This window comes from Lactuca saligna, chromosome 2 (assembly GCF_052625555.1).
Source record: "Lactuca saligna cultivar CGN05327 chromosome 2, ASM5262555v1, whole genome shotgun sequence".
NCBI lineage: Eukaryota > Viridiplantae > Streptophyta > Magnoliopsida > Asterales > Asteraceae > Lactuca > Lactuca saligna.
The window spans coordinates 3,850,810-3,922,898 of NC_136418.1; the positions used below are offsets into that span (position 1 = coordinate 3,850,810).

At 37.8% G+C, this 72,089-nt stretch overlaps 1 protein-coding gene and 1 long non-coding RNA gene across 5 annotated transcripts; both read left to right on the plus strand.

Annotated features, from left to right (window-relative positions):
* Window positions 1-23,678: 23,678 nt before the first annotated feature.
* Window positions 23,679-28,944, plus strand: LOC145030589 (serine/threonine-protein kinase/endoribonuclease IRE1b-like). The gene is made up of 6 exons (XM_078978959.1): window positions 23,679-23,802; window positions 24,212-24,478; window positions 24,572-25,420; window positions 26,420-26,577; window positions 27,588-27,837; window positions 28,379-28,944. Exons 3-6 carry the CDS (start codon window positions 24,819-24,821, stop codon window positions 28,845-28,847), a joined length of 1,479 nt encoding a protein of 492 aa, XP_078835085.1. The 5' UTR covers window positions 23,679-23,802; window positions 24,212-24,478; window positions 24,572-24,818; the 3' UTR covers window positions 28,848-28,944.
* A 9,490-nt stretch (window positions 28,945-38,434) lies between these two features.
* Window positions 38,435-41,513, plus strand: LOC145028738 (uncharacterized). Of its 4 annotated transcripts, none has more exons than XR_013676157.1 (6): window positions 38,435-38,553; window positions 38,646-38,725; window positions 38,928-39,124; window positions 39,838-40,078; window positions 40,184-40,241; window positions 40,675-41,513. It is a non-coding gene; the product is annotated as an uncharacterized LOC145028738 (long non-coding RNA). The 4 variants fall into 4 exon arrangements; XR_013676159.1 differs by lacking the exon at window positions 38,435-38,553 and having other exon boundaries at window positions 38,565-38,725; window positions 40,675-41,062; window positions 41,158-41,513; XR_013676158.1 differs by lacking the exon at window positions 38,435-38,553 and having other exon boundaries at window positions 38,565-38,725; window positions 40,675-40,780; window positions 40,957-41,513.
* Window positions 41,514-72,089: the final 30,576 nt, after the last annotated feature.

The window sequence follows — 72,089 nt, forward strand, 5'->3', positions numbered from 1 at the left end:
AAGTCACAAGAGTACCAAGAAGCTAGTAATTGATTTCATTTTATTCAAGTATGTCGTTACCATTGTTTCGGTAATGACTAAGAAGATTGTTGTTATCCCAACCCTAGTGGTCATATCCCATTGAGTCCGACTACAATGAGTAGGTTACGTGGTTCAGAGAACCAAGTTTGATGAAGCGTCCGACTTAAACCAAACGATTGGAATCAAAGCGATCAATAGAAATATCACGCTCGTTGTTAAAGAAGTTGATAGCTAGAAATGCCTAATGTTAAAGTGTGATTATATCACATTAGAACACGAAGGAAGGCATAGTCTGTTTTAGAGTTTAACTCTAAGAGACCTAAGTCTAAGTGTTGCAACGCACGATGATAGGTCATTAGAATATGACACATCGATCCATAGTAGTAATAAAAGAAATCATCTCAAGTTCGTATCCAGTAAGGATCGAGATTGTGACTTGAAGGTCATAATTGGGAGCCTAGCCTGAGGTAGACAGCAGGTGCACGATCGAGTACTGCTTACAGTCAATAAGTTTGAGAGATAGACTTGAAGGAATAAAGAAGTTATAATGATTACCTAGGATGAAGAGATGACGTATGGAGTCATTATACGACCCTGTTTCGTTGATGATTCCGGGACGTAATCATCCTAAGGGGGAGATAATTGTAACGCCCATAGATCCGGGCTAGTCAAATTAGAAGCAATAGGGGTCGAAAACGAATTTTTGACAAAAGATTATTTAGAATAAATAATCTTAACCAAGTTGTAGGATATGTCGCAAGGTTTCCGTACATATAAAGAACGCCGAAATTCGAGTTATAACGAAGAAGTTATGACCCGTCGAAGTTTCGCATCGGAACCGGCACGATACCGGAAAGCGTAAATAGTGAATTTACGATAGAGCGAGATTTAGCCTTAGCAATCTAAACAAAAGTCGTAGAATATGTTAAACTAAGAACATCGATAAAAAGAACGCCCAAATCTGACTTCGTATCAAGAAGTTATGATTTTTCGAAGTTTCGGACTAGCAGTGTACAGCCCGAAATTCGAATATTAGATCGAGCGGTTTTCAGCCAACATGACCTGAACGAGAATCGAAGATCTCGTTAAAAGTAGCGTAACGAGAAAAAGATGGGCGAAAACGGATGTCGGATGAAGAAGTTATGCGGATTTAACGGACCAATCCTGTCCCGGCCCGTTAATAATATAAAATTTAAAATTGAGCAAAAATTAGCTGACGGAGTCTAAACAAAAGTTGTAGAGTACGTTCCCGCCTTCGCGTGGATATAAAGAACGTCGAAAACGGAGGTCGTACGCGAAAGTTACGAATTTTTAAAGTTGGAAAGGGAACTTGCGAAGTTGATGCATGAAATCATGACGTGGCCGAACTCCCAGCCGTCGGATGAAATCGCTTCGGATGGTGACACCTGGTGCGAGGGTTATGCCCAGTGTAGCGAAGAGACGCCTAGCATCCGGAGTACGCCCCGCGTCCGAAGCTGGGTACAACCAGCGTACTTGATCTGGTCCGGGTCCGAGAATGGGTGCGAGCCAGCTGGTGCGAAGCTGGCATCCTTATCCGAGAGTACGCGCCGCGTAGCCGAGGATTACGCCCAGCGTAGTGCGAGGCCTCGCAGCTATAAAAGGGGGGCGAGGGTCTCCGGATTTTTCACACTTTTTCACACCATTTCCTTTCTCTCTCTAAAATACTTTCTCTCTCTAGCTCCCAAACCACCCCTAAGCCCTAGATAGAATCCCTAGCTCCCGAGGGAAGCCCCGAGGCTCCCGGAGGCCCGAGAAAAAGAGCCTTTCGGTTTCGAAATGCTGCTCCAATTAAGTCCCGATTTTCGATAAAACTCACTGTAAGTGTGCTACGCTTACGCAATTTTTAATATAGCTTTCAAATAATTATAGGAATGTTTTTAGGTCCTTAAAATAATTATTTGGGCTATTATTATGAGCTATATCAAGTATTATTAACGCTTAATAATACTCGGACTAATTAATTTGTCGCGGTTATCGTTAAACTAAACCCTAGTGGTATCGATACTAGGTTTTATCGAAGGAATATCGTTTTGAGAGTATCGAAGCGCTGTCCGAGTGCTGAGTCACCACCTAATCAAGTGAGTGCATAGTTACTTTTAGCTTACACATAGATATGAAGTGTTTTATATAAATTACGTGCTGTGTGTATATTATCTGTATACTTGCTATCTATGCTGGATGAACGTTTTATACATGTTTTCAATGATTTAAACTGTATATGTATTTTATATCTACAAAATGTGTTGGGTAAAACATGGGTAGATGTAATAGTTGCTGTGTGACAAAATAAAATAATGAGAGGCCTCGTTATAGCTATTCTTGATGATCTAGTCATCTAGCGGAGTATAGATGACGACCACGGACTATTCTAGACAGTCTAGTGGAACACTAGCAGGCTCGCAACCTGTAGGTGTTTATTCGAAGTATGTGAACTGTGTGCTCACCAGGTATACTCCATCCCAATGATAGTCCTTTGACTAGGTCCCTTGTGTTAGATGTTTTAGGGACGTAATGTGAGGATAACGGGAATGGGTAATTGGGTTGATTGTTTGATGTTTAAAAATAATAATTATATTATTGTGGGTTGAAAACCCTATGTGCTCACCAGGTTTCCCAACCTGACCCACTCAGTTTATTTATATCACAGGTGTTGATATGAAGTGACATTACACTGAGAGATTTAAAGAGATGTAGATCACTAGTGTAAATAATTGTAAGTTCTGTTTATGCTTATGTTTCTGTATTAACGATGACATCCCAAATGTTTTAAAATGAAATAAATACGTTTCTTCGAAAATGTTTTAATAACGTATTTACCATGTTTTTCTGGGAACAAATTCCGCAACATTTTTATGAAATGAAGTACTCTGATTTTTATAAAGCATAAACAAATCGGTCTTTTCTGGCCGTGATTTTGGGGATGTCACACATGCTTACAGTTTTGTTTTGGTTTCAAGCACTTCAGCTAGCAAAGGGAAGGGCTCGAGCTGATGGCATGGCACACACCATATTCTAATAGCCTGGGAGTTTACTCTGATATTTTATATGAGACTATGATATGTTGACATATTTATGAGATTTTGAGATACATGTTCTATGATTTTGATACTATGGTGATGATATTTATGTTTATTAAATGATTTTGAAAACAGAATTTTTGGCTGGTATCTTTTGGACTTTACATCATGGTCTTTACTTGTAATGATGAAAGACAAATCTCGCTCTTACCTACAAGTGTCATGGGCCAGATCCTAGTCTTTCATACAAATGCTAAGGGTCAGATCCCGATCTTCATATACATGTTAAGGGGGATAGATTATGGTCTTCCATGCAAGTATCACAAAGACAACTAGCATCCTACATAGTATAGTAAGAAGACTCACCTCAATTTTAAGGCAAGATAACCCATGCACTCAAGTCAATGATGTCGATTCTCTTCACACTATGCATACCCATGGCTAAATCCTAATTAGCAATCAATCTAATAACTAACTCACAAAGAATCTTGGTTCATAATTAATTCTTCTTTGGGAAAAAGACCATTTTGCCCTTCCAAGACTAAGTCCCAACATAGTTGACCAAAAGTTAAACTACTAAAAAAGTCAACAATTAACCCTCAGTTGACCTACACTTGGCGTAACACACTATTCTACGCCCAGTGTATAGACAACTACGCTCAACCTAGCCCTAAAAGTCCAAAAACCATATTAAACTCTTAATATAGAAACTAATCCCTCAAACTTTTAGATATGGACCTTTATAATGTCTTAATGGATAAAGTTTCCAACTTTCCCCACTAAGACACTCCAATCAAGCAAGATCTAAACTTTATGCACTAAAATGACAAAAAAAATGTCAATACAACTTGCTTGGCTTAATAAACAAGCACCAAAGCATAACTTGCCAAGTCCAACAATTCCCAAGAGTGTTCCATATAGCTCAAAAGGTTTTGAAGTTCTCTTAACTCCAAAACACAAGCTCAAGGGGCAAAAAATTAAAAATATGATAAATAACAAGATCTAAAAAAATAATGAGCAAGTTGGAAGCTTTTTACTCATAATGGTCCATAAATGAAGCAAACTTGCTGGATCTATACTTGAACCCTTCATCTATGCACTTTACAACATCTTGTTCTTCAAGATTCAACCACCAAATGAAGAAGATAATCTAAAAGAGACACCAATGCTAAAAACAAGCAAAAGGGGGCTAGGGTTTCTCAGGTGATGGAGGTTGGACACGGGAAGGATCCCAAGAAGTAGGGCCTTTAAATATGGCTCAAAAACTTATTTTAGGGTTATTGTCTACTGCGCCTATGATCATCGTAGCCTAACCTACAGTCAATGCAGGTCATTAAATCCTCTTCTAGAAATCTCTCTCCTACAGACTATCTTACATTGGTAAAATTTCCCAATTTCCATTTCAGCTTCGAACAATCATTAACTTCTTCGTTTCAACTCCATTTTCAGTAATATTTATATCCCCGCGAAGGTATTAACAAACCCCACAATTCTATTTAAATACTTTTGACTTAAAACATACCGAACTATAATAATTAATTCATGAAAGAGGTCTGAAACATCACTTTTTCCATTTTACCATTTTGCTCCAAAACATAAATCAAGGAACAGATCGCATAATCAATATTATCAACATCAAAATAAGGACTAAAAATTATTCCCTTGAAGCCCAAGGCATTTACATGATCGAATTACGGTCCATAATCCTAAAATAAGAAACTTCTTGAAACCGGGTGTTACAGTTTTACACATTTGGGATATGTTTATATATGTCTTTTGGTTAAAAATGACGGCGTTTGTAAATATGAGAGGGTATGTTTATATTTATTTTTGGTTAAAAAATGGTGGTGTTCGAAAATAGGAAAGGAAATCATACTTGCTAGGGAGGCAATCAAAGGTCATGTACATAAAACTCTGATGCAGGTGATAATATACAAGTCATTGATGCAAACTCTTGTGTCAATGACTTGTACATTTGTAGGTAACCTTTTACCATATGAGAATATACAAGTCTCTCATGTGTATGCCCTAAATTAGTGATTTGTATATTTTTTTTTGCCATATTTTTGCTATGTTTATATTTTATTACTAGTTTATAACACATTATATCTAATATTTTAGACTTGTACATTTGTTTTATTTTTTTGCCATCTTTCATGCCACATTTGATATATTTTTACTAGTTTATAATACATGGTATTTAATATTAGTGACTTGTTTGTTTCAAAATTTAAACTAGACTTTAAAGGCAAACTTAAACATTAAAGGGCTAGGAAATAAAGTATGGGAGCTATTAAGTAGAGTAGAAGTTATCCTACGTGATTTACTTCACAGGATTGCAATCAGACACTTTTTGGATGTCCTCGTACTACAAGGGAATGGTTTACTAGTTCATGCAATGTTTTTTTATCGTATCCAGCCTAATGCAATAATAGATTTTTATGGACAGAAAAACTACATTTTCAAGTTGGAGAATACAAAGCATGTTATTGAGTGGAGGAGTTTTGTTTGATAAGGGGATTTAAGTTTGTTTAGTATCTGAAAAAAGGAAGACATATTGAGAAAATCATGCATCTTTCCAAAAAAACATCTTATTTTTGGCAACGTTTGCTTCGGGGAAAAACAAACAGTTGATTTGAGAAGTTTAATAATGAATAATGAGTTTTTGAACATTTTTGACAAGTCTTGTTTGCTCATTGTGTTAGGGTTTTTGGGGAAAGAAAGAAATAATCATATAACTACATAATGGCTTTATTTTGTCTATAACCATGATGAATGGAACATGTATATTTTTTTATATTAATTGTTTTATAAACCATTATAAGTTACAATTGTATATTGTATGTATGTATGATATAGTTTCTTATGTAATACTTTCTATGAAAATTTTGTTGACACTTAGAGGAAAATAGATGGTTTTGAAACTAAATTAGCTAACAAAAGCATTAAAGTACACATTGTGTGGATTTACGGCTCCTTTTAAGGTATGGTAAATCATCATACATTTATAAGATTTTTATATTTAACTTAATTTTGAAATATTAACACTATTGTGCAAATAATTTTTTAGATGTGCATTTAGGAGATATTTTCATCTAATCAGGAAACGTCTGTGTTGCGTAGAAACGAAGATACGCACTATAGGAGGTACGATGTATCATCATCTAGTCCCTTTTCTTCAAATAACATTCAAGATGGACATTCATGTTGGACGCCACCACCACCACACATAAGAACCAAAATTTGAAAATCCTGAGGTTCAGAACCGGATACTCGAGAAAATGAATAAATAACTACTATCTTACATGCAGGAACCTATAGTTCACGACATATATATCGAAAATCTTTGTGAAAACATATATTTTGGTGAAGAAAAGGTTACTAACATCCTAGATTGTTTGATTATGATATAATTTCTTAGTATTAATATATATTTATAAATTTAAAACTTTACTGCATGGTTTCAAAAACGAACCGAAAAAAATGAATTAAATAATTTTTCTAAATGTCAGCTACATGAGGAGGGATTAGCTGATGAGGTGTTTGTTGATGAGGAAGGGTTAAATAAAGTGTGGTTCCATCAGTCGGGGTTAAATGATGAGGTGTTTTCTTGATGATGTTAGTAAACACATGGTTGGTGCTAGGAATAGGCAATCATCTCCCTTTATGGGTGATCCTTATATGCACACACACACACACCTAATATTTAATATATATATATATATATATATATATATATATATATATATATATATATATTATTGGAAATTATTAGGGAATTATTACAAGTTGGAAAGTTTACTCTATCTATATTGGTGGGGGAAGAAACTTTTAGTGTGCTTATAAACCATTTCTCTTGAAAGGCCTTCCAAGGTTTTAGTGAATCAATAGATGGGACAAACCCATACATGCGCACCTAGCTTAGCCGATGTCGCGAGTGCGCGAAATGACACAATTTAAGCGCATTGGCACTTGGCATGACGAATCGGTCGCTGGGAGCTGAGGATCTTTTATTTTTGACGAGTTTGGGCCAAGTCAGTTTGACCAATTCGGTCAAATGGTTGACTTCAGGGGAATATTCTGGAAGGCCAAGAAAACAAATTCCTTGGAGAGCAAGACGTTGCCCTACGGTTTCTAGGGTCTAGCCTATAAGGGCCTTTTACTGCCTTCTAGGGTTTTAACACCTATAAATGCAACTCGCTAGGGGCCGTATAATACACATGAATTTCGGAGCTCTCTTGGCAATTTCTTCTTGGTTTATGAGTATTCACTTTACCTTTATCACTTTCCATTGTTGTTGGAAAACCGATGTCTGCATTAAATCTTGGGGTTTTACTATGTTGCTTACAACCGATAGAAACAAAGTAAAAACTTTAAGGACAGGAGTCTGATCCATGCAATTTTTGTAACAACCCAAAAATTTAGATAAAAATTTTCATTTAATATTTAGAAATTCCAATCATGTTTTGTTTTCCAAAATTCCATTACATTAAATCATATCCAAAATATCAGAGTATCCCAAACAATAAATGCGGAAATACTAGAGAGTGAATGCTTAGTGAGTTCCCAAAATACACAAAACATACAACCACATAATACCATGAAACATATATATAGAATTGCTTGGACTCTCTCCATGGACTTCACTTGGAATGTTGTGGGCTACCCCCATGGTCTAACATCCAAGTGTCATGGGCTCCCCCATGGTCTTTACCTAGAATGCAATGGGCTCCCCGACTCCCCCCATGGTCCTCACATAAGTCATTACATACCAACTAACAAAACCATTGCATATCAACTAGTAAGACCACATATCAAGTAATGGGATGGCATTAACGCCTTCAACCTATTGGTATAATGAGAAGACTCACCTCGGTCTGCTGAAAATAATTGCTGCTCGGCTACCACTCCAAAAAGTCTCACACTATATAAATATACAAATTACCCTAATTAGGAATATGACATAACCTAACCAAGGGCCAAAAATCTTAAGTCTACTAAGGCCCAAAAGTAGTTTCCTTATAATGGGCCCAACCAAACTTGGCCCATTTTCACTAATGGGTCTAAGTCCTAAAAGGCCCAACTCATGAACCTAGAGGCCCACAATGGAAATTGACCCACCTAACTTAACCATGTCATAACCCACGATGCAATCCTAAGCTCCTAAAGCTCAAATGTGAAGCCCACACCGAAGGCCCAAAACACCGAAACCCTCTGTTGAGTACGCAGGTCGTACTCAGCTTGTACACTAAGCATACACACTTAAGGGATTGTACGCTGCACGTACGAGCTTGTACGCCCAACGTACCCCAATGATTTGCTAACTATACCATTAAGCTCTTATTTGGTTCAGAAACTTGCTGTAATACTCATATCTGACCTTTTTGAGGTGGATAATCATGTAAAGTTTCCAACTTTACGGGCATGCATGGCTTAATGAAAACGAAAAGCCCAAAAGAACTTAATAGATGACTCAATGCTTGCATGGAGGTCACAAATGATGGGTTTTAGGCATAAGAACAATCCTATGTGCTCATACAAACCCTAATGCTTGGATCTAGGTTTCTCTATTGTACATGCTTTGAATCCAAGACTAACAAACTTAGATCTAACATATTATAAACTGAATTATGGTTTAGAGTAGGGATGAGCATATGGACCGGGGAACCGGCCGGAACCGGTACCGGAACCGGAACCGGCACCGGAACCGGAACCCGATGGAACCGGTCGGGCCGGGACCGGGACGTTATTTTTGTGGATTTTTGGAACCAGGAACCGATAGGAACCGGAACCGATTTAACCGGAACCGGTAGGAACCGGCAAAAACCGGTAGAACCGGCAAAAACCGGAACCATATGATGCTATTTTTCAAGGAGCGGTTCCAACATTTGAAGACACGACAAGAACCGGTAGGAACCGGGAACTGGTAGAACCGGAACCGATAGAACCGCCGGGCCGGTTCGGTTCTTGATTTTGGCTGAAGCCGGTTCCCCGGTCCGGTCCGGTTCGGTCCTTTTGCTCATCCCTAGTTTAGAGAATTACCTTTGATTGTTATATAGCAATAATAATCAATTCCTTGCTTGGATTGGCTTCAAAAGCTTAGTGCCTCAAATGCTGCACCTCTAATGGAGTTACAAACACCACTAAGCAACTTGGATGAAGAGGGAAGAGAGGGGAGGCACCAAAAACGGCTGGAAACCCTAATGGAAGTGTTATCCACGTTTTTGGGGCTTAAGAGTCCTTTATATACATGTAGGCTATTAGGGTTTACAACCAGGAAACCCTAATCTGACTGCTTAGGCCCTAAGCATCCCATGGACTCCTTAAATATATCCCTTGGACGATTTCTAATGGGCTTCCCATTGAATTCGTCCAACCTATATATTATTAGGTGATCCATAGCCCAATTATAATTATCTTATAATTACAACTTCAGTCCCCTAAGTTTAATTAATCTCTTTTAGCCACAAAATTAATTATCAATTAATTCTTGACTAATATTAATTAAACAATATGATTTCTCCTTTAATATATTATTCTCATAATATATTAATAAATCATATTTAAACCTCTCTCTCCTTAATTCATCCTACATATTGCTATGGTGAAGGCAACCCAAAAGGACCATGCTCATAATCGGGTCAAGTACATACCAAAATAGTTATGGACTTAGACACTAATCCAACAGTCTCCCACTTGGATAAGTCTAATAACTATTTTCCGTATGACTTGAGAACCTGATCAGCAATCGTAGCTTTCAAAAGCCGCTGTCAACTCTGATCTTATCAGATAGCGTGTCCTCTAGATAAGGGATTATATATTCCTCCGTTCTCAAGATATCGTATAGACGTAAGACATGAATTTCAATCATTCTCTCTATACTATTTCCCGACTTCTGATTTATGACGACTGATAATAGACTACAATTGAACACATCAACTTAGTCCCGGCTTGGCCAAGCGCTTAGGTGTCATCACTAAATCATCGAGAGGCCCACAAATATCGCTTTTATCCTACTTTGGGTAAAAGGAATGGATAAACTTCGACTCAAATGCTCGCTTGTATTTATTGATCGAATCACACACAACAATAAGTTTTATAACACCAAGTTACTGGTGCGTTTACTTATTATCAATGTGTAACCGACCAACAAATAACAACTCACATGTCTCGGTTTCAAGAATATACAATATTATCGTCTCACTAATCACTCGTGATAAAACCATGAAGTGATCCAAGTGAGCGTGGGTTTAATCCAATACTCTAATCTTATCAAAGCACTCATGAACTCTGCAGCAAACTTGTGCCATGTCTAAACACTTCAGACAATCTACAGACATATTCATGACAGTCTTCCTTCATACTTACTTCCAACGTATGACCGACTGTGGATGTTTAAATAACCTAGTTATTCTGGAAGTCAAAACATGCAAACTGAAACATAATAATAATACTTAATCCTATATGGCCCCAAACTTGTGAGAGTAAATAAAACACTTCTATTTATCCACCATATTGATTACTCATTATTTATCATTTAATGTTTCGGATAATCAACTCATTACTTGAATTACAACAACAATTGTCCCATGCTCTAAGCATGCACACTTTGTTTCCTATGGTCCATGCTTTGTGAAATAGATCTCCTGAAAACTTTTCCAATGATGCTCATTTCACAATTCCTTAATCCTAATTATTAGTGTAAGAACACAAGGTTCTTGCCACTACTAGAATATGCTAGATTCTAACATTTTACGCAACGATCCTTTCGTAAAGTCATAGCACAAAAGTCACCAAGACTTGGCTAATGAAGTTACAAAGTACTTTCTTAGAAATTGTTACAAGACAATTCCATAGACGTGAAGTCTCACATTCAAAGTACATTCCTTTGAACATCCTTCTTGCATAAAGTTTTCTAATCTAGACACAGAATCTCAATATCTAACTCCCAATATGGAAACATTTCCACATTTGCCATATGACAACTCATTCTTAATAGAATCTTATCTATTCATAATAATGTCGATATGGTCCATCCAATACCATACTTCCAACTACTCACAAGCGACCAATCATCAGCGAACTTTGGATCGTCCTTTGATAGTTGTTTAATTATTTTAGTCAAAACCAATTCTAGTCCTTTTTCCCTCTTAATGCGCTAGACATTTGGAAAATTTTAGAATGGTAAAATATTATAGCATTTGCAATCGATCCTATACCCGAAGCGTATGGGACGCGATGCATAATGTCTTACATAAAGATATGATACTTTACCAATCTTTTGCCATAATATTTTATGTGTCATGTTCTCACAATTTGAACTATGAAGAGGGATGCTGTAATCATAATCGAAATTTGAGAACACACAATGTATCCTTTGACTGAAAATATTAAAATTTCTCAATCTAAGCTTTAGATTTTGAAACGAAGTATAATATTCTCTCCCTTAATTATAGCAAAACAACTTTTCAACCCATGCAACTTTGCAAATGGAATCTTTGTTTTTCTATAATTAATATTGCTAACTTGCAATACTCGCCATAATAATCATACAAGCATAACACTTATGCTCCCACTTTCATGATGATTATCATGTAAGCATAACATTTATGCTCCCACTAGCTTTGACATGTATTAAGAAAACAAATGAACTTCCAGAAAGCAATGCCTATTGAATTTCTGAAATTCATATTTCTAATACCAGATGCTTCGATAGGCCTTTATCTAAGTTTCTTAAACTTATACACCTTTGCCTTAGATAGCTCATATGTGTGTTTAAACAATCTAGAACTTATGTTACTAAGTTCCAAATATTCAAACTAATTGCCAAATCTCACAATTCGAACTATGGAAAGGGATGCCGTAACCATAATCGAATTTGAGAATACAATTTTCACAATTGCTATCTTCTTAAGATCTCTCTTAGTGAAAGCATTTCCTCACAGTCATTTTCATGAAGGAGGGAATCTTATGACACTTATATTTTATGGTGTATGAGTTCCTATCCATGTGAATTTTCCAAAACCAAGGTTTGTGACAAATCCAAACTCATATGGACTGAACTTTCTTAATCTTGATTTCTTGCCCTATGGTAACACGAGTGCCCACCATGTCTTCCAAGTAGTTTAGTAACTTGTCCTTACATATCAATGTACTTTCCATCGACTAAGGCTTTAGTATGCATTCAAATGAGAACTCATGGAACTCACATACACAATTAATTCAATTGGAATGGAACAGAAACAAAATAATGTCAGCACGATAGGTTGTAAACCTCAAGTCGTGTGCTAGTGATGATCGACAAGGTTTATTCTTGATTTGTTTTTGAAACCTTTTCAAAAAAATTAAAACTCCCACTGACTCCTTGACATATTAGATTCTCTTATCAAGAAACATTTCTTGATAAACAAATATTCAAGAGTTAGTGTAGCATTTATCAAGACAAAACACTTCACAAATTGGTCTTAGTTGTTCTTTGTCTTATCCAAGACATCACAACTTACCAATTTCAAATGTGTAAGAATAAGAAAACTTTTCCAAGTTCCACATTTGATAAGTGTTATAAACCTACTCAAGAATTTTCATTCAATTTCACAATCTTGACTCTAAGACATGATATTGGAACGAAGTATGATTGACTTATTGATTTAACCATTTCTACAATACTTGATTCCTCTTCTTAGACATGCACTAAGACTCACTTAAAGGATCTATTGAGACATGGTTCTTAATCTTTAAGACTTATCATAACACACAATAAAAGGTACTCTCCCTTCTTCTTAGAAAAGAGAAACTTTTATCTTTCTGCCTACTTGATTCTTCTTTATTCGTTCTACTATTCATTGAAACTCTTTCAATCAACTCAGAATTACACTTAACCTTATAAGTATAATCATATTTACTAAACTTTAGTAAATCATGATGAATATCTTTGTCACTCTTGTGGTGGACTTGATCAACGCACAACCTAGTGTACTTGATCTCCTAGTCCTTCAATTGACACTTTGTCAAAGAATTAGTCTAAATTTCCCAAATATGAAAGTTTTTCATTCATCATACAATACACGTTGCATGATTCCAAGTTTCTGTCCAATTGAAACTTGGGCGATGAGAAACTCTCCCTATTTGGTAAACTTTTGATATTTCCACAAATAATACAATTAAGAATCAAATCCATTATTGCTAATAATAGAAACATTCAAACATCAATTTTTCATACATGCCATCGCAAGGATAAATAAATAAGATAAAATCAAAATTCATTTTATTGCGGAAAAATTTTTTGTGCTTGCAATGCAATTCAATTGAAAAAACTATGTTATCACATATTTCTTAACAATCTATTCTAATTCCAAGTAGTAGCTCAAGAATCCATTCTTCAAGTAATGCGATCGAAATCCATTTCTTCATGATTAGATTCAACTCACTTCTTTTCTCAAGCTTCCTCTCTTTTCTTCGATCCTACAAAACATCAAAATGTAATCTTATCACATCATGTATTAAGAATCTAGAATAGGAACTCAAAAAAGTTAGATAATGGATTTTACCTGAAGTAGAGCCATACGTCTTGACTCTCCCATCTCTTAGATCTTTCAGGTAGTTAGGGCAGCTTCGTCTCCAATGCCCCTTCTCTTGGCAATAAAAGCAAATGGACTCCTTTGGCACAGCACATCGTACAATCACAGACTTAGTTCTTTCTGGACTTCCAATGTTGCCAGTGTCCATTGAAGTTTGGGAGTTTGATTCACCAGAAAAATTTGCTTGACCAGCACGCCAAATCATTGCTGATTCAGCAGCTATGAGCAAATAGGTGAGATTAATTAGGGTCACGTCGTGGTCCATCATATAGTACTCTCTAACGAACTCACTATATGATTCAGGAAGTGACTGAAAAACCCAGTCAACAGCCAAATCGCTTGAAATCTCGACACCCAACATGCTTAACCTATCATTGTGTGACTTCATCTCTAAGACGTGTGCACACACAGGTTTCCCATCTTCATGTTTACTCGCCAAAAGGGCTTGAGTGAGCTTGAACTTTTCAAGCCTTTGAACTTGTGGGTCAGGGAGAACAATTGGAGGAGGTGGAGGAAGTGAAGCATGACTCTCATTTCCTTGATCGTATCTGGGAACGTCATCTTCATTTGGAAAGCTTGTTCCAAAGGATTTGGGAAGACCATTGTAAGATGTAGACATCTACAAAACAGGAGAAAATTCAAGTTAAGTTGATTAGAATTCTTGATGCAACACCCAAATGAAACATCAAGCTAGGATCCAACACAATACTCTACAACCTAGAAGAGGGATGCCGTAATCTAGTTGCAAAATATTTGAAGGTAGGTAAATGACGATTTACCAATTTCCACTATGAAAAACAAAAAAGAAGTTTAAGTTTTAAATGAATTGAAACTCCTAGATCTTTTGAGATTCATTGAACTTTTCAATGGCATGTTTAATCTCGATTATGCGCTACTATTTGTGACTGGGATGCCGAGGATCACAAACAAGGTGTGAATAACCATACAAATCACGTGGTGCGCCTAATGCTACTATCACCTAATCAATGTGCCGGTTAGCCACACACGCTCCATTGATCTATGATAAGCATCGAGCCACCCTTCGCCACCAATGTCATCCCCAAATTAGTGTGCCAGTTAACCACACACGCTTCACTAACGTTTGACAAGGGTACAAAGTGTAATTCCATGGGTTAGCATACAATTTCACATTTTTTCCTAAAGTAACTATGATTTGGGAATTTGAAAAAGCATTTAGTTACTTTGTACTTTATTATACTTATAATGGAAGGTTTCTGTCCTATCCTACCCGTTCGGCTAACGACCCTCCACTAGTCAAGAGTGCGGTGGGTAAGAGTGGATACCCATTCAATCGCCATTTTATAGGCAATTTCCTTAAACACCCCTTATAGACCAGCCTCGTGAATGAGGCCTACTAACGGTAAGACTGACTGTTTACTCATACATATATATAATATTAGACTTTTAATGTTATATATAGTATAGGGTGTATTTTACACTTTTAAAATACTAGGCGGTTTAATTTAGTAAAATTATACTTTTAATTCAATTAAATGTAAACCAAAACTTTATGGGTTTATTAAATCACTTTTAATTATACACTTTAATTAATTAATAAAACCATAAGGGTGTGATTTGAACTTTTCAAAATACTAGGGTTTTAGAATTTAACATTTCAAAATTAAACTTTTAATTAACTTTTAAATTTTAAAAACTTGAGGGCAAGTTTTGAAACATTTCAAAACATTAGGGTTTAGAATTTAAATATTTCAAAATTAAACTTTTTAATCAAAAATTTAAATTCCAAAACTTGAGGGCAAGTTTTGAAACTTTTCAAAACATAAGGGATCAAATAACAAATAACATAAATTAAACAATTAATTTGGTGATTATCTATATTTGACCTAATCTCATTTTATTCATAAGATAATTACCAAAAAAATTTAAATAATCCATATTTATCATATAAAGAAACTATTAGTTAAAAGATTTGAAATTATCTTTTGTTTTATGAAGGATAATCACCCAAATATAACAAAAATCGGATTTTATCATCAAAATACGTTTTTTGTATTAATCCTTCAGCAAAATAGCAAGAAATCCCGATATTCCCTCTGTCTGACCCCTGGACTCGCCGAGTCAGGGACTGGACTCGCGGAGTCAGACAGACTCGCCGAGTCAGGTCAGACAGAGGTCAAAAAAATGTTTTTCAGCAAACAAAACAGTTAAGCATCACATACAACTGAAACCAATCAAGGCTCTGATACCACTGATGGGTTTTAGGCATAAGAACAATCCTATGTGCTCATACAAACCCTAATGCTTGGATCGAGGTTTCTCTATTGTACATGCTTTGAATCCAAGACTAACAAACTTAGATCTAACATATTATAAACTAAATTAGGGTTTAGAGAATTACCTTTGATTGTTATATAGCAATAACAATCAATTCCTTGCTTGGATTGGCTTCAAAAGCTTAGTGCCTCAAATGCTGCACCTCTAATGGAGTTACAAACACCACTAAGCAACTTGGATGAAGAGGGAAGAGAGGGGAGGCACCAAAAACGGTTGGAAACCCTAATGGAAGTGTTGTCCACGTTTTTGGGGCTTAAGGGTCCTTTATATACATGTAGGCTATTAGGGTTTACAACCAGGAAACCCTAATCTGATTGCTTAGGCCCTAAGCAACCCATGGACTCCTTAAACATATCCCTTGGACAATTTCTAATGGGCTTCCCATAGAATTCGTCCAACCTGTATATTATTAGGTGATCCATAGCCCAATTATAATTATCTTATAATTACAACTTCAGTCCCCTAAGTTTAATTAATCTCTTTTAGCCACAAAATTAATTATCAATTAATTCTTGACTAATATTAATTAAACAATATGATTTCTCCTTTAATATATTATTCTCATAATATATTAATAAATCATATTTAAACCTCTCTCTCCTTAATTCATCCTACATATTGCTATGGTGAAGGCAACCCAAAAGGACCATGCTCATAATCGGGTCAAGTACATACCAAAATAGTTATGGACTTAGACACTAATCCAACAACAAACACCATAAAGTTTGCACCTTTAAGCTAGAAGAGGCCACTAAACATCCAGATCTACAGCTTTGACATCACAAATGGTCTTGACACATCAAGACCTTCAAAAAGGGACCAAAAAGACCAAAACAAGCCCAAAAGGAGATCTAAACAATAGATGAGCAAGGTATGGAATTTATACCTCAAGAAGCTCCCTAAGATGAAGGAAATACTGGATCTAGAAGCTTCACCACATTCAAGAATTGTACCACAAGCTTTTATTTTTGCAAACACACCCAAAAATGACTTCCTTTTTGACACTCTAAGGTCAAATTCACTTCCAATGGAAATTAGGGTTTCTAGGGGCGCTGAGAGACAAAGGAAGCTGATAGAAATGAGGTCCAAAGATTATAAGATGGTTTAAATAGGGCACAAGACCACAACTTAGGGTTTTCAATCTAGGCAGCATACGCCTCGCGTACTAGGCTCCGATGCCCGATGAATTTGTGCCCTCGTACACTAAGCGTACATGCACGTACGCCCCACTTACGAGGGGAGGGTTTTCTTGACAAAAACTTGAACTTAAACAAAAAGAAATATACCTAGATTTCGGATGTTACAACTCTCCCCCGCTAGAATTAGACTGTGTCCTCGAAGTCTGCTGATGCGAATAAGTTTAAGTAATGCTCTCTCATCTCGTCCTCCGGATCCTAGGTCCATTTGGAGCCCCTTCGGTGCTGTCATTGCACCTTTACTAACTTCACTACTTTGTTACGAAGAGCTTTAGTTTTTCTATCCAGAACTGCAATGGGCTTCTCAACATAGTTCAAGCTCTCGTCCACTTGAATGACATCCAATGAGATAACTACAGACTCATCAGATACACACTTCCGTAACTGAGACACATGGAAGGTGTTATGGATCTGACTGATCTCATCAGGGAGATCCAACTGATAAGCAACCGTGCCAACTCGGGCATAAATCCTGAATGGAACAATGAATCGGGGACCCAACTTGCCCCGCTTCCAAAAGCAGATGACATCTTTCCATGGTGACATCCTCAACAATACAAAATCTCCTACCTGAAACTCGAAGTCCAATCTGTTAGGTATTATAAGCATCAAATACACTCTATAATTGGTAGCGGAAAAATCGAAACAACAAAACGATATACCTAAGTGTACATGCAACCTATGGATCTATGGTTTCATACTATTACATCTACCCTATGATATCAAAAATACAAAGAAGAATCACATACATCTTTAGCAGCTAGAGATCTTCATGTGTTGACTCCTCGTGCATGCCACCTTGTTTAGATGATAAGGACCCAAACTAGAATCCCTCTCTTGTTTCACACTCAATAAACTCAAAAGAGTAGAATCAAAAATATAAACTATGAGGGGATAAACTATAATGAAAGTTCTTCCACAAGGAGGGAGAAAGAAGGTGGTGAATAACTCAATCCAAGAATAAGCAAGGAGGAGTGAATCCCTAAGGCCCTATTTGTAGCCTTGGATACCTCCTAGGGTTTTATCCTCAAGCCCATGTAGGATGGGATAGCCCTAGAACGAAATTCCCTTTCTCCAAAGAGAATTTTCGTTCACAACCTTCCTTCTAAGGTTCTGGAATGTTCCTGATTAACCAACTATTGATTAATTGATATTCAACCCTTCTATTAATTAAACTATTAATTAATTCCCAAATTATTTTCCAATTAGTTTCTAATTGATTATTAAACCATAATAATTAATAAACTATTCCTCCTTTTATTTATTCTACTTAATTTGAGTCTTGAGAGCAACCCAAGAGGACCTTGTTATTATTAGAAATATCACCAATAGTTAATGACCTTGGACATACTTCTAAAAGTCTCCCACTTGGACAAGTCATCAACTATATATGGTCCTACATTTCTCTAATAATCAACCGAGATAATGGCATCCAATGCATCTGCCGAACCCTAATCTAACCAGTTTCAGCCCTCAGATAAGTAAAACATATCACCCGATGACATAATTTAGGGGAACGATTAATTTTTTAAAGAAAGAACCAGTGGCTCGTTTCCCCTCCCCTTGGTATAACTTTTCAGTTGTACTTAAGATTTTTAAATATCCAAGGAAATGAGTATGATTCTCAATTTCCATCCCCGCTGATCACATATATCCGTCATGCTCAAGATGATTAAACACCCACCCGTTCCCGCTAAAAATGTCATAAAACACACACACACACACAGTGGCTAACAAATCTAAAATAACATTTACACGAAACCAAACTTATCATAAAACATATTGTTAATAAATATATAAAAACCGCACAATAAACACATGATAAACATTATGTGTGAATAACCACAGAACATGAAAAAACTCACCTTGTTGGCGTTAGATCTTAACTGGATGTCGTCATGCTACTCGTACTCTACATCCCACCAACAAGTTGTTATAAAGCAATGATCCTAGAAAACAACCTAAGTGATCATTTTGGTTCAACCATCATTGTGTCTCATTCAACCGATTATTAACAATTATCATGTAATACTCTTCCCAAAAAAAATACTAAAAAAAATACATAAATTAATTAATAACTCAAAGCTGAAATATTTTATGGCACCTTTCGTTAAATCCACAAATAGTTTTACATCTTAAAGTACAAAGGTCAGGGCTAAAATCCAAATATATTAAATCTCTAACTTTAAATAATCAACAAGTAATAAAACTCAGGGTCTAGACATGTAACTTCGATATCTTTGGATTATAGCCTAAAATAAATAAAATTGAAAGTTCAAGCGCTAAATGTATTTTGTAGTTACTTGAGAAAATGACACATATTTGAGTTTGGAATCACACAAAAATATGTTAACAGTGGGTCTGAACTCAAATTCACCATTCACAGTTTTACAAACAATTAGTTTTCACTTTTTGTAAAAGAAAACTTAGGGATTGTTTGATTTCAACTTACTGGGTCCGGTCAGACTGTTGACTCGGTCAACAGTCCGGATGTTGGATAATCGCATATTATAGCCGAATCGGTCAGCATTGTTGACCCATATCTCTTACTCAGTATGCCCCAAAAAATTGGCTTACTGGAAAATAAGAAGCCCAAAACTCGTTATTTCCTTAGATGCCCTTGTCGATCCCTAAACAAAACACGTTCAACAGTTGCTAATCCGCATTTACTTCTACCGACGATTTCACCTCCCGCCATCTCCTCCAACGACGACCTCCACAGCGCCGACGACTCCTCCATTGCACCAACGACGAGCTCCACTACAAGTAAGATTTCTGCATTTTTTTTCTTGAAATCACAAAACCGTTAATGTCTCTTATAAAGTTACTGATTTCATTATGAAATCAAAGTTTGAAATTACTGATTTCATTCTTCTTGGATTGAAACGGTTTAAAGGGTGTGCATAAAATCAATTGCTAATATATATATATATATATATATATATATATATATATATATATATATATATATATATTTGTGTATGAAATTTGATTTTATCTATATGAACTAATGAATATTTGTGTATGAAATCTGATTTTATCTATATTAACTAATGTGTGATTTTAATATGAACTAATGTGTGCATAAAATCAAATTTTAGGTAGTTGAAATTAGAAAATGTTGAATATATTGTACATGTTTGTATGAAATCAGAAATCAGAAATTGTTATTTGCTTATGAAATCAAAATTTATCTGTATGAAATCAAAATTTATGTTGTATATGTTGTTAAAAATGTGATGAAATCAGATTTATGCTTGATTTATGTTTGTAAATATGTGTTATGTTGATGTTTTTTTTTATTTTTTTTTTAATTTTTACAATAGACATGACAGATAAAAGAACTAGAATTAGTTGGAAGTCAGAGATTGTGGACAAACTTTTTTGGAAGCATGTATACACAAATTAACAAGTGATGGCCGAGAGGGTAGTGGCCTAAAAGCAAGCTCATGGACTGTAGTCGCGAATATATTGAAAAAAGATCATAATTTTGTTGTCGACAAAAAACAAATTAAAAATCGATACGACTATTTAAAAGCAAAGTATGCAGTGAGGTTAAAACTTAAAAATAAAACCGAAAATCTTTATAGTCCCATAATGAATTCTTTTAACATGACTAATGAAGAATGGGAAGTGAAAGTGAAGGTATATATATATATATATATATATATATATATATATATATACACATTTTTTATAATTAGATTATTTTGTTTTACTACTTTGATAATATTTATTACATTTTCAAACAGTTGAACAAGTATGTAGATAAGTTGAGAAATGCACACCTTCCCTTGCCAAGATCTTTGTACCTAATTGTTTGATGGAGCGACGTCGACTGGTGTTCACAGTTGGGGTCCATCTTTGACACTACCTCGTCCCAATGAAGTGTTTACTATACATGATTTTGAGGATATAGTGATGGAAGAACTAGCACCTCATGCAGATACCCCAAGCTCAACATTACCCTAACCTACTAGTGCTTCACCTGCTCATCTAAGCGGAAAAAAACCAAGGGGAGCAAACAAAATGGACCCAAGGAAACCACACTTGATGATGATGTGAAAGAAGTTGGTAGAGAAATAGTTAAGGCTGCACATGCATTCACGCAATCAAATAATCTTAACAAGGAGATGGATGATTGTATGGAAAAGTTGGCAAGCTTAGATTGGGGAGAATATGATCTGAAATACACCACTGCTCTTATGTTATTTGCTGAAAGTACGGGTAATAGGAAAATTTGGTTGCACCTTAACTTGTCGACTTGTGAGTCATGGGTAACAAATGCGGGAAGAAAGTTTGGATTAGTTGCTTGACTTTAATTTGTTATGGTTTATTGTTTGAATTTAGTATGTTATGGTTCATTGTTTGAATTTAGTATGTTATGGTTCATTGTTTTGAATTTAGTATGTTATGGTTCATTTGATGAATTTTAATGTTTAGAGTTGTTATGTGTTAGGGATTATTTTGTTAGGTGCAGTTATGATATATGAATTTTTATGTTATGGAATGTTATGTGTTTAGTATCTGCATGTTACGGTTTGTTATGTTGTGGATTGTTATGTTATTGATTGTTATGTTATTAATGTAGATGTAATTTGTATTTGACATTTAACTGGTCACATGGATAAACAAGGTGAATTTTTATATTTCCTTATATTCTCGTGGTATTGGTTGATGTTGGTCAAGCAAAGGCAAAGAATAATTAAAAGAATAAGCGCTAGTGAACCGGTAGCAAAGGAGCATGTGTATACACAATATTTGATACACGTATGTCATACACAATGTTATGATATGATGCTTCTTTCACAAGATGAATTTGTACTATTATGCAATCATTTTACACAAAGAAATTGGTTGCAATGTAATAGGATGATAAGCGTTGAAGAGAAGATGAATATGTTTTTACATGTTATAGGACATAATGAACGTTTTCGAGAAGCTAAAGAAATATTTCATCACTCTACACAAACGATTCATCAATATTTTCATGACTACGTGCAATGATGCGTTTTGCTAGAGAAATTATAGTACCAACCTCATCTAATCCAACAAGAAGTACCTCAGAACGAAATAGACGGCTAATACACATATTTCCCGGAGCAATAAGTTCACTTGATGGAACACTTATACATGCAGTTGTGCTCGTTGATCAACAAACTCGCTACCGGGGGAGAGGAAAAGGTGAATGTTATCAAAATGTAATCAGAATTTGTGATTCTGATATGATATTCACCTTTGTATAGGCTGGATGGGAGGGCATAACACATGATTCTAAATTTTTGAAAGAAGATGCATTTAATCCGACTTCTAGATTTCCATTCCCTCCACCTGGTTTGTAATTTTTCTATAAGTTTTATTATCTATATTATTTATATGATAAATTTATCAATCATCAACAGATAAATATTACCTTCGCGTTGCCGCATACACCAACACCCGTGGATTTATGGTTCCCTACTGTAATACTAGGTATTGGTTAACGGATTTTCGAAGAAACGGAGCTTTAACTAAAGAAGAAAGGTTTAATCATGCTCATGCACACCTTAGAAATATCATTGAACGTGCTTATGGTGTATTGAAGGCGAGATTTCCAATTTTAAAACAAATGGCTCCTTATCCTTTTCTAGTGCAAGGAGACAAAGTCATTGCTTGTGTTTTGGTCCATAATTTTATAAAAAAAATACAATATTCAAGATGACTTATTTACGAGCTTTGAACAAAACACTATGGTTACATCCAGATGTGGAAGGTGGAGGAAGTGAGGGCCAAAACATACAAGGCATAAAATGGGGTTCAGAATCCGTTGACTATATGACTACTTTGCATGATCAGATTGCTAATCAGTTACTTTCAAATGGTTCACGTTAAATGATGTACTTTTTTATTATGTATGACAATTTGTATTTGGATTTTGTATTACGCTTTGTATTTGGATTTTAAATGATGTATGTTTAATTTGGATTTTATGTGATAATTTGTATTTTTATAATTATTTTATCCAGCCCAAGGAACAACACAAGGGTAATATGGTAATTTTTATCATTCAGCACAATCAGTCAGATAAATAATCAAACAACATAAACTCAGTCAGATGTGGACTTAGTCAGCATTTCTAACCCGGTCAGCTTCTAACACAGTAACTCTAACTCAATCAGCAACTATCAAAAGACCCCTTAATTGGTTTGACCCTTGACCCATTTATCCAAAATCAATTTCACAATACCCGAATTCATCTTCTTCTTTACCCGAGAAAACATATTCTCTGCCATTTTTAAATTGTTGAAGTTTCGACTTCACTTAAGACAATATAAATTAATTTTATAAAAATTACCACCATCTATGGCCATCATTTACTAACAATTATCCATAAACAACTATCAATTTATGCTCCAAACCAGTGTGAATTCAAGCCATTATTTACAAAATCGTTTCTTAAAAATCATTGTCAAATTGCTATCGGTTAGATCGAACTGAGACAAGAGGTTGAACCAAAATACATATGGCATGTATATAATTCTATCTAAGCAACTTGACATTTAAAATTGAATTAGACAGAATATTCAATGTATTTTCTAATTCTATAAATTAAGGTGCTTGGGTAGGAGATGCACTTGACATGGTTCAGGATAGTGTTGTAGATTCTTTCAATCAGTTAAGTTTAACTATTCAAGTATTGATTTCTTTGTTTATAATTAATTAAGTGTTTTCATTCATTCACAATTTTTGTAAACTAATTTGTGCTCTTAAACTTGTTTACATTTGTTTTAGTGAACGATGTTGTTATTTTGAGATTACTAAAATGGTATTGTAGCAGCAAAATCAGCTTTATATCTCCTTTTAGGATTAGGATAAAATCGTGTTTTCTTCTTTACGATGATTTTATCTTGATAACTCTGTTTTATGTTTTCAAACACTGATTCGGTCCTGAAACAGAGCAATGTTTTCTCACTAGTTGTTTCTTTCCTTCCTGAGGTTCAGTCCACGGTGTCAGTCTTTTATTTTTGTTTGCAACACTAAATTTCTTCGGTCTTCTGATAATGGTTGAGTTTGGAAGTAACAGGTCAAACTGCCGGCGGTGGTGGAATAGCCGGGGAAACAATCAAAACTTCCCTGCACTACGTGGAGCCATCTGGAGCATGCAATATGGACCCTGCAGCGCAGACGTTGGTCGATGGTAGGTATCCTTGTGGGCATGAAGAGGTTGTGCCGTTGTGGGTCTAAACAAGGGGATTCATATCTATAAAGAATCCTTGAAGATCGAGCCTGATCAAGAAAACCCTGGAAAATACCTGGTTGAATTCACTTATGATGCCTATGGCGCTGGCAGGTAAAGTATTTATTCTTACATATATAATCATAACCATTGGAAACATTTTCTCTTTGAACTTTTCGTCAAACATCTATGCTTTTCTCCTAGCAGTATTACCCTTCGTTTCGGTGAAAAACTGGGACGCGGCTATAACGATGATCTAACAAAAGAAGACCTGATTCAACCAATCACAGTGAATATCAAGCAAGATTTGGGCCAGAAATTCAAACAGGAACCTGGGACTGGAATCGATTTTTCCTCATATACAGTAAGTAAAACAGAGGTATATCTGTTAGCCATTCAGGCACGCATAAGTCCATGTATATCAGAAGATGGAAGTACGAATGGTGGTACTACTATGTCCCAGTTAACTATAGCAGTGTTTGACAAGGAGCAGGATAGATACAAGGTTAGGGTTACAGATCAGACCTTATGGGTGAATGGAGCGAAGTATGTGTTGCATGATAAGGAAGGATTTGGTAATTCTGATGGTGCTGATCTTAATTGGAATGATCTTGGTAAAAAATGTCTCATCTGTTTATCAAAATTTCAAGACACTTCTACCCTTCATAGAGAAGGACGAAAAATTGGAAAGTTAGTGGTTTATGATAAAAAAATTGGGAAGGGGAGTAATGAGACAATTGTATACGAGGGAATTTATGGTGATAAGTCAGTTGCTGTGAAAAAGATTGTAAAGGTGCATCATGATGTGGCATTAAAAGTGATACAAAATCCGCGTGTATCCGATCAACATCCTAATATTGTTAGGTTGTATGGTGTGGAGTACGATCAAGATTTTGTTTATCTTGCTCTTGACAGGTGTATATGTAGCTTACATGATTTGATATTGTCACATGGAAATTCGAGTGCCGAATCTCAACCAACAGTGAAAGTTTTTAAGGATTTGGAATTGTCGAAGCCTAGTAGGTATCCTCCACCGATCTTGTTGACATTTATGAGGTGAGACCATGTTCTTTTTTTCTCTTTCTTTTTCTGTTAAGTGTTATGTGGATAAAGGACGATTAAAACATGGCGAACATAAGAAGATTGGAAGGAAAATATAAGAGGGTAATACATGAAATAGCAATGCAATTTCATTTATTTTTTGATTATAACATCTTAGTTTTATTTTTCCCATTCCAACATTGTCCTTCCTTTTTTTCCTTACTAATACATTGTTCTTTAAAAAATTTACCCAATTATAGCATTGTACTTAATTTTTTTTACTTATTAGGATATTGTACTTACTTTGAAAAGTTATAGCATTATATTTGACATTACTACAATTTGATAGATTTTTCAAAATGTATTGTTGTAATGGCAAGATATGAAAGTAGGATGCTATATTATACAAATAAATGAAAGTACTTCGCTATTCTTGCATTTAACACAAAAATGAATGATAGTAAGTTTGCAAAAAAGTTGGGACTTAATGAGGAAAGAACCGTTTCCCTAACTTATTATATTAAGTAGTTCTTTTTTCCTCCATTAAGTGTTATCTGAAAAGTACTCTCTAGATAAATGGTGATTAAAGATACTTAAATTTTTTCTTGAGAAAACCATGGGAAAATGGAAGCAAAAAAGGAAGGGCTAAATGCTAACAATTTACTTCCATTTATTTGTTTTTTTTTTTTTTTTTTTTTTTTTTGTAGCATCTTACTTTCATTTTTTTGTAGTTTCAAATGTTATATTAACACGTTATACTTTGAAAAATTAACACAATTAAAGCATTATATATATATAGCAATGGGAAGATCTCATTTCCCTAACTTTCTCAATAAGTTGCACTTTGTGTATTAAGTAAAATAGAAACTCATATATAGATTACCAGATTAACCCTTGCCATCATTAAGTTAAAAAGAAACAACTTATTACCTTTTTTGGGGTGATAAATCATAAATTTAACTCTTGTAGAATTTATTTAAACTCATAATATATTTTGGCAAATATAAAATACAGGGATATAGTTGAAGGACTTGGCTATTTACATGGGCTTCGAATCAATCACGGTGACCTAAAGCCTCAGAATGTCTTAATACACAATGATACTTCTAGTGTAGTGAAGGTCTCAAATATGGGCACGAGAAAATACAGAGCTTTAACCAAAAACACAACAGGCAAGTTGTTTTATATTTTCATCATGAGAGATTACTTTAATAATATTTGAATGTGAAAAGTGCAAGAAAAAGAAATATAGTTTACAATTATTCCATGTTATGGCATTATACTTCCTTTTTCTTATTACAACATTGTACTTTCAAAATTATTACTTCTAGTTATAGCATTGCACTTTAGAAAGTTTACCCATGTTAGCAATGAGATTGGAATTATGATGGCATGGCACAAGTTAACATGTTTTTCATGCTATGTCATTGTCCACATAGGACATAAACGGGCGATATTATGCTGACATGGAAAAAATATTTTAATGTTTTTACTCCCTCCGTCCCAAAATTATTGTCCGCAGACAAAAAACACATAGATTACGGAAACATTAATTACCATTAACTTTATTAAATGAAATTACAATTATACCCTTTTGTTGCATTTAATTCTATCGTAGTTTAACTAGTAATGAAGGATATTTTGGTACAAATTTTATTTATTTTTAGAAGTGGACAATTATTTTGAGACAAACCAAAAAGTACACATGGACTATTAATTTGGGACGGAGGTAGTATTATAAAAAACTGTCTATATTTTCTATTTAAAAAATTATGGTGAAGATGAGAGAAAGGACAACTTTTTTTAAATAATTATAATTATGAGGTTCATTTGATATGTCCATTTCATCAATGATGATCTAAATCTTATCATATATGGACAGTTTTTATAAATTTAAAAAAAAAAAAAAAAAAAAAAAAAAAAAAAAAAAAAAAAACTGCAGGAATATAGTACATGTGTACGTCCTAGTTGGACAATGACATTGCATAAAAAACATATTAACATGTCCCATGTCATCATAATTATAATCACATTGCTATAATGGGTATTTAAAGGGCAATGCCATCAGGAATAATTTGAAACTATAATGCTCTAATAACTAACAAGGAAAGAAAAAAATAGAAATTACTTATATCTTGTATGTTTTAGATAATTGTTTATACTCTATTCCCTTTTCATTTAGGCTGTGGGAGTGGGAGGTGGCAAGCACCCGAGCAACTTAGGAATGAAGAACCAACGCCTGCTGCGGATTTATTCAATTTTGGGTGTCTGCTTTTCTTTTGTATCACTGGTGGTCAACACCCGTTTGGTGACATTATAGATGATCGTGATAATAATATTTTGCATGACATGAAAAATCTGTCACCGGTAGAAAATATTCCAGAAGCCTTTGATCTTATCTCTCGTCTCCTACATCCCGATCCAGAATCCAGGTATGATTCATGTAAAATTATCTAACATTCTTTACAACATGATGAAGTATTGGGAAATTAGTGTAAATAGACTTTGGTCTACTAGTCAAATATCAAAAGTACGTACCATGGGCAGTGTATTGATTAGATTTGCTAAAGTTTATAAGTATATAGGCTGATTTCATGTTTTAGTGCTTTCAACTTGCATTTTTATGTTATGGAAAAATACAGAAAAGCATTTGTATTTTTAACGTAATATCGATATAGCTACTTAACTAATAAACCATTATACATTTTTTTCGTCTAAAAAACAAATATTCACAGTTACTATATTTTGATATGGCAAAGGGTAAAATACAAAAAAAATAATAACAAAAAAAGAAGCCACAACGTACTTTTATCATATTTAATTTACCAAATCGAAATCACTAATAGGCGAATGTACCGTTAAGCTTTTCTGTATTTTCCCCTTTTATAAAACCAGGTAAACAAAGAAAAACAGACTGTTTAAATTTCCATGTATACTTCAAGAGATTATACCTCTGAATTTGTTCATATTCAGGCCAAAAGCTGGAGAAGTATACAACCACCCTCTATTCTGGGATCCCCAGACCCGTATTTCCTTCCTACTAACAGCAAGTCAAAAAGTAAAACGAAGAAAACCAAATGAGTGTGAAACCAATTCCAATCTCATTGCATCACTCGATAGAAGGGCCCCCCATGTCTTCAGTGGCGAATGGAACACAAAGTTAGACGACACACTCCGCAACGACGTACATCTACATATCAAAAAGTACTATTACAACTACAAAAGCGTATGCCATTTAATACGACTCATAAGGAACAAACATAATCACTATCTAGACTCGCCAGATTTGAAAACTGCGTTAGGGTCGCTCCCCACGGGATTTGATGCGTATTTTAGAAGAAAGTTTCCGAAGCTTCTTATAGAAGCATATAAGTTTTTTAAAGAGTATTGTGGATTCGAAGATCTTTTTATTAACTATTATAGACATAAAGTGTTTCCTTAAATGATAATGATGGTTTTGTCAGAAAACTGACTCTTGTATATAGTTTGTGAAATAGAAAAAAAAAAGGTGAATATATGATAGTCAAGTTGTTTGGTAACTTGTTTATGTTTTATCCTAATACTAGAAAGATATAGCATTAGCATAATACTTTACCCTTGCTTCCAATATTTGTAATTTGTTTTCTATAACTAGTGGTATGCTGGTGCGTTGCGGCTTTCGTTAGTCATATATTTTTGACATTATGTCCTTAATGTTTTCTTAAACATGAACCATTTATGTACTTTCGTCATTACACCGGACCATTACTGTATATTAATCTTACATAGGAACCAGTTTTGTAACTTTCGGTATATATTATTTTTGTAGATTTGCTATTATAGGCACTGTTTTAGTAATCACTATTACCTATGGATGATTTTTGTATGTTTGTCTTACGCAAAGGACTAATACTTGGGAGTTGGGATTTTGTCTCCATGATACCATTGTATGTAATTTAGCTATTGCACCGTGCCGTTTCTCGAACTTGGTCTTATACATACACCATTACATAATTTTTACATAGAGACCATTTTTATAATTATCTTATATGCATGGACAATTAGATAATTTTTCATTGACGATTTTTATAATTTTCTCAAAACATAGGGAATAAAACACAATTTTTACATACAATTTCTCTAATTTTATCAAACAAGGGACTATTATGTATTTTCACAAGGACAATTTCTATAATTTGCTCAAATATAGGGACTTGTTAAATAATTTTACAAGAACCATTTCTGTAATTTTCTCAAAAATAAAAACCACCGTTAAAATATAATTTTACACAAGGAACAATTTTATAATTTTATCAAACAAAGGGACCGTTTTATAGTTTTGTAAGGACTAATTCTATAATTTGACATGACTTCTTGTAAATTAGTTATATTTGATTGTTTTAGCTTTTATTCACAAATTCATTGAAAATGCATACCCTACTGACCTTATGATAAATGCATTAAATAACAATGTATTATATATATATATATATATATATATATATATATATATATATATATATATATACTATCTTATAAAAAAAAATGTCACTATTTCTATAAATAGATTGAATATAATAATATTATTTTTTAAGACGTCCAAACCATTAAGCTAATAGTATAATTGTACAAGTAATTATTATTAAAATAATATTAAAATTTTGAATTCAACCCAATTTGTAGATATAGCACAAGATACAATTGCAAGTTGCATATGTTTTGACCGGATTCTTTTAACTATTTTGACTCAAATAATCCATTCCCCAGAAAAATTGAATTGATTTCCGATTTTAAGGCATAATCTAAACAAGTCCTCTCTCGCCTCTCCATCACTATCGCTCTCTCTAAAATGGGGCTTTATTTTTCTAGGTTTCTAGCTCTACAGGTTTAGTGTTTTCTTCTTTTTCTATCTTTTTTCAGATCTTTCTTTCTCTGTCTTTCTCGCGATCTTCATCTTCATATTAATGGAGAGAAGTTTGATATGCCGACGACAAATGTAACATCCCATTTAAAATATAATAATTGAATAATAAACCTGGAACCTCGAGAAGCAATTATTATTATTATTATTATTATTATTATTATTATTATTATTATTATTATTATTATTATATGTTGTTATAGTTCAAAATCAGATAATATTAATGGAGTGTTGGTTTCGGGGTGCCTAATGATATACTTTTGATTTCCGATGGTCAAAAGTGTGAGTTTCGGATTGGTTTCATAAATAATTATGAAGGCAATGACTATTGGGTAGTTGTTTGGGACTTAATATGAAGACATGTTGGAAGCTAAGGGCTAAATGGTAAAATTCGGACTCAAATTGTAAAGAGTCTTGAAGGTAAGGGTTAAAAAGGGAAATTAAGGTTTTGTTTTGAAAGGAAATGGAGAAGGAGGGGTGAGTTGGGTCAATATGGGAAGAAGTTTCATGTGTATCGGGTATTTAACGTAACTTCTAAACCCTAAACCTAAAGCATGTACAACCAACACCCCACTCCCTCTTCATCCTACCAGCCGCCACCCTCTCCCTCGTCCGGCTGCCACCATCCTTCCCACCCGACTCCCTTGCTGTTCCAACCAACCAAGACCGCCATCGACGTTGCCATGGCTGGAGATAACGAAGATTGATGGGTGAACCAGGAAAGATAGTCGTTGTTGTCGTTTCCGGTGGGGGTACGACCACCACAGTTGAAGACAGTGGCGGATCCAGAAAAAATGGTAACTGGGATCCATTAAAATTTGTATTTATAAAAAATTGTTTGCAAAATCACAGATGGAGCATTTTGATGCCTTTGTTTATTAAAATAGCATCATATACTTTTTTCATATATGTAAACCTTGAGTAAGATCACATTGATAAAGGTGGATTTTTTTTTAAAAAATGTAATAGCTCCTTCTTGAGGTTTTTTTCACAATAAATAGGTAGTTTTGTATGTTTAAAGGGTGCAGAAAAACAAGTGGGGACCAGATGTAAAAAGATAGGCAGTTTTGTTAAGTTTTAGAACACAAGGAACAAAGAAACGAAGTTTTATATGTTTAAAGGGTGCAGAAAAACAAGTGGGGACCAGATGTAAAAACAAATGACTTTTTATGGAAAATATATAAGGTGGAAATTACAATCAAGTGGGGTCCATGCACCCCACTTCTAATACTCTACATCCGCCACTGGTTGAAGACCAAGACCGCCGAACGTGCCGCTGCTTCGCCATCATGACATACGCTCCCCTTGACGCTACTAATCTCTTCATCGCCTCTCTCTGAAGACGTTGTTCTTCTCCCATTGTCTTCGCTCGAGCCCGCTTATAGCTACCGCCTGTCACCACGGAGTGACTGAGATAAGTGCGTGGTTCAATTTAGATCGACAAATGGGTTCGTGTTCTAGTAACATGGTGTGTATGGGAGTGTTTTGCTGGCCGAAAAACATGAAGAACCACCATGGCAGCCAACCATGGTGGTTGCCGCTCGTGTTGCGCTTTCTGCCGCCACCGGCCACTGTGTGTGATGGTTGTGTGGGTGTGAAATGGGGTTTAAATGCATGTATTTCAGTTTAATGTTATCTTTGGGTGTTGTTTTGGTGGAAAAGTCACCACCATCGTGTACCACCACCGACCACCATAAGGGTGGTTGTGTGTGTGTGTGTTAATTGGGTATTTCAATGTAAAAACTGTAACCATGTCGGATTAATGAAAAAGAAACTCCTAACCACCACCGTGAGGTGGTGGCTGCCGCCACCAGCCGCCGTGTTGGGTGACGGTGTGCTTTGATTGTGTTTGCACCTTATTTGGGGATGTTTGGACAATGTGTGACCAATGAAACCCTAATGGGCCCAAAGACACCCTAATAGGCCCAATGGAACCCTAATGGGCCAATAAGGCCCAATGTGACTTAAAAGCCCAACCAATGGATTAATGAATTAGGATTGGCTTGGAAAAACCCTAAAGGCATAAAACCCTAACTTAGGGAAATTGATCGGGACACATACACGAGAATGATTTAATAAACTTGAAATATTAAATAATAATTATTGACAACTAACTTAAGGCAATAATGGATTTAATGGATTAAGTCCTTAATGGGTTAAGTAAGAAACACTTAACCCTAATCATCATTTCATGTGAAAACCCTAAGTTTGGGATTATGGGCTTGGACTTATTGAGACCCACATTTAGGCCATTGGAATGGAATCGTGTATTAAGCCTAATCATAACATATGACTTATTTAGTAAAGTAAGGGACTTAATGGATTAAGTCCTTAATGGGTTAAGTGAAAAACACTTAACCCTAATTGTCACTCTATATGAAACCCTAATTTCTATTGGGCTTTGGTAATTGGATTATTAATGGGCCATCCAAGAATAATCATAAGGACTAGAATATGTTGATGGGCTTAAGGTAAGGCCTATATGAGGATGTGGGCCTAATTTGGAAAATTGGGTCGTGGATGGGCCATAATTTGGGCCTTGATGATTATATGATATTGGGCCATTGGAAATGCCAAATGTTTGGGCTGGACTAAGTAGTTAGGCCTTTAATTATGACCATGTACAGGTATGGCCCCAATTTGGAAAATTGGGCCATATGTTAGGCTTTGGCCCATTACTTTGACGTGTGGGCCTTTGGAGTGTTGTTTAGGTGTTGTTTGATGTTCGAACCCAATTATTAATTGGGTGTTGTTTGATGTTGGCAGTTCGGGAATCTGTCAACCAGCATTTGGAGTTTTATCTGTGGGATTTCAGCAGTGTCAGGTGAGTTATCCTCACTATATCAACAGGGTCTAAGGCACCAAGGCCGACCCTTTTGGATTGTTATCCCGATTATAGTATGTTGTTATGATTTGTATGATCTGTACCTGTTTTTTGATTAATTATGTGTTATGCGTATGTTAGATATGTGTGTGTATGTTTGGGCTGAGGCGGTCCTACTTGTGTTGAAGGACAACATACCCTGGGCGGTCCGGATAGGCTGTAGGCCCAACGAGGTGGTCCAGACATGCCGAAGGCTCAGAGAGCGGTTCAGATAGGCTGAAGGCCTGCGAGGCGGTCCAGTCAGGCTGAAGGCTCCTTATGTATACTGTTTGATAGGACTAGTGATCTGTTAGTTCTGTATCCTGATAGATAGGAGGGTATTATGCTTATTGATCTGTTAGATCTGCATCCTGGTAGTTAGGATGGTGTTATGATTGATGATATGTTAGATCGGTTTGACTGTTATATGATATGAGCTATTGTATGATATTTATGTGCACATGTTTGTTTGATTGGGGGTTGGGTTGAGGCTATCCTGCTTTGTGTTGTAGGCCAACATACCCGATGAGCAGTCCAGATAGGCTGTAGGCCCTACGAGGCGGTCCAGTCAGGCTGAAGGCTCATTATGTATGTTGTTCTTTATATGTTATATGATATGGTTATATTTGTATGGCGTTGGTATTTTAGGGAAACTCACTAAGCTTCGGGCTTACAGTTGTTGATTATGTTTCATGTACTTCTGATGATCGCGGGAAGGCGAAGGCGTGATCGTACATCTCCTCATATCTCATGATTTTATGATTTGATTCTAGGGATACTCTGATGATTGAAAACAAACTGTAATAACTTAATGGTTTTAAGTGTTTTGAAAAATTTTAAATTGGCTTGAATTTTTGGAATGTTACAACAAGGGAATGAGATGTGTTTACCTAGGTTTTGAATTCAACCACAGATCTTCACCTCACCATTGCTTATCTTTCAAATGTGATTTAGCTCGTTATTTTTTTGCTATGATATATGTGTGACTGAGTCCTCTCTCTCTCTCTCTCTTGAATTTTTTTTTTGTTTCCCAGGTTCATGTTTATGATTTTTGTTGGAGAAATTAGACATTTGTGTCTTTTATATGTTTTCCTGTTGGATGTGTGGGTATTGATGATTTTTCATTGCAGAAAAAGGAACCAGTGGCTTTGTTCGATGTTGGTCTAGAGGTTTGTTTGTTTGTTTTTTTATTTTTTTTCTAATATGTCATCAATACTTTTTTTAAATATCCCATCTAAAATTGTGTCTTTTGAGTCTTGATATTTTGGTATCTTCAGAACTGTAATCTTGATGAGGAGTTTTTCTAGGTTTGTGTGAGTTATATATGTCTTTTTGTACAATGTGTTGTTGCTTTTGTTGTCAATTTGATATGTTATTTTGTAGATAGCAACAAATGTGTTTGCTTATGAGTTTATCTTCTTAGAATCACCTGAAAATCAATTACAATGTTAGTTTTCTCTGTCTACTGAACATATATTTAACCCTATTAGTGAAGGTGACGTTTCTTTGTCTTAAATTGGATCCTTTAAAAATATCCATGCTCAATATATTATTTTTGAAACTGGTCAACATCTATATGATTGCAGCCTTGTGCTCTTGATCAACTCCATATAAGCAACACCTAACTGTCCTAAGCAATGTATAGGAAAAGAAAAATGTTGAGGTTATGGATGTATTCTCTTTTTGAGGTAATTATTCTATGGAGGCATTATATTATTATTGAGTAGTGGGTTAGAGTTGTCTATTCAAAGCTTCTTTCATGTTATCTTGGTTTGTCAAAATTGACAACAGGATCATGTATTTATCGTTTTAGGTTGTGATTTTTTTTTTATTGAAATAGACAAAGATGTATAAAATCAACCTTTTTTTATATCTTAAAATTCCACATTTTCAACGACTTCGGTCTTTTGTGACTTTAAATGTTAAAAAGAAATATTTCTAGGTTCTGAGGTATGATTAGCTTAATTTTGTGCAAGGGTGTTTTATGAAAATTTGTATTTTAATTATAGGAGGTATGTTGACTGTTTTAAATATTGGGAGGGTCGTTTGGTTTAAACCGATCATTGAATGAAGAATCACACAAATTTATTCTTCTATTAAGTATTATAAATGAATGATATTAATAGCAATTTGAATCCAATTTCTAAATAAATAAGTTTCCTTTACCTTTTCAATTTCATGTGTAATCTTCGTTTTAATCTATCGATATTAGGTTCGATCTAATGTTTTATCCGAGATCCGGACGACATGAAGATGCATTGAGAAATAGAAATCATTGAGATGTACTAAGTATTCCGAGGTATATTATTTTTAAGTCCTATGTCTTTTATTTCAAGGTTTTTGGTTAATTCTATTACCTATTTTGAGATTCAACATAATGATGATTTATTTTAGTTTTTCTAGAGGAAAAAAATTAGAGTTAGATAAGTATGATTTTAACCATATTTTCTGAAAATTGATTCACTGATTAATGTATGCATTTGTTTAAACTACTGAACATAGTCATTTTGATTAATATATGAATTTGCTGTATATATTCGGTTATGTCTTCAATGTTCTGATTGAAATTATGGATTAATGTGTGTAATTTGTCTTAGGGTTTCTTACACAAGATGGAGTCAACAAAGTCAAATTTCTTAAAAATCGAGCGAATAAACCTTGCGGTTAGAGCCAAGTGGTCACAAAAGTACAATGACAATAATTCATCTTGGGTTGTCAAAAGGAGAATGTCTCATAAAATTAATCAAAAACTTGATAAAGTTTCTTGAATGGTAATTATATGCAATAGAATGAACACCAAATACACAAGGTAAAAAAGTTGGGTCAATACTGATAATAATTTTTCATTTGATCATAAACATGAATGTGATCTAAGAAACACTAAAATGATATTTCAGTTAAAAGTTTCACCCTTGATATTATGATACAAGGTACATTAACGGATCTTTCTTTACATTTTTTTTTGTCTTATTTTGTTTAAACCAATAAATGTTTTAATGTTAGAAGACTATAGTTATCGTGAATGATTAGTATGTCGAAAGATTTGATTTTCGAATTGATATCTTTTAATTTTTTCTTTTATTATTTTGTATTCGTTACATATTTTATATGGTTTTCAAACAAAATCTAAAAATAATAAGTAATCAAATAAATGAGTGAATCTATTAAAAATAAAAACAGTAAAAATGAGTATAAAAGTAAAACGGTTTCAAATAAAATGTAATAAAGTTGAAACTATATTTTCCAAGAAGTAACCAAAATAAGTGGCACTACGGGTGATTTTAAAACGTCGGCTTAATTTTTGAAGATTTCTTCTGACTAATTATAAGAAAATGAAAAATATATTTAATTTTTTTTATAAGTATCGAATTTTGTATCATTTATAGTATTAATGTTATAGAGTGTGGACTCTTAATTTTATAAGATAAAATAAAGATATTGATTTAACCTAAAACAACAATATATTTTTATGTTTAACCCGAAACGAGAACCTGTGTTTTGTAACATAAAACATTGTATTTTTAACTTAAAATTACAACATTTTGTCTATAATCTAAAACACTGTAAATTTTTTATTAAACATGCACCATTTTGCAAATTATTTTAAAACATGGACCGTTTTTGTGAACAAAATATGTACATGCACATTTTCTATCAATTATTGTTTTCGTAATTTATTTTAAGGACCAAACCTCACGTTTATAAATTAGTTATTAGGAAGGGGCATTTATTTAATTTTTTAAACATATTCACAATCCCTGTAAATATAATTATGCATAGGGACCTATTCTGTAAAATTAGAGATTGTTCTTGTAATTTATTTTTAATATACGGACCAAACATATAAAATTTGCAAACAAGCCAAAATATACAACAGGTAAACGGTTAATATTTGGGTTTAGTTTGCAATTTACCTAAGTTGAGAGTAAATATTTGGGTTTAGGTTCTATGGACAACAAAAAATCCTAAAAATTATTAAAATGCATAAAAAAAACTACTTAGAGATTACAAAACTTTTTTTTGAATTTTTTTATCAAAAAATCGCAACTTTTATATCAAAATCGCTGAAATTTTTTTTTTTACAAAAAAAAAAGAGATTTTTTTATTTTTTTAGCAAAATTGTAAAAAATGCTACGATTTTTTGATAAAAAAATTCAAAAAAACGTTTTGTGATGTCTTTGTATTTTTTATGTTTTTTTATGATTTTTAGGGTTTTTTTTAGGGATTTTTTGTTTTCCAAATAACTCTTCCTTAAATATGTGTAATCTGCCATGTTTATGCTTTTGGAATATGACATCCTTAGTAAAAATTATTTGTCGCGGCCGCATTGCGCGGATATACTGTTAATATATATATATATATATATATATATATATATATATATATATATATATATATATATATATATATATACTAATAAAAGAGTAGTTTTTTTTACATGTGTCACCATATTAGACATCTTAATTAATGTGTTGTCACTTCTCAATCTATTAGTTCTCCATTTTAAATTTATTAGACTTTCTCATTAATGTGATGTTATTTGTTAATGTATGTATTTTCAATTTTAAATTTTAAATTTTATATTATTGTTTTCATTAATTTACAAATAAAAAATGTCTAATATATATATATATATATATATATATATATATATATTTGAATCAATGATTATAATTTCACATAACTAATAAAAGTATCAATTAATTAATAATTTATTTAAAATAATTGATTAATAATTTATAGGTTTTACTATAAAATTTTAATTAATTTTATAACCGTGGTTTCCACGGGTTATAAACTAGTATATATATATATATATATATATATATATATATATATATATATATATATATATATATATATATATATATATATATATATAGGGGCGAACGCAAAATTTCACAGTAAATGTGTCACGGGAAAGTCAGGGTTGCACGATAACAGAAAAAAATAAAATTTTCGAAAAAAATCGAAAAACTTTCCACTGCGTCCGGAAAAGTTAGAGGTTGCCGGTGCCACTAGTGACCCACCCTAAATCCGCCCATATATATATATATATATATATATATATATATATATATATATATATATATATATATATATATATATATATATATATATATATATATATATATATATATATATATATATATATATATATTGAGATTTGAGAGGACTCTTATGCACAGTGAACTTTTGCTTTTCTGAATTTTGCCAAAAGTGTTTGTGGGATTTGCAGTTTGGCCCTGCCTCCCCTAACATCAAATCACGTTTTTACTTCCTGATCGGAGCCGGATCATTCCCCACCAACTCTCTCATTCAATATCTTCCCCTTTCCGATTGTTCTAATTTTAACGCAACAAATATTCCACCGCCTTAACATAGGTACACATTTGAAACACCCCTTTTATCTCTCTCCTAATAGCTCCTCTGCAACATCCTCCATTAATCTTCCGCCTCCTTGTCTTTTCTAGCAGCACGTGTTGTCGTGGCTAACAAGCACCCCTAACCTTCATCGGACATCTTCAACAACGGGCGACGACTTCACAGTTTTGAGGTTTCTCAGTTTGATCCCCTTGGATTCCGAGCTTTCTCAATTCAAATATCTCTGTTTCATTTACGAATTCCATTGCTTTTAAGTTTCTGTGATTAAATGATTCAAGTGCGGTTAACATGCGAAGATAGTAGAAATGAATATACGTAACGTATGTTCTTAATCAGTTTTGATTTTTTCTAACTTGAAAACTTCTTTGTTGTAGACAATATGATCAATAACAAGGGAAAATCCAACTCAAAAGATTCTAAGATTCAGACAAAACAGTCACCTTCAAAGTCTTCAACAAAGTTTCAAAAGCACCCAAATATGAAAATCTCCCTGTCCCAATTAACCTTAAAGCCTTTATCTTGAACGATCTCAAAACCGTCACCAGAACTTTCCGATCGGATAGCCTTTTGGGTGAGGCATACCGTCCTTTCTTATTTTTCGCCTTTTGTGCACTCCCTTAATTGGTTTTTGCTATTTGTTAATTGGAATTTTTTTGTCAAGAAAAAATTGAAGCTTGCAGAAGAAAGTAAACAAAAAAGACAGTTGAAAATCAATTTGTCGGGATATGGAAGTTGCACTTCCTGATGGAGCAAAAAGAGGGTCTAGGTCAAATGATCAATACCTGCAATTCAAAACACACACATAACACCCAGACCTTGAATGTTCATCATCTATCCACTTTTTTTTTTGGTAATATGAGTGTAAGAATACATGTAGTTAATTTACACCTGTCACTGCGCACATATTTTTAACCCAAAACAAAAATGAATAAATGGATTATTTAAGTGATTGCTTCTATTCTTTTGTGTGTGATTTATGCTGACATGATACATTCGTTACTATGATATTTTGATATGCATAGTGACATCGGATAACATTGGCTATTCTCGATGTCATCATAAGTTTCACATACAAATTTTGACCTATTGACATGCAGATAATGAAAAGATCAAATTTTAATTGACAAAGTTGATCTTCAATGCTTGCCTCCTAATAAAAACCCCGTGTCTCAGATCACATGGAGCTAATAAGAAATATCATAGCAAAGTTGCTTTTTTTTTCATGCCCGACTTCTTTATCTTACATTATGCACACACTCATGTCTTTTTGTGTGTGTTTTGCAGATAATTCACAACAATTGGGCTTATCCTGTTGATGGAGATTTCTATTTCTCCGTTGGCGTTCCTTCCAATTACAGGAGGTCATGAGGAACAGAACCTAAAGAGATAGAATTACGTAAGCTGCAACTATTTTCTAATGCACGTAATCTGATGCACTTAAAATTCGAAATATGGAATTTACTCACAAGGATGTGGCGTTGAGAATGTTATCATACCATGGGGGCACGATGATTGCATGTATTTGGTACATATAAATACTCTATAATTCATAATTTTCTTACATATTGTGTGAGGCCTTCATTATCTCATTTTTTAACACTTTGACTATTTATGTTTCTTATTTTTGTAGATTGCAAAAGAGAACTGGACCAATCTTCTATCAGTTGGGCTTTTCATCATAACATATGGTAATTGTTGTTATGATATGTTACGATGATTTAATGATTTTTTCTTGAATCAATGATTTTTTCTTTTTGGTGGCTATGCCCACCAGGTGCTCGATTTAATGCCAAGGTGAGTTGCATTTTATTTTTTTGGGGTTTTAAACTTACAGGTACACATCAGAATGTGTGTGATTCGCTTTAGTAAAACACGTTTTGTGTTTTATTCCAGCCGCATGAATTTATAATTCGTCCATTCCCCATAAATGTTTCTTTTGTTATATCAATTGTTGTTGGAATTATAATTTTTCCTTGGTATACTTTTATCAATTTGCTAACCAAAATGATCTTAATTATGATTTTCTTTTTTCTATATCTGTCATTATTTACTTAGTACTGGTCAGTAGATGCTATGAAATTAGTCTTCAAATATAATTTGTGATTTACTTTGTTTGTGTAGGAGTATTTGCCTATTTGGCTTACTATTGTTAATCACTGTGTAACATACATCGTTGTATACTATATAGAAAGAGATGTCGAGCAGGAACAAATCATTGATGCTAAAGGTAAAAACTTTCTTTTAAAACTTAACAAATGATATTTTAACATTGCTATTAACTACTTTAAAATTTTAAAAATAAGAAATAAACTGGTTTTTCCTTTTTTTTTTTTTTTAAATCATTTAAGAAATGTGATAATAAATAATTATATTACTTGAATTAACTGATGTTTTAACAAAAAGAGGTTGTTATATGATGGAAAAACTGAAGAGGTGAGGATGGAATTATCTACAGAGAACTCCCACAAAGTTAGTATATGTTGTAAGTTGGAATCCTGAATGTAAATAGGTAGTTAGTATCCTCTTTTATAAATTCCACAAAAATTGGTTTTTTATGTATCCTTTGAGTTCAATTTTAGGCTTTTTTTTCTCCTTTATTTGTAGGTTTTAAAATGTATCTACTGATAATACTTCAAATATATGGACAATGTTAGAGGATTTCATTTGGATGATGTCTTCTGGATTTGAAATACCCTTTGACCACAAAATTTGCAATGAAGAAAATTGAAGACAATAATACTTTTCTCTTCATTGTTGACATCTGTGCTGACATGAAGAAAATCAAAGATCCAGTCAAGCCGACATACGACATCCAGACCGAGAAAATCAACACCTTGCTCATGTATCATTTTGTCATGTTTTTTATCTATAAAATGGATCAAAATTTGATGCTTTTTTCCACTTTTTAATTGTTTGTTTATTAAAACACAAATCTGATGGAACAAAGAAGGCTTAGTTATCACTATAATGAGCATTTCCTTTCTGTAAATACACTAACTTCAAGTCAATGTAAAATTGAATTAAAATTTAAAATAAGGCCCTAAGTTCTATTGATTTGCACGTATTTCCAGAAAAAACAAACTATGCTTAATTTCATGATTAATTGACTCTCAAACACTAGCAAATTGATGAGAGGGCTTTTGTTTGAAGACTATTCCAGTTTTCTGAGAGTCTGTTCTGATGTGCTTTCTTCTTGGTAGTTTAATTGTAGTCCTGTATCTCTTCAAATATTTGTGAAAATTAAGAATCGTTTGAATAGTAGCCAAATTCCACAAAAAACAATGCTATTTTGATTTTTTTAGTTCAACCATTAAGAATAATGATTATAATAGCGTAGTGACCAAAATAATGTAATAAGGAGTTATAAAGTTGGGAGATTGGAAACAAATTTTCCCTCGTAGGGGCACATGGAGGACTCAGGTATGGCTAAGTAAAGCCAAAATAATCAGTAGGTTGAAAATTCTGAAGGGTTCCAAATAAGTCACAAATTTTTATTACTTATGTTTTGTTTGGTGTCGGGCACCTGTTGTAGATTTCTTATTTAATAATTATAACCACTACTACAATTTATAATGTATACATTCATACATCGATATCGGTGACATTACTTATGCCTTACGATACAAAAACTAACTGCGATCTCCATTTAACCAAATTTGATTTTTTTTTATTGGCAAATGTTGCAGCATAACAACAAGTTTTAGAGGAAAATTCAGGTTTAACTGAAACCTTTTAACCTAAAATTATTTTTTTAAACTGAAAATTACGGTTCAATCACTTAATTATTTTATGTTGCAGGGAGTTTGGCTACTGATAAGTTGATATACTTGAATAGGATTTCACGTGTACATGGTAGCAAGGACGTAGCTACATACATCCAAGGTGGATCGTAGGACCTACCTAAATTTTAATATATTCTAGAAATTATACATAAATTTTTTTATGACCTACCTTTTAGTATTGGAAAAAATTAAGGACCTACGTAATTTTCAACGAGAGAACCACATGATTTTTAGTTGTAGATTCGTCAATGCACGGTAGTGTAAGGTTCATTTCTTTCTAAATGGGGTTCATTATCTATGCATAATTAGTTAGTTAATATAAAGTATTAAGTATTAAGTTGTGGTTAAAAATACATTAAATTGTTGTTGTACAAGTTTCTTTAAATTCTTGTTGTCAAAATATGTGAAAATTTTGCTAAAATCTAACTATGAAAATGTACTGTTTTATAAAACAAATTGATATCAAAAGGTAAAAATCCTATAAAATTGCTCTTGACCAAAATCTATCAAGTTTTTTGCTGTAATAATTGTAAAAACTATGCCATAAAGTGGTTAGCCTTGACCATACAAACCATCACTGTTTGACCATACCCTGGCCTAGGAACGACATTTAAAGACTTTTCTCAACAAGGAAAACACATTTTTGATTCATTCTCATTCTCATTATTTACCATCATTCTAATTTCTAATTATAGCATTGCACTTATAAGTTTGTAGAAAATATAGTTTTAATTTTAAATAACATTGCCATTTTTTGTAAAAATAATAAAGTTCATTGCTATTTAGCACAGTTCCCTTCTATATTTTATGCATTTTGCTTCCTAGTCATAGGTTCCAAAGACCAAGTTAAGAAGTTGCTTCCAAAGACCTGCATATGCTCATAATATTTGCTTTGAAGAATGAAGTAATAGATGGAATTGAATCAAAATTGAAGACCTTGACCATGTGAAGCATGGGAAATCTTTCTAGTATATATTAATTAATTCCAAGGCCCCTTATGAATAATATATATATATATATATATATATATATATATATATATATATATATATATATATATATATATATATATATATATATATATATATATATATATCGCCACACAGACTCATACAAACATGCAAGAGTCACAAAGAAAACTATCATCCTACATACGTAAATTAGTGAGCTAACATTGGTTCCTTCGACTCACAAGCATAGGGAAGAGACTCACCTCAAACTTCTTAAACAACTAGATAAATGCTTGGATTGATGATCCGGGAATCGTCCACACTAAATATATTATCAAATAATATCCTAATTAATAATCAGGACATAAATCATAATTGGGCCCTATCCAAAGACACTCAAAAGCTTAAAATGCCCAAAACTCAAAAGTCAACAAAAGTCAACGAACCTTAAGTACGCCCGACATACTCGTACTTACGCCCATCGTATGCCATCTTTGGCTAGTATGCACGGAGTACAAGATGGGTACGCCCAACGTACTCCACAACCAACTCGTATCACCATTAAGTGCTTAATCAGATAAGCCATTATGTTTAATTCTCAAATTTGATCCTAAATGACGTCTTAACATGTTAAGTTGGAATTTACTCATTTGCATGTCTTAATGGGACCCAATACTCAATAAAATCCATTATAAGCACCCTAACTCATACATGGTCCAATATAACTTATCAAGATTGCATAGTTATGAACAAAGGACCTCAAAAATGCTAAGATCCACCATACTTATCTTCTAGAGTGGCTCATATTGTCATGCATGACTTAAAAGACCATAAATTAGGGTGTTTAAATAAGGCACAAATCCTATAAATTAGGGTTCTCCTCTGGTGACTATACGCCCCGCATACCTCCACGTATATCCAACATACATGGGTTTCATCCGTGACCAACTTTGACCCAGTACGCCTAGCGTACTCATAACATACGCCCACATTACTCGGCCATGGACTAAAACCACCAATCTTCTGAAGGCCATAACTTCTTCGTTCTAAGTCTGATTTCGACGTTCTTTGTATCCACAGAAAGGTAATGAGAAGCTCTACAATTCTATGAACTCTCTTTTGCCTTAAAACTTCCCTAGCTTAAATCTAAAATTCATAAAAGGCCTAAACTATCACTTACGGTTATACCCTTAGGCTCCAAAACACAAACCGAACTTGGATCACCTACTATACATTATCCACATCTAAAGGGTATAAATCTCTCATCCCCCAATGCCCATAACCTTATGATATTTTATCTTCGGGCCACGGCCCCGAATTATGAAACGAATCGAAATGAGATGTTACAATTAGTTTGTAAAGTTGGCACTTTTTGTCCCCCAACATCGATATTCACTACTGCTAGCCACAAAGGTTTCAATACTTTGACACTTTTGGTCCCTAACATTTACCAAATGTGATACCTTATGTTTTTTCAACACTAGTTTATGGAGCTGGCACTTTTGGTCCCCCTACATTCAATATTCTACTATATGACCCTGCTTTCTTCAAAACATCATACACAAACAAAATAGAAACAACAAACGAGAAAATGTAACACTCCAAAAATACTAATAAAATTGTCATTTTTAAAAAACTAATTCTTATATCAAATATTAAAAAAAAACATGATATGGTGTATCAATCACATCAGAGTAAATCAAAAGTAATAAGTGCAGAAATCATGTGGGATGTTGTGTAGTCATATCGGGCCCTTCCCTTTGGAACTGGAAGTAACTGAAATGTTAAACCACAAAACCGTAAGAACAAAGCTTAGTGAGTTCCCAAAAATACCACATACCAAACATATAAATGGGCCCAACCATGGGGTATATTTCAACCTAAACATAACATCAATGGGCCCAGCTATGGGGTCTATTTCAACCAGTGTTGCAAAAATCGGCCCAATCGGCCAATTAATCACTAATCGGACCTACACCGATGAGATCTATTGTTAATCGGTCACTATAATCGGATTTGGTCAATGCAAGTCAAGGTCGAAATTAATCAGACCTACTCGGACTTAATCAGACCTCATCAGGTTTGGTCAATGCAGGTCAAAGTCGGACCTAATCGGCCCTAATCGGACCTAATTGCCGATTAATCACTTTTTTTGTAGTATTAAAGTTATATTTATAAATTTTTGAATAATTTTCTTAATAATTAATGGTCTCCGATTAATCTCCGCCTTGTCGATTAATCCCTAATCGCTAGTCCACCGATTAGTAGCCGAATAGCGATTTCTACAACCATGATTTCAACCCAACATAACATAAGGGGTCACAACCTTGGGGTATATTTCAACCCAACATAATACTAGTGGGCCTAGCCCTGGGATATATTTCAACCTAACATAACATATAAGAGTCACATAGACAACTAGCATCCTACATAGTACAGTGAAAAGACTCACCACATTAATGAAGATAAAAGTCATCAAGTCGCAAAATAAGAGACAATTGCTAAACACCACCTATAATATCACACACAGTGAATCATTAGACCATCTTGCTAAAACTAGCATCTGACTGAAAGTTAACAAGTCAAATGTCAACCCTTAAAGTCAATAATCAAAGCTGATGTCAAAAATGCCAAAAGATGGCCTCCACGTTGTGGCCTTCCTTGGCCACATCATGGGTACAAAACATCAAGACAGTCGATAGATCTACAGTCACCACGTTGTGGTAACCTAAGGCCACGTCGTAAATAGCTCAAAACGAGCTTAATCCAACTCCTTCCAATTTCAAGAGCTCCAAAGCTCAGATCTGGTCCTTCCCATGGTCTTAATGGATAAAGTTTTCAACTTTATCCTTTAATACATCTCCTTGAGTCTAGATCTAAAAAGTCCAAAAAGGTAACTTTATGTAAGAAACTAGACCATTAAGCACTTAATCTATGAGATCTTCAATCTACAACTTCCAAAAGTACATACGTATCACCTTGAACCCTAAAAATGCACTTTACGGACATGCACACCTCATGCATGTCCTTTCTCATATTTAGGTCAAAAAGTGCACAAAACCTAAAATTCAAGCAAAGATACCCAATCACCACCATTTCCTAGATCTATAGGGTATAATGCTCTTGGGACAATGAGAAACCATAAAGTTGCAAACTTTATTTCTTCAACCCACTCAAACTACCTTAAAGGGACAATAATATTGTAACACCCCAAAGTTTCGAAGACCAAGAAAGGAAAGAAAACCCTAAGTTTAGGGGTCGACTCGGCGAGTCTAAGGAGGGACTCGGCGAGTCCGAGCGGGATCCGGGTGACTCGGCGAGTCTGGTCTGTGCGTGGAAAACCCTAAATTCGGGACTTGGGGCCTATATAAATGTCTTAATCTTCTTCCTAGGGTTCCTTACTGCCTCTTTAGCCCTGGATATCAAACCCTAGCCGTCATATCTCCTAGTTGAGCCTTGGAAGGTGCTTTAAAGCTTGGAAAAGGAAGAAGGAACTTGGAGGAGCAAGAAGGAGCTATAGATCTGGGATTGTGAGTTCATTTTGAGCACTTGGAGGTAATAAACTAGTTCCTGGACCCTTTTTGCACCTAGATCTATGTGTGGTTGTTGGGGCTCTTTTGCCATAATGTTATTATTTTGGGTTAGAAGCCGGATCTGGAGTTTCTACTTCAGATTCAAGTGTTTTAGGGCCTGGAGAAGCATAAAGTATCAGTCATTGTGTTGATTTTGAAGTCCCTTGGCCTTACACCCTAGTTAATGGCGTATCTTGCCTAGATCTCCTTCTCTACACGTAAAGTTTGCAACTTTACGTAAGGAATAGACCTTAAAAGAGTGGATCTATAGTTTGGAGTCCATGCATGACTCAAAGGTCCTCTGCATGTATGTAGAACCGAATGGACTCGGTGAGTCCTTCGAGTGGACTCGGCGAGTAGCTTGAAGATGAGGAGGAACTCGACGAGTAGGATGAACAACTCGTCGAGTCGGATGAAGTTAGGCATGGACTCGGCGAGTTGGATGCGCAACTCGGTGAGTTGGTTGAAGATTGTCTAGGACTCGGCGAGTCATGGACTGACTCAGCGAGTCGGGTCGCGAATAAGGAAGACCCTGAGTTTATGAACTCGGTGAGTCTTTAGGAAGACTCGGCAAGTAGGGTTGACCTGGAAGGTTGACTTTGACCAGAGTTGACTTAGTTGACTGTCAGACTAAGTGTCATATGTATATTGATAGCTCTGAGAGCTGGAGGAGCAGCGGATCAGGGGATTGTCGAGTAGCAGCCAGAGGTTTACCAGTAGGGTTCAGCAGTCACAGGTGAGTTTCCTTCCAGTAGGGACGGGTCTAAGGCCACAATGTCGGCCCGTCCAGTTAGCAGTAGTTTCCGGTTTTCGGCCCGATGCAGTAGTTAGTATGTTTGATGCCTTCGTGGCTCAGACAGGATTTATGTGCTATGTTTTATGTGTTATGTGTTATGTGTTCCGGGCTACGGCCCGATGTAGTGTGCAGTATATGTGTTCATGCTAGTTGATATGTTATGCTATACTATGTTCAGTCAGTTAGCCCGGACTTCGGTCCGATGCAGGGGACAAGGTCCCAGTCAGTTTCCGAACTTCAGTCTGATGCAGGGGGCAAGGCCCCAGTTAGCCCGGACTTCAGTCCGATGCAGGGGACAAGGTCCCGGTCAGTTTCCGGACTTCGGTCTGATGCAGGGGGCAAGGCCCCAGTTAGCCCGGACTTCAGTCCGATGCAGGGGACAAGGTCCCAGTCAGTTTTCGGACTTCAGTCCGATGCAGGGGGCAAGGCCCCAGTTAGCCCGGACTTCGGTCCGATGCAGGGGACAAGGTCCCAGTCAGTTTCCGGACTTCGGTCCGATGTAGGGGGCAAGGCCCCAGTTAGTCCGGACATTGGTCCGATGCAGTGGGCAAGGCCCAGTATGTGCTTTATATGTTTTTGTATAGTATGTGTTAGATTGGGGGAGCTCACTAAGCTTCGTGCTTACGGTATTCAGTTTTGGTTTCAGGTACCCAGTTTTCAAAAGAGGAGCTCGGGGAGATTGCAGTGCACCCACCGTAGTCAGTTAGCCTGGGAATGTTCGACTCTGATAATGATATTATGTTTTGAATTAATACTCGAGAATTTATGTTATGACTTATGATACAGTTTTTATAAATATGATTCTAGTAATGCTTTTAAAGAAATTTTTGGTCGTGATTTTTGGGTCGTTACAAATATGACATAAAACCTAGATCTATAGAGAAATGCAAGCAAAGATGGGGACTTGAGGACTTACAAAAGATCTAGAAGATGTACACAAATAGAGGTGAGGTTTGCTTGTTGAGATAAGCCACTAACTTCTCTTCTTCTTCTTCTTCCTTTAAAACCACTAAAAGAGCACCAAATCTTCCAAAAGGTTTAGAGTTTGCAAATGAATCATTTGAGGGTGATGGAGGCTGAGGGTGAAGGAATCCCTAGCCTTAACTTCCTTTAAATAGAGCTAAATGTCTAGATATTAGGGTTTTATCCCAAAATGGTCGCCACAACATGGCATCCAAGTAAAACATATGCCCAAACTTCTTATTAAAACAATAAAATTACACGGTGGATACAGACATCCCGTGTTCGTTGGTGATGGAAACTCGCAACGGACACTCTAACTCCCCAATAGACATATCAAACTCCCTAATAAATGATCAAGATAAAAAGGAATGACATGTGCCCAGGTTAAATAACACAAGATCGGGAAAAGAGTTCACTAAAAACATACCAATCACGACATCTGGTGCCGACCTGGTCTCCTCTACCGTGAGCTGGAAAGCGCGACCTCGATGCCTCAGGGGCTCTACCCTGCCCCGACTCCTATTCGTGATCCTCAGAGTAGCTGGCCGTGGAGCCTGCGTATAACATCCCGGAATAGCAAGAGTAGAGTTGAAGGACTAAAAGTGTAAATTTTGAAGGGTAACTCGGCGAGTCCATGGATGGACTCGGCGAGTAAGGTTGCGACTTTGGCCGCGAGTCAAGTGGCCTACTCGGCGAGTCCAAATATGGACTCGGCGAGTAGGTGCTGAGTGGAGAAAACCCTAAATCCGGGGAATGAGCCCTATTTAAAGAACATTATATCCTCTCCCCAGCCTCTTTGATCCTCCTTGAAGTCCAGAAACCCTATAAAGTGTGATTGAAGAAGATTGGAGTGTATTTGGAGCTTGGGGAGGTGTTTGTTGAAGAAATCTTGAAGGAGAAGAGGCTTGGATCAAAGGGCTTTGCTTGGATTCGAGTTTCATTGAAGTTGGGGCATTCTTTTGGAGGTAATATCTCGTTCTTGGGCTATCAATCATATGGATTCATCATTTTGGGGTTTGTGGGGAGTATATCTTGGTATGTTTTAGAGTTTAGAGGTTAGATCTGAGGTTGCTACCTCAGATCTGGAATATTGAAGGCCCAGAGTGCATTAAAGTTCCTGTGTTTGGGTGCTTAGTGAAGCCATCATGTCCCAAACCCTAGCTATAAAGTGAATAAGGCCTAGATCTCTTTGGATTCACGTAAAGTTTGCCACTTTACGTGATGGATGAGTTGTAGGAGGCTAGATCTATGTTTTGGATCAATTGCATGGTCTGGAATGCTTCTGTATGGATTCAGATCGGTGGTACTCGGCGAGTCACATGGGTGAACTCGACGAGTTGCTTGAAGATGAGCTGGGACTCGACGAGTTGGAAGAACAACTCGGCGAGTCGGATGAAGATGGCCTTGGACTCGATGAGTTGTATGAACAACTCGGCGAGCAGGTTGAAGATAGCCTTAGACTCGGCGAGTCTGTTCTTGGGCTCGGCGAGTCTTGTCGAAGAGTCCCAATATTTCCTGGTTGAGTCGAGAACCGGCGAGTCAAGGGATGACTCGGTGAGTTGTGGACGAGTGGACCTCGAGTTGTTGGACTCGACGAGTCTTGGGGTGACTTAGCGAGTTAGGTCGCGGGTTGAAGGAAGTTCTGAGTGCGGGGACTCGGCGAGTCATCGGGTTGACTCGGCGAGTAGTGTCAGTTAGGGGTTAACTTTGACCTTGTCTTTGACCAAGGGTTAACCAGTGGTTTCCAGGGGTATTTTGGTAATTATTGTTTATGGTTTTGAGTTCAGTGCATTGGTGGCTGTTCAGTGGTGGAGATCGTATCAGTGATTGGAGCAGCGGGATCTTGTCCTTTCAGCCGGCAGTTTCGAGGTGAGTTATCCTCACTATATCGATAGGGTTTATGGCACCAAGGCCAACCTTTTTATCGGAAGGAAATCCGGGTACTTGTCAGTTGTTATGATATGGGCCGGAAGGCATTATGTTATGGGCCGGAAGGCGTTATATGTTGTGGGCCGGAAGGCAATACATGTTGTGGGCCGGAAGGCATTGCGATGTGGACCGGAAGGTCATGGCCTGGAAAGGCGTATGTGTACATTTGGTATGTTGACTGATTCATAGGGTGATGTTATGCTAGTGACCGACTAGGCTGGTATCTTGGTTAGGGTAATGCTATGTTATGTGATTTGTTGATCGATTGATGACTGTGAGCTGTTATATGATTATGTGTTGTGTGCATGATTGCTAGGTCTGGAGTGTGACCCGGTATGCGGGGTCATTCTATGTTCTGTTATGATATGTATGCTTTTTATGCTGTGGGCCGGAAGGCAATATGTTATGGGCCGGAAGGCAATATGTTATAGGCCGGAAGGCATTGCGTTATGGGCCGGAAGGCGATATGTTTTGGACCGGAAGGTCGTGGCCTGGAAGGGCGTATATGTGGTTGGTATATTGGGGGTATCTCACTAAGCTTTCGGGCTTACAGTTGTGGTTTTATGTTTTCAGGTTCTCAGGAGTTTGTGGCAAGGCAAAGGCATGATCGTACCGTTCCTCGCGTTGGTGTTTTATGAAATGAACCTGGGAAAATACTCTGCTAAATAATGTATTAAAAACCTTTTTGTAACAACGTTATTAAAATGGGTGGTTTTTGAAAAGTTTTAATTGTTTTGAAATTGTGGTCGTTACACTGCGTCGGCCTAACCTCAAGTGAGGGGCAGTTGGCCTTCACATGGCCAACCTGGTCGCAGTGGGAACAAATCGTGGAACTGAGTGTTGGGGCTTGCTGGTGGAAATCCCTCGCCATATGGCTTTGCCAACCATAATTGGGGCACCAAGAAAGATGATCGAAAAGCACCCTCATGAACCTTGTCGCACTTCCCACAAGTAAGGCCATTCCGACTCCCAGATATAGAATCAGTTTCCCTGAACCGCTTCGATGCAGGCTGCGACTGCGTCGGAGCTGGTCTCTGCTCCCTCAACTGGAGGTCCATCTTAATCTCACGTTGCCTGGAGGCCTCCTGTAACATCAACAATGAACCATGATGTTGAGTGGATACAAACTGCCTAATGTCCGTATTGAGCATGCTTAAGTAACAGGTCATCTGAGCTTGCTCAAAAGCAGCAAAATCATGACAAAACATGGCCCTCTCCATAAACATCTTGGTGATATCCGTCACCAACTCAGTCCACTCAAATCCAAGTACTCCTCAGACAACCTCTCACGATCCACCAACAAAACATATCTAGAACGGAACATCTCCGAGAACTACTCCCAATTCAATGTAGTCCTTTGCTCAGGAGAATACAATTTAGTAACAAGTCTCCACCAATCCTTCGCTCCAGACCTTAGGAGGTTCATAGCGCACCTGACCTTCTGGTCAACTGGGCTAGAGCAAGTGAAGAAACACCCCATCAATGTCAGAAAGCCACCTCATGGATATTTTCGGATCCTGAACTTCGTCGAAAGTCAGGAGCTTCGTTTTGTCGAAGTCCTGATACTTGAAGATCCTCCTAGTACCAACCCTATTTGCGACAACGACTACGGTCACTGCAGCAACAACAACCTCAGAGAGGGCATCGTATCGCTCATCAAAATACCCCACCATGGCAGTCTTAATAGACCCAAACATCTGTTGGATTAGTGTCTAAGTCCATAACTATTTTGGTATGTACTTGACCCGATTATGAGCATGGTCCTTTTGGGTTGCCTTCACCATAGCAATATGTAGGATGATTTAAGGAGAGAAAGGTTTAAATATGATTTATTAATATATTATGAGAATAATATATTAAAGAAGAAATCATATTGTTTAATTAATATTAGTCAAGAATTAATTGTTAATTAATTTTGTGGCTAAAAGAGATTAATTAAACTTAGGGGACTGGACTGCAATTATTGGATAATTGAGTTATTGGGCTAAGGAATGCTAAAGGAACAAGGGGTGAACGAAATTATGATGGAAGCCCATCATATTTTCGTCCATGGCCTTATCCAGAAGGTTCCATGGGCTACTTAGAGTTTAAGTTGTCCATTAGGGTTTTGACTGAAACCCTAGCAGCCCACACAAGTATATAAAGGACCCCTTAGGCCCCAAAAACGTGAACAACTAATTCTCTAGGGTTTCCAGCCGTTTTTGGTGCCTCCCCTCTCTTCCCTCTTCATCCAAGTTGCTTAGTGGTGTTTGTGACTCCATTAGAGGTGCAGCATTTGAGGCACTAAGCTTTTGAAGCCAATTCAAGCAAGGGATTGATTGTTATTACTATATAACAATTAAAGGTAATTCTATAAACCCTAATTCAGTTCATAATATGTTAGATCTAAGTTTATTAGTCTTGGATTCAAAGCATGTACAATAGAGAAACCTAGATCCAAGCATTAGGGTTTGTATGAGCACATAGGATTGTTCTTATGCTTAAAACCCATCAGTGCTATCAGAGCCTTGATTGATTTCAGTTGTATGTGATGCTTAACTGTTTTATTTACTGAAAAATCGATTTTTGGTCTCTTCCCGACCTGACTCGGCGAGTCAGTGGATGAACTCGGCGAGTCTGTCCCTGACTCGGCGAGTCCAGGGGTCAGACAGAGGGAATTTCGGGTTTTTGCTGCTGTTTTGACTTGGATTTGATGCCTAATTCGTTTTTTGAAGTTAAAATCCGATTTTTACCTAAAATTAGTGATTATCCTTGCCAAAACAATGGATAATTTCAAATCTTTTAAATATTGGTTGTTTATATGATAAATATGGATTATTTAAATTTTTGGTAATTATCTTATGAATAAAATGAGATTAGGTCAAATATAGATAATCACCAAATTAATTGTTTAATTTATATTATTTGTTATTTGTTCCCTTATGTTTTGAAATGTTTCAAAAACTTACCCTCAAGTTTTTGGAATTTAAAAGTTAATTAAAAGTTTCATTTTGAAATGTTAAATTCTAAAACCCTAGTATTTTGAAAAGTTCAAATCACACCCTTATGGTTTTATTAATTAATTAAAGTGTATAATTAAAAGTGATTTAATAAACCCATAAAGTTTTGGTTTACATTTAATTAAATTAAAAGTATAATTTTACTAAATTAAACCACCTTGTATTTTAAAAGTGTAAAATACACCCTATACTATATATAACATTAAAAGTCCAATATTATATATATGTATGAGTAAACAGTTAGTCTTACCGTTAGGAGGCCTCATTCACGAAGCTGGTCTATAAGGGGTGTTTAAGGAAATTGCCTATAAAATGGCGATTGAATGGGTATCCACTCTTACCCACCGCACTCTTGACTAGTGGAGGGTCGTTAGCCGAACGGGTAGGATAGGACAGAAACCTTCCATTATAAGTATAATAAAGTACAAAGTAACGAAATGCTTTTTCAAATTCCCAAATCATAGTTACTTTAGGAAAAATGTGAAATTGTATGCTAACCCATGGAATTACACTTTGTACCCTTGTCAAACGTTAGTGGAGTGTGTGTGGTTAACCGACACACTAATTTGGGGATGACATTGGTGGCGAAGGGTGGCTCGATGCTTATCATAGATCAATGGAGCGTGTGTGGCTAACCGGCACATTGATTAGGTGATAGTAGCATTAGGCGCACCACGTGATTCGTATGGTTATTCACACCTTGTTTGTGATCCTCGGCATCCCAGTCACAAATAGTAGGGCATAATCGAGATTAAACATGCCATTGAAAAGTTCAATGAATCTCAAAAGATCTAGGAGTTTCAATTCATTTAAAACCTAATATTCCTTTTCGTTTTTCATGGTGGAAATTGGTAAATCGTCATTCACCTACCTTCAAATATTTTGCAACTAGATTACGAATCCCTTTTCTAGGTTGTAGAATATTGTGTTGGATCCTAGCCTTAATAACTCATTTGGGTGTTTTATTAAGGACTCAATCAACTTAACTTGAATTTTCTCCTGTTTTGTAGATGTCTAACTCTAACCGTGGTATTCCCGAATCCCAAGGAAAAAGTGTTCCAAATGAAAGTGAAAGCTTGAGTCAAAGTGAAGGATTACTATGGACCAGCTTGATTTCACTTCCTCCTCTTCCTCCCATTGTTCTCCCTAGCCCTAATGATCGAAGACTTGAAAGGTTCAAGATCACCGAATCCCTGTTGAAAATGGAACATCAAGATGGCAAACCCGTGTGTGCTCACATCCTAGGGATGAAATCACACATTGATAGGTTGATTATGTTGGGTGCGTCTATCTCAAATAAGTTGGCTGTGGACTGGGTTCTTCAGTCACTCCCTGAATCATATGATAAGTTCATTAGAGAGTATCATATGATGAAACTTGACGCAACCCTCATTGACTTGACTTATATGCTTATTGCTGCCGAATCAGAAATGATTTGGCGAAGTAATGGAGCATATTTGTCTGATAACTCAACCAACCATGCTTCCATGGACACCACCTGTTCCTGCTGCCAAGGAAAGGGAAAATGGATACGAAGCTGTCCAAAGGACCTAAAGAATCTAAGAGATAGGAGAGTCAATAAGTATGGCTCTACTTCAGGTATAAAATCCACTATCTAACTCCATTTAAATTCCTATTCTTTATTCATAATGTGATAAGATTACATTTTCATGTTTTGTAGGTTTAGAGAAAAGAGAGGAAGTTTGATGGAAGAGCAAGATGAGTCTGATCACGAAGAAATGGATTTCGATCGCATGAATTCGAAGATCAGATTTTGATCTTAGGAAGTTATGATAGATTTGTTAGGAGTATATGATTACATAGTTTTTCATTTTAATTTGCATTGTAAGGACATGTTTTCCGCTGTTTTTATGAATAAAATAAATTTTGGTTTTTATCTTACTTGTTTATCCTTGCAATGAAATATATGAAAAATTGATGCTTGTGTGCTTCTATTATTAGCAAAATGGATTCTGATTCTGTCACACCCCCAAACCAGAACAGCGGAAACGTTTGGGGGCGGAGGACGTCATATTCAGTATCGTAACAGTTCATAGAAAGGAAAGTACACACCACCACATATATTAAAGTTTCCAAGATGTTTACATAATTGTATTCATTACATGTTCAAAAGATAAATACATAAACATCCTTCAAAAGAAGTAATTAACGCCAGCGCGTTAATCCCAAAAGTTGATTCCCAAACTTGCTTAGCGGTTCCCTGAGAATACAAGTTATTTCAAAGAAAAAGTGTCAACCATTAAGTTGGTGAGTTCATAAGTAGTTTAGAAAAATTGGATGCCATTCCAAAATGGGTGTATATTTTCCAAAAAACGCAACATTTCAAATGTAAAGAGTTGTGATTTGTTTTGTTGAAAGTGAATGTATTAAATCCAGAAAATCCCATAATTTCCCTAATGGTTGAGATACGAGTTGTTGTGTTTCCCAAGAAAAACCCTTATTTTCTTATAAAAGTATGAAATGCATATGAATGTTCATGTTATAAGATGTAAATAATTGCACCAGGAAAATCCCTTATTTTCCTAACATAAATGGCAGTCTCTAAGACCAAAACTTTGCAAGAAACCGACGTTCAAGAGTTGTGTCATAGTTTTATATAATAAAGCTATACGAAGATCGCATTTGTTAGATGAAGAATAGTTTTAATAGTTACTCGTTCATAAAAGCATAATACCATAATAATTGTATATCCGATGAGTTTTATAACCATACTAAACATAATATGCCTGTAACGACGTTCTTCAGGCGTCGCAGCGTTATGACAACTGTCACCCCAAAAGACGGACTGTAGCTAACAGTCAGGGCGCGGGATCATGACTTCCCGTATAGATCTATACACATTTGACACGTTCTCCGAACGGGAGACTCTGGTTATAGACAGGACTTGCAGCATTACTTTCTAATAAAGAAAAGTAACGTTTGAAGATATACACGTCTCATGGATTCTCAACTAAGTCTATATTAAAGTGATAGTTTTGTATGCAAAGTTTATCTTTTTTTTCACAATGTTTGACAAAGCAAGATCATAAGTTTTTAGAATGTATAAAACGACTTAACAATTAAAGGTACTTTGAAATCATTATATACTTTGTATAAGTTTAATGCACACAAAGTATGACAAGAGTTTTCCATAATAGAAATAAGTTCCAAGTGATTTATTCGATAAAACAAGTGAAGTGAAACCTTATAAAATACACGATAATAACCGTATGTTTACTTGTATTCCCCCCCTAAATGAGTATAAAAGCATTTAAATGTATTTAAAGTGTGTTTGAAAGGGGTATGAACTCACTTGAAAGCTTGAAGATAGCAAGATGGAAAACCGGGCAGAGTTTCGTCTCGGGAAATGGATTTTTCTCGGAAATCTCGGGATTCCTCAGGAGTAAAATCGACCTTCGGGACTTGCACAAAATGACCAGGGCTTCGGGGTAGTGCGAGCACGGAAAACGAGGTAAAACGCAAGAAAAAGGAGAGAGAATGGGCCATTTTCCCGGGAACCCTCGCATGCTATTTATAGGGGGCCTGAGAGGCGTCGTACGTGGGGCGTACGCTCGTACGCAGCGCGTACGCGTACATCATGCGTGACCGAAGCCTCGACTGCCTTGGCCTCGGATGGGACGGCTCAGGCTGTCGGGTCGGATGGGACGGTGGGTCGGACGGGCGGGTCGGATGCCTCGCATTGGGCGACGTGGACGGTTTGAGGCCAAGTTCCTCGGGTACGCGGGGCGTACAGGGGTACGCAGCGCGTACCTCGGATGAGGACGCTGACTCCCCTTCGGATAATACCGAAGTTTTAATAAAAATTATATATAAATTATTTATCAAACTTCGAAAATTCATATCTCCTTCATACGAACTCCGTTTTTGACGTTCTTTATATCCCCGCGAAGGTGAGACTACGATCTACAACTTTCATTTAGATTCCGTTGGCAAATTCCGGAATTATTTTGTATTATTTATTTATTAAAATGACGTGATTAAGGAATTTCTTTAAAAATTCATAACTTATTCATACGATGTCCGATTTGAGCGTTCTTTTTATGCATGTTTGTAGTTTAACGATATCTACGACTTTCATTTAGACACCTAGGGTCGGAAAGTGTTTTATTGAAACTTTGCGTTTTTACGCAACTTCGTATTGCCGGTTTTTGTCGGGAAACTTAGAATGATCATAACTTCTTCGTTATAACTCGGATTTTTGTGTTATTTATATGTTTGGAAACCTTAAGACGATAACTACCACATAGTGTACTCCAAATAGAGTTTTTGAATACTTCATTTTTCGATGATATTCTAATTCCTTTCTCAAAGAGGTTACAGGACTCGATTTTTACTGACTTCAAATAACGGGTTGTTACATCATCCCCCCGTTAGAGGGAATTTCGTCCCGAAATTTTAATACAAAAGAAGAGTCTTAGGGGCTGGGGAAGAGATGTGGATACTTCTGTTGCATTTGATCTTCTCGTTCCCACGTGAACTCAGGTCCCCTCTTAGCATTCCATCGGACCTTTACTATTGGAATGCGACTCTGTTTAGTTCGTTTAATTTCCCTATCCATGATCTCGACGGGTTCTTCCACAAAGTTAAGATTTTCATTTAGTTCGATCTCATCGAGTGGAATTACAAGTGTTTCGTCGGACAAACACTTCTTCAGGTTTGATACGTGGAATACTGGATGTACTTTGTTAAGCTCTATTGGAAGTCGGAGTTTGTAGGCTACTGGACCAACCCTTGAAATGATTTCGAAGGGTCCAATGTACCTAGGATTTAGCTTCCCACGCTTTCCAAAGCGTATCATTCCCTTCCAGGGTGAGACCTTCAGTAGTACCCGATCGCCAATCTGAAATTCCAAGGGTTTACGTCTTTTGTCGGCATAGCTCTTTTGCCTATCCCTCGAGGATTTCAGTCGTTCTCGTATTTGCACGATATTTTCAGTAGTTTCTCTGATGATCTCTGGACCAGTGAGGGTGCTATCAGGGACTAGACCTTTTGCTAGTTGTGTGTCGCCCACTTCCGTCCAGCACAGAGGTGATCTGCACTTACGGCCGTAAAGGGCTTCAAATGGAGCAGTATTGATACTAGTATGATAACTATTGTTATAAGAGAACTCAACCAAAGGTAAGTGAACATCCCATGCTTTACCAAAGTCGATTACACATGCTCGTAACATGTCTTCCAAGGTTTGGATCGTTCTTTCGCTCTGTCCGTCAGTTTGGGGGTGATAGGTTGTACTCATGTCCAATCTTGTTCCCATGGATTTTTGCAATGATTGCCAGAATCTAGACGTGAATCTGCTGTCTCTATCCGAGATGATAGACATTGGCACTCCATGGAGTCGTACGATCTCTCGGATGTAGATTCTCGATAGCTTTTCCATTTTATCAGTTTCCTTGATCGGTAGGAAATGAGCGGACTTGGTTAATCTATCGACGATTACCCAAATAGTATATTGGCCACCCTGAGTTTTGGGCAGTTTCGTTATGAAGTCCATGGAAATCTACTCCCATTTCCACTCAGGAATTTCAGGTTGTTGGAGTAGTCCTGAGGGTTTCTGGTGTTCTATTTTGATCTTGGCGCAAGTCAAACACTTGCTCACATATGTAGCGATCTCTGCTTTCATGTTTGGCCACCAGTAGAGTTGTTTGAGATCTTGATACATCTTGTCTGACCCGGGGTGTACGGAGTATGGAGTCGTGTGTGCCTCGCTCATAACTACCTCTCTAAGTCCACCTAACTTGGGCGTCCATATTCGGTTCATGAGGTAGCGTGCTCCGTCACTCTTGATTTCTAAATTCTTGTCCATTCCCCTAAGGGTCTCACCTGTCACGTTTTCGGGTTTCAGGGCCTCTATTTGAGCTTCCTTGACTTGTGTCGACAGGTGCGAATGGATTGACATGGCTAATGACTTCACTCTTCGGCCAGAGTACTCCTTACGACTAAGGGCATCTGCCACGACGTTAGCCTTTCCTGGATGATAGCGAATCTCACATTCGTAGTCGTTGAGCAATTCGACCCAACGTCGCTGTCTCATGTTCAACTCCTTCTGGTCGAAGATGTGTTGTAGGCTCTTGTGGTCTGTAAAGATAGTGCATTTGGTACCATATAGGTAGTGTCTCCAGATTTTAAGAGCGAAGACCACCGCCCCAAGTTCTAAATCATGAGTGGTGTAATTGACCTCATGCGTTTTCAGTTGTCGTGAGGCATATGTAATAACCTTTCCCCTCTGCATTAGTACACAACCCAGCCCTTGCTTCGAAGCGTCGCAATACACCACAAAATCTTCGGTCCCTTCTGGGAGAGAAAGGATGGGCGCACTGCAAAGGGCCTGTTTCAAAGTCTGAAATGCAGCATCTTTCTTTTCTCCCCAATTGTAGGTCACACCTTTCTGGGTTAAGGCGGTAAGAGGCTTTGCGATGCTGGAGAAATTCTGGATGAACCTTCGGTAATAACTAGCAAGACCTAGAAATTGGCGAATTTCTGTTGGTGTAGTTGGCGCAGACCAGTTTTTGATAGCCTTGATTTTTTATGGATCCACGTGGATTCCTTCCTTGCTGACCACGTGACCGAGGAAGTCCACTTTTCTAATCCAAAATTCACATTTTGAGAATTTTGCATACAGTCTCTCAGTCCGTAACGTCTCTAAAACTTGCCTCAGATGTTGACCATGCTCTTCTTTATTCTTTGAATAAATGAGTATGTCGTCTATGAATACTATCACGAATTTATCCAAGAATGGACGACATACCCGATTCATTAGATCCATGAATACGGCCGGGGCATTGGTTAGTCCGAACGGCATCACTACGAACTCGTAATGTCCGTATCGTGTTCGGAAGGCCGTCTTGGGAATATCACTCTCCAGGACTCGCAGTTGGTGATATCCCGACCTCAGATCGATCTTGGAGAAGTAGTTGGCTCCTTGGAGTTGGTCGAATAAGTCATCGATTCGGGGTAGGGGGTATCGGTTCTTGATGGTAAGTTTGTTGAGTTCTCGGTAGTCGATGCACATTCTGAATGATCCATCCTTCTTTTTCACGAACAGTACGGGTGCTCCCCATGGCGAGAAGCTCGGCCTGATGAATCCTTTTCCAAGTAGTTCATTCAGTTGGCTGGACAGCTCTTGCATCTCTGCCGGGGCTAATCGATAGGGTGCTTTGGCTACTGGGGTAGCTCCGGGAACCAGATCGATTCGGAACTCAACTTGTCTCGCGGGTGGTATTCCCAGAAGGTCCTCGGGAAAAACGTCGGGAAAATCGCGTACGTCGGGCACACTCTTGATGTCTTGGACTTCGCGTTTCACGTCTACAACATGTGCCAAGAACGCATGACACTCCTTGCGTAGGCATTTCCGAGCTTGGATATTTGAGATGATACGAAGATTGGTACTTGGTTTGTCGCCCCGGACAATGAAAGTTTCGCCGGTTGGCAGATTAAGGCGAACGGCCTTATCGTAACATAGAATGTCCGCATGATGAGAACTCAGCCAATCCATGCCAATGATGACATCGAAACTCTTAATCGAGACTGGCATGAGGTTGATTGAAAAGGGATTATCGTTTAAAGTTAGGGTGCAGTTTAAGTATATCTCCTTAGTGCCTTCGGTTTTCCCGTTGGCCATTTCTACTATGAATGGTCCACTTAATGATTGTGGTATTGATTTTAGCAGGCCTTTAAAGTCGTGACTCACAAAACTCCTTTCCGCTCCACTATCAAACAAAATGCATGCATACAAGTTATCGAGAAGAAACGTACCCGTAACAACAGTAGGGTCCGCAATGGCTTCATCTTGTCCCATTGCGAAAACTCGGCCCCTTCCGCCGGTATTCCGGTTGTTTGCCTTTGGGCAGTCCCTGCGGTAGTGCCCCGTGTCTCCGCACTCAAAGCAGGCGCGGCTTACCCCGGTATTAGTAGTGGGGACGGATGGTTGGGTTGGACCTTTGCAATAGCGGGCTGTATGTCCCTTCTTATTACACTTGGTGCATTGAAGATCATGGCAAGGACCATGGTGGTGGAAGTTGCATCGGTTGCATTTAGGAAGTTTCCCACTATATGAGCTTGTGGGGGCAGGGTTCACGGGTACAGTCATAGCATGGGTCGCTATTACTTGTTGTTTCCTGGGGTTTTCCTGGAGAGTTTGTCCCCTCCTTTTGTTCCAAGGCCTACTCTGGCCCTGAGCCTCCCTAGGTGGGTTTGCGGTTGTTGAAATGATACTGGGTTTTACTCTGTGGTCGATGAGTCGCTGAGCTAGGCATTTAGCGCTGTTGTAGGTAACAGGTCCGGAAGCTAGGACATGCCCTTGAATCTGGGGTGACAACCCCCAAATGTACCTTTCAACTTTCTTTGATTCTGGGTTGACCATGGTAGGGCACAGTGCAGCGAGGTCGTTGAACCTAGTTGTGTAGGTGACTAGGTCAGACCCAGTCATTTTCAGATTCCAGAGCTCCTGCTCAAGCTTTTGCACTTCGCCCCTTGGGCAGTATTCTTCCAGTAATAGAACCTTTAGATCGTCCCAACTCATGGCGTTGGCGACAGTGAGCGTCACTGAATTCACATGGCTTTTCCACCAAGTGAGGGCTCGATCTACGAAAGTGCAAGCAGCGAACTTGACTTTGCTTGCTTCTAGGCATGAGCAGATCTCGAAGACCGTTTCGGTCTTCTCGAACCATTGCATTAGTGCAATGACTCCCCCAGTTCCATTAAAAGTTTTTGGCTTAGCGTTAGAGAACTCCTTGTAAGTACATTCTCTTCCTTGGCCATGACCAGTGCCATGATTTGGATGATTCGTGCTGCTTCCCGCCCCTCCATTTCCGTGGGAGTTTATTTGCGAGAGGGTTGCAGTTACTACTGTTGTGATAGCAGCCTGGACCATGGCTGGATCATAAGCTGGTGGTGGTACCGTGCCCGGCCTGGGCCTTAGGTTTGGACGAGGAGGCATCGTGCTACCAAAAGAAAAAAAAATGGAAAAATTTATAAGTTTTGGCAGTTCAGAGTTGAATGATATTGAGTTAACTTCTAATAGTTCTAAGAAGTTGGGTTTGACTGACACAATGTTTTGAGCTTGAAAGTAAAGTTTGAATAGATTTACCAATGAATTGAACGAATTGCGCATGATTAACAACAACAAGAAAAGGGGTATACCCTTATATATATATAAAACATATAGTTGTGTTACAGCGGGGTCTAGACAAAAGTTCTTGGCCTTTCTAAAGGCCTCCGATTACAGAACAATTTAAAGAAAATAATACTTTTATCCGAAGTCCTAATTTATAACAAAATTTGAGAGTCGGGCAAGTACTACTTGCGGCGCGCTTTGCGTTTGGAGCTCGACTCCGTGTCGGACTGCTTCGACTCCATGAGGCGTCTATCAAACGCAGCTTGTTGTTCTCTTAATTCTGCGAAGGCCGCATTTGCTTGTGCTTGAAATGCTTCGGCACGAATGTGGATGTCGTTCTGCAACAATTCTAGGCGGTTGATATCGGCCGTGTGGATTTGTACTTCCACATTGACCTCTCGGATTCGGTTGGCTTGCACTCCGGATTGATAGCACTGGTTGGCGAGTTTGCCAACCATGACCGGAAGTGCTCGGTCGGCTGATCCCCCGCCTCTCACATCATAGAAGTCTCAGCACATGACGTAAGGAGGGCGTAAGCTTTGTTGTTGGCTCCAATGATGGAGGTGACTTCCCCACACTGGAGTGGGTCCTTGGAAATTCCTCACGTGGACGGGAGATTGTGGGATTGGTGGATTTATAATTTCTGGCTCCGAATCCGTGCCAAAGTCATCCCCTCCCTCCAACTCTATAGGCTCTTCGTCTTCTTCAGGATCTTCTTCGATCCACCCTCCATTACCTTGGTTGGGGTAGTAGGGGTCATTGGGGTGATGGAATCCCGCCATTTAGACTGTACGAGAATAGAGTTAAAAGTTTACTATAAGCTAGAGCACATGAAACTTACCCTTAAGTTTAATGGTTGACGGCACTCGAATACTCCCTCAGTATTCTTTAGCGATATGCTTTTGGTAAGTTTTAAATTTGTTGTCCATTGCAGACACTCCTTGGCATACGTTAGTCGGCTCTTGGACAAATATAGTTGATCAGGCTATATTCTTCCCAGTTCCGATTACATGTCCCAAGGTGTACCTGTACTGCACAACTTATTTATAATACTTCTAATGTTATTTACTATGAAACTGTTATTAGTATAAGATGAGTGCATGCTTACCTTAAAACTAATTAGATTTACTTTCAAAAGTATGAATTTTTCTCAGAGTGTTTTTGCCCAGTTGAGTTTATAGTTGTATATCAAAAAGGAATGGTTTTGATATACTTAATTCCCTATAAACAAAGCTCTGATACCAATCTGTCACACCCCCAAACCAGAACGGCGGAAACATTCGGGGGCGGAGGACGTCATATTCAGTATCGTAACAGTTCATAGAAAGGAAAGTACACACCACCACATATATTAAAGTTTCCAAGATGTTTACATAATTGTATTCATTACATGTTCAAAAGATAAATACATAAACATCATTCAAAAGAAGTAATTAACGCCAGCGCGTTAATCCCAAAAGTTGATTCCCAAACCTGCTTAGCGGTTCCCTGAGAATACAAGTTATTTCAAAGAAAAAGTGTCAACAATTAAGTTGGTGAGTTCATAAGTAGTTTAGAAAAATTGGATACCATTCCAAAATGGGTGTATATTTTCCAGAAAACGCAGCATTTCAAATGTAAAGAGTTGTGATTTGTTTTGTTGAAAGTGAATGTATTAAATCCAGAAAATCCCATAATTTCCCTAATGGTTGAGATACGAGTTGTTGTGTTTCCCAAGAAAAACCCTTATTTTCTTATAAAAGTATGAAATGCATATGAATGTTCGTGTTATAAGTTGTAAATAATTGCACCAGGAAAATCCCTTATTTTCCTAACATAAATGGCAGTCTCTAAGACCAAAACTTTGCAAGAAACCGACGTTCAAGAGTTGTGTCATAGTTTTATATAATAAAGCTATACGAAGATCGCATTTGTTAGATGAAGAATAGTTTTAATAGTTACTCGTTCATAAAAGCATAATACCATAATAATTGTATATCCGATGAGTTTTATAACCATACTAAACATAATATGCATGTAACGACGTTCTTCAGGCGTCGCAGCGTTATGACAACTGTCACCCCAAAAGACGGACTGTAGCTAACAGTCAGGGCGCGGGATCATGACTTCCCGTATAGATCTATACACATTTGACACGTTCTCCGAACGGGAGACTCTGGTTATAGACAGGACTTGCAGCATTACTTTCTAATAAAGAAAAGTAACGTTTGAAGATATACACGTCTCATGGATTCTCAACTAAGTCTATATTAAAGTGATAGTTTTGTATGCAAAGTTTATCTTTTTTTCACAATGTTTGACAAAGCAAGATCATAAGTTTTTAGAATGTATAAAACGACTTAACAATTAAAGGTACTTTGAAATCATTATATACTTTGTATAAGTTTAATGCACACAAAGTATGACAAGAGTTTTCCATAATAGAAATAAGTTCCAAGTGATTTATTCGATAAAACAAGTGAAGTGAAACCTTATAAAATACACGATAATAACCGTATGTTTACTTGTATTCCCCCCCTAAATGAGTATAAAAGCATTTAAATGTATTTAAAGTGTGTTTGAAAGGGGTATGAACTCACTTGAAAGCTTGAAGATAGCAAGATGGAAAACCGGGCAGAGTTTCGTCTCGGGAAATGGATTTTTCTCGGAAATCTCGGGATTCCTCAGGAGTAAAATCGACCTTCGGGACTTGCACAAAATGACCAGGGCTTCGGGGTAGTGCGAGCACGGAAAACGAGGTAAAACGCAAGAAAAAGGAGAGAGAATGGGCTATTTTCCTGGGAACCCTCGCATGCTATTTATAGGGGGGCTGAGAGGCATCGTACGCGGGGCATACGCTCGTACGCAGCGCGTACGCGTACGTCATGCGTGACCGAAGCCTCGACTGCCTCGGCCTCGGATGGGACGGCTCGGGCTGTCGGGTCGGATGGGACGGCGGGTCGGACGGGCGGGTCGGATGCCTCGCATAGGGCGACATGGACGGTTTGAGGCCAGGTTCCTCGGGTACGCGGGGCGTACAGGGGTACGCAGCGCGTACCTCGGATGAGGACGCTGACTCCCCTTCGGATAATACCGAAGGTTTAATAAAAATTATATATAAATTATTTATCAAACTTCGAAAATTCATATATCCTTCATACGAACTCCGTTTTTGACGTTCTTTATATCCTCGCGAAGGTGAGACTACGATCTATGTAACAACTCAAATTTTTCAAACAAATTTTTCATTTTTAAAACATAATTAATTCCATTTAAAACAAGGCATAAGTAGTTAAGTATTCTGTCAAATACATATATTCAAAATCCCAAAATCATAAAGACAATCTTCAGTGTGTATCGATCATGCCGGCGCCTTCCCACGGTCCTCGCTAGTACCTGAAATACATGCACAACAACTGTAAGCATAAATGCTTAGTGAGTTCCCCAATATACAACTTACGCACATACGCCTTTCCAGGCCCGACCTTCCGGTCCATGTGTCTCAGGGGACTTCCGTCCCTGCTGGGTAAACCTTCCGGCCTTACCCACGCCGACCTTCCGGTCCATCACACAACATATCGCCTTCCGGCCCATAACATATTGCCTTCCGGCCCATAATATAATCGCCTTCCGGCCCATAACATACATAGCACATATAACAAATAACTTACCACATATAGCATACATATCACATATCATATCCGACCTTCCGGTCACACAGTCAAACCCTTCCGGGTACAGTATAGTGAGAAGACTCACCTCGTAAATGCTGAAAGTTAGCAACTCCTGAAATCACTCGTGCACAATCCAACGTGCTACAACCCTCCTATAACATCACATATCTCATTAGCACTCATCTCTTCTAAGTGTGACTATCCCTAAGAAGTCAGACTTAGGTCAACTCTGGTCGACGGTCAACGGTCAACTCGACCGGACTCGGCGAGTACCATGGCGACTCGGCGAGTCTAGACGTCCTCCAACTTTCTGAGATTCCTTATCTACTCGTCGAGTACCCTCCTCGACCCGACGAGTTACTCCTGGAAGAATCGCGGGGCCACCCCGACTCCACTCGCCGAGTCTGAAGAACAACTCGGCGAGTCCATGCCATGCAGACGAGAAACTGCTTCCTGAATTACGTATGGTCCCAAGATATACAACCATGGGACTCTTTGGACTTCTAAACATCCCATTACTGTGGGTATAACATCTGGGTAATAACATAATAACCCTTCTAATCACTAAATGGGTTTTTCATAAACCCTAGGTTCATAAACACATTAACTAACAGAATTGATCCGAGTATTACCTGAGAACGTTCCCTCTGTGTCCCCCAAACCTCAGGACTCGATCCTCCTTGATATTCCTTTGGCCAATTTCTTCTTCTTCTTGTCTAACAAGTTCCTCCAAGTTCCAATAGCTTTTCTCTCCTGCTCTAGACGTCCACAACGATTAGGGTTCCTTTCAATCGATCAAAAGACAGAAAATGACGGCCTAAGAGGCGTTATATACGATTCAAACTGAACGGTTAGGGTTTCTGCTGAACAGCGTCGACTCGCCGAGTCCATATCTGGACTCGTCGAGTCCAGTCGCGGACCCGCGACCAAGTCTGCGATCCTACTCGGCGAGTCTAGGCTCCAACTCGCCGAGTCCCCTCTTAAACCACCCCAAAAACATAATTAAACAATACCTGAGATTTCGGGCTGTTACAACTCTCCCCCACTTGGATTAGACTTCGCCCTCGAAGTCTCACTCTGCAAATAGTTCTGGATGCTGCTCCCGCATCTCACGTTCCGGCTCCCAAGTCATTTCCGATCCCTTACGGTGTTGCCATTGAACCAACACCAGAGGTACTTCCTTGTTCCTCAGAACCTTGATCTTCCGATCCCTGATCGCCACTGGTCTCTCCGCGTAATTCAGGCTCGCATCCACCTGAATATCCTCCAATGGAACCACTGCCGACTCATCGGCTATGCACTTCCTTAACTGCGACACATGAAAAGTGTCATGGATCTGACCCAACTCCGCTGGTAACTCCAACCGATAGGCTACCCGGCCTATCCTTGCAATCACACGAAATGGTCCAATGTACCGGGGCCCCAATTTTCCCCTCTTCCTGAATCGAATCACTCCTTTCCAAGGAGAGACCTTCAGGAGAACGAAGTCGCCGACCTGAAATTCAAGCTCGGATCGGCGTCTGTCTGCATAACTCTTCTGTCGGCTCTGGGCAGTCAATAACCTCTGTCTCACTTGCTGAATCTGCTCTGTCGTCCGGAGCACGATCTCCGTGCTGCCCATCACTCTTTGTCCCACCTCTCCCCAGCAAATGGGGGTCCGACACCTCCTACCATACAACAGCTCAAAAGGTGGCATACCAATGCTCGAATGATGGTTGTTGTTGTAGGAAAACTCTACCAATGGTAAATACGCATCCCAGCTACCCCCGAAGTCTAACACACACGCTCGGAGCATGTCCTCCAGCGTCTGAATCGTCCGCTCGCTCTGACCATCTGTCTGGGGATGGTATGCGGTACTAAAATGCAATTTAGTACCCAGCTCCTCATGGAATTTCTTCCAGAATCTGGAAGTAACGCGCACATCACGGTCTGACACAATCGAGATCGGCACCCCGTGCCGAGATACCACCTCTCTCACGTATATCTCCGCCAACTTCTCCGCCGAAGAACTCTCACTGATGGCAAGGAAGTGTGCACTCTTTGTCAACCTATCCACGATCACCCAAATTGCGTCAACTCCCCTAGCAGTCCTCGGCAATTTGGTGATAAAATCCATAGTGATCTGTTCCCACTTCCACTCGGGGATCTCCAATGGCTGTAACTTGCCATGCGGTCTCTGGTGCTCAGCCTTAACCCTACGGCAGGTCAAGCACCTCTCAACGAACCATGCCACGTCCCTCTTCATACAGGGCCACCAATATTCCTTCCTTAAATCCAAATACATCTTTGTAGCACCGGGATGAATCGAGAATTTCGATCTATGAGCCTCTTCCATCAAAGTAGTACGCGTACCGCCCGCGAACGGTACCCAGACCCGACCCTGAAACGTCATAAGCCCTCGACTATCCTTAACAAACTCTGAGATTAACCCCACAACCCGCTCTTTCTTCTGCATTTCTGGTCGTACAGCCTCAGTCTGTGCCCTACGAATATCATCCAATACAGGAGTCATCACAGTCAGTCTCAAGCATACGTCTCGCAATGGAGTGCTCTCTGCCCTGCGGCTCAATGCATCGGCTACCACATTAGCCTTGCCTGGGTGGTACAGGATCTCACAATCATAATCCTTGACCACATCCAACCATCTCCTCTGACGCATGTTTAGGTTGGGCTGATCCATCAAATACTTCAAACTCTTATGGTCCGTGTAAATCGTACATCGAACCCCATACAAGTAGTGACGCCAAATCTTGAGAGCGAACACTACTGCCCCCAACTCTAAATCATGCGTGGGATATCTCGCCTCATGAGGCTTCAGCTGCCTCGACGCATAAGCTATCACATGACCCCTCTGCATCAACACTGCACCCAATCCCGAAATCGATGCGTCGCAATATACCACGAAATCTTCCATCCCTTCTGGGAGAGCTAATACCGGGGCTTCGCACAATCTCTGGCGAAGTGTCTCAAAGGAGATCTGCTGCTCGGGTCCCCATGAGAATGTAACACCCTTCCGGGTCAATCTGGTGAGTGGCACTGCGATCTTGGAGAAATCTTTGATAAACCTCTGATAATACCCTGCCAACCCAAGGAAACTTCTGATCTCAGAGGGTGACTTCGGCACCTCCCAACTCATCACCGCCTCAACCTTGGTCGGATCGACCAATATCCCTTTCTGATTAACCACATGTCCTAGAAACTGGACCTCCCGCAACCAGAAGTCACATTTGGAGAACTTTGCATAAAGCTTCTCCGACCTCAATACCTCCAGGACCTCCCTCAAATGCTCCTCATGCTGCTCTCTAGATCTCGAATACACCAGAATGTCGTCGATAAATACGATCACTGACCGATCCAACATCGGCCTGCATACCCTGTTCATGAGATCCATGAACACAGCCGGGGCATTGGTGAGTCCAAAAGGCATCACCACAAACTCATAATGCCCATATCGCGTCCTAAACGCTGTCTTCTGGACGTCTTCATCCCGTACTCTCACCTGATGGTATCCTGACCTCAGATCGATCTTGGAAAACCAAGATGCTCCCTGCAACTGATCGAATAAATCGTCGATCCTCGGCAACGGGTAACGGTTCTTGACCGTTAGCTTGTTCAACTCCCGGTAATCAATGCACATCCGGTGTGAACCATCCTTCTTTTTGACGAACAGAATAGGTGCTCCCCATGGCGAGCTGCTCGGCCGAATGAATCCCTTCCCCAGCAACTCCTGGAGTTGCGAGGACAACTCTTGCATCTCTGGAGGTGCAAGACGATAGGGCACTTTAGCAATAGGCGCTGCCCCCGGAACCAGATCGATACTAAACTCTACTTGCCTCACAGGCGGTACTCCCGGCAACTCCTCGGGAAAAACATCTGAAAACTCGCGTACCACCGGAACTTCCTCAACTGACTTCGGTTTCTCGGAAACCTCCCGCGTATCCATCACATACGCCACAAAACCCTTACAGCCCTGCCGTAGACACTGCCTCGCCCTAGCGGCCGAACAAAAAGCTGATCCCGAACGGGTACCCTCGCCGTACACCGAAAGAACTCCCCCTCTAGGGTCTCGTATAGTCACCAACTGACGCTCACAGTCGATGACAGCGCCGAACCGGCTCAGCCAGTCCATGCCCACGATGACACAGACATCCCCCATCACGATAGGAATCAGATCAATCGGGAATCCAACCCCGAAAATCTCTAGTACACATCCCCGAAGAACCTCCGTAGCACAAATCACCTTCTCGTCAGCTATAGAGACTCTCAAAGGTCGACTCAACGACTCACGACTAACACCAATATGCTGACTAAAGGCTAAGGACACAAAGGACCTACTCGCACCCGAGTCAAATAACACTAAGGCAGGCACAGAGTTCACAAGGAAAGTACCTACGCGCATAATAACATAAGCATAACATATCGACATCAAAATAATTACATGAATTACAACATACCTGCCACAACATCGGGCGCAGCGCGGACCTCCTCCGCAGTCAGCTGAAAGGCTCTTCCCCGAGCCCTCGGGGCCTCGGCCTTCACCGGTCGAGTCGCCGTAACTCCGGCAGTAGGTGCAGATCCCTGAAGGAGCTGAGGGCACTCGGCCTTCCTATGGCCAGTCTGGTTGCAATGAAAGCAAACCGTGAATCCCTTGGGACACTCCCTAGCAATGTGCCCCTCCTTGCCACACTTGTAGCAAGCACCAGATCGACATACTCCATCATGACTCTTGCCGCACTTCCCGCAAGTGCGACCCTTCGAACCTCCTATCCTCGAATCAGCGGACTTGGTCCGCTTGGCTACCGGCTGGAACTGAGCCGGTCGCCGGTCCACCCGCTGAATCTCAGCCTCCTCCCGAGCCTGGGTCTCCAATTCGATCTCGCGCTTCCTGGCATTCGCCTGAAGCTCAGCAAAAGTATGATAAGTGGAGTTCGATACAAACTCCCGAATATCCCTCCTCAACACTCCCAAGTATCGGCTCATCCGAGCCTGCTCCGAGGACACCAGCTCAGGGCAAAACATCGCCCTCTCATGAAACTTCCGCGTAATCACCGCAACAGAATCGGTACCCTGCTTGAGGGTCAAGAACTCCTGCACCAATCGTTCCCTCTCCACTGGGGGAACGTACTCATCCCTGAACATGGCAGTAAACCCCTCCCATGTCACCGTTGTAGTCTCTGCCAAAGTGAAATTCGCTGTCACGAACTTCCACCAGTCCTTCGCTCCCAGGCGGAGCTGGTTCAAAGCGAACTGTACCCTCAGGTGCTCCGGGCATGAACAAGTATAGAAGCACCCCTCTATATCCGCGATCCACCTCATCGCAGCAATCGGATCCTGCGTCCCATCGAACTCCGGTGGCTTCGTGTTGCTGAACTCTCGGAACAGCAACGAGTCACCTCCCTGTGGCCTAGCAGCGGCCACAACTGCGGTAGCTGCAGCGGTTGCAGCCTCAGTCAACGCGGCGTACCGCTCATCAAATGTCTCCATCAGGGTGGTCTTAATAGACCCAAACATCTCCGGGATCTCAGCCCGGATCGCCGCCGCCACCTCCTCGTGAATCATCTGACGAATATCCTCGTCACTCAAACCGCTCGTACTCGCTCCGTGGCGTGGTCTAACCATGATGTCTCTGAAATACAACATAAAACTATCAGAGACTCCATCAAGTGTAATTGCACTCGATAACGCGACCCTACCCCGTCCCCGATATCCAGGGATTCTTACTTGGGTTTCCCACTGACCCGGTGTCCTCGGTAGTACGG

Excerpts from the sequence above, each read along its gene's own strand:
- LOC145030589 (XM_078978959.1), top strand. The coding sequence starts at position 24,819 with ATGTCCCAGTTAACTATAGCAGTGTTTGACAAGGAGCAGGATAGATAC. Across the intron at positions 25,421-26,419 it reads ATCTTGTTGACATTTATGAG|GGATATAGTTGAAGGACTTG; the intron begins GTGAGACCATGT and ends TATAAAATACAG. Across the intron at positions 26,578-27,587 it reads TTTAACCAAAAACACAACAG|GCTGTGGGAGTGGGAGGTGG; the intron begins GCAAGTTGTTTT and ends CTTTTCATTTAG.